The sequence below is a fragment of the Larus michahellis genome, chromosome 1 (genome assembly GCF_964199755.1).
Source record: "Larus michahellis chromosome 1, bLarMic1.1, whole genome shotgun sequence".
Lineage (NCBI taxonomy): Eukaryota > Metazoa > Chordata > Aves > Charadriiformes > Laridae > Larus > Larus michahellis.
In genome coordinates, this window is record NC_133896.1 from 118912208 (window position 1) to 118984296 (window position 72089).

Sequence of the window (72089 nt, forward strand, 5' to 3'; positions counted from 1 at the left end):
TTCTAACCTAATTTGCTCTAGAAGTTTTAAATCCTTCTGGTAGACCTTTCCATGGAATTTGACTGAGTTGCCCATTATCAAGTGAAGACGTATGTCAGCACCACTTGGCAACCAAAACTTCCTTCTCTTACAATACAGCTTACCTCCAGAATACTCATTTTTAAGAGAGTACAATATTAAATTTGTGCCTTATTTTCAAGTGGCCAAATACAATCCATTTAAATGTCAAAGATCAGATGTAGTACCAATGTATTACAGGGAGAGAATTACTACATCAACTGTTGAGCACTGGTTTATCCCAGATGAGCAGCCATGAACTTCTAAAGGAATAAATTTATATATTCCAGTTCCAGCACTAAAATAGCCAGACTCAGATTTTTGTTTTACTTTTCTTTTTAATGACTTTGGAGCTTTCCATTAGGCTTATCTTTAAATGATGTCATTCTTTTAACCAATTAGTAATGTTCTCACAGTTTGTGCAAATACTGTTATGACCATATTTATAGTCCTGCTCACTTCCACCCTCTGCCCCCTTTCTTACTGTGATGTCATAGGTTTAACTTACAGGTTTGATTTCTGATTGATTGTAGGCAACTAAATTCAGTATGAAATCAGAATGAAGATAGGACTGTGATATGGTAATGAGAAGAGTTTCTTAATATTAAAATAACACATAACAAACTAATAATCAGCAGTCTTTGCACACGTGACAAACAACATTTAACTATTTTCTGCATATTATTTTGTTATCTTCTCAAAGTGCAGAAAATCCCAGATAATTCCAAAGTTGTTACATTACGTTTGCAGGCAAAAAAAGTCACACACAAACAAATGGCAAATTTTACTGCAGGTTCAAGTGCCTGCCACCCTTTGACTCTAGGTGATTCCTGTCCACCACCACCACCACCACCACCGTCACCACCACTTCCTGCTTTTTTTTTTTTAAAGTAAAAATTAATATTTGCTTATACAATTCATAGATGGAGGACAACTTTCAGAATTAAAATTGCTGTACTTGTGACCTGTTAAATGGAACCTGCTCTTGCGTGTTATTGTAATAGTATCAGAGATATTTTTGGATCGCTTTTTGGCGCAATGATTAATTAACAAATAAACATGTAGTCTAAGCAATTTTAAAAGGACAATAGGTTAGAAAAATTTGACTAGCACTGATATGTTCTATTTCAATTAACTATCAAGAATAATAATTTGTTTAAATTAAATCATTTTGATAAGTTATTTACCAGTCAAACATTAAAAAAATTTCAAAGACTGAAATGTTGTTACCTGAATACTTCAACTATTAAGAGAAAATATTTCAATTTTCTTATTGAAGCAGGAGTTTGTTTTTCTTGTCTTTGACAACATAAAACAAAATTGAGTGTCTGGGGTTCCAAGGGTTTAAAATTTGTGTGATTAAAATAACCTTGATGATTTTTTTTTTTGTACACCCTTTGTCTTCCATGAAGATTCAACCTTTTCAATATATGTTTTGTTCTGTCTCAAAACAGGAAGAACTTTCAAAGTATCAGAATGTCTTGCAAAATGAAACACAAATTGTTCTTACTCCTTAGTAGACTTGCCAGACTACAGCTTGTTTAATTTAAAAGCAGGATTAAATGAATTCCAGGTGACATGCTGCTACTATAACAGCCAATGGTGACCTTTGTTTGAACAAAAATATTTCTCATCATTGTCAATCTTGGTGTGGTATATTTAACTCACTCCCTGTCAGGATTTGAATGCTCACTTCCAGTGGTTTCAGCTGGGCAAGCAGAAGAGTGGAAAGAGGTAGTATGGTCACAGGAAATGGAATTCAGATGCAAAGAAGATACGAGGTTCTAGGCAACAGCATTTTCCCTGAAAAGGCAGCAGCAAGGAACCAGAAAACTCCATGCTCCCAGATGAAGTCTGAAGTTCAGCCAGGCCAAGTGCAAGGTCCTGAACATGGTCAGGGCAAATCCAAACACAAACACAGGTTGGGCAAAGAATGGACTGAGAGCAGCCCTGAGGAGAAGGACTTGGGGGTATTGGTTGATGAGAAGCTCAAGATGACCCAGCAACGTGTATTCGCAGCCCAGAAAGCCAACTGCATCCTGGGCTGCATCAAAAGCAGCATGGCCAGCAGGTTGAGCAGGTGATTCTAGCCCTCTAGCCCGCCTCATGACCCAACCTGGAGTACTGCGTCCAGCTTTGAAGTCCCCAGCATAAGACATGGACCTGTTGTAACGGGTCCAGAGGATGGCCATGAAGTTGATCAGAGGGCTGGAGCACCTCTCCTGTGAAGACAGGCTGGAAGAGTTGGGGTTGTTCAGCCTGGAGAAGACAAGGCTCTGAGGAGACCTTATAGTGGCCTTCCAGTATTTACAGGGGGACTACAGAAAAGATGGGGAGGGACTCTTTATCTGAGACAGTAGCAATAGGACGGTTTTAAATGGAAAGAGGGTAGATTTAGATTAGATATAAGGAAGAAATTTTTTACCATGAGGGTGGTAAGGTACTGGAACAGGTTGCCCAGAGAAGTTGTGGATGTCCTGTCCCTGGAAGTGTTCAAGGCCAGGCTGGATGGGGCTTTGAGCAGCCTGGTCTAATGGAAGGTGTCCCTGCCCATGGCAAGGGGTTGGAACTAGATGATCTTAAGGTCCCTTCCAACCCAAACCATTCTATGATTCTATGATTCTATGAAAGTGAGATATACACTGAAAACTGCCTTTCATAGGATGTTTATCACAGGTTAGAAAGCAGAGATGAGAATTAAGTAGGGACAGCAAAATCTCATCTGGGGGGCATACTGTGGGACTCATTTGCTTCTCAAAACTGACTGAGCCTTGTAAGAAGTAAAAGGGTGGGGGCAGAGTGGAAATGGGAATGTATTGAACAATATAAAAAGTATCACTTCTCAGAATCACAGACCATTCTTAAGCTTTTCCAGCACAATTTACCAAATGGTTACCTTAACAAGTAGCTGTCTGTCTACTTCCACTTCCCCTTGCCTTTGATACAGTGAAGAAAATGCACAAGGAAAAGCAGACAGACATTAGCACCTACCTTCAAAACTCTCAACAGCCGTGAAGCTGGAAAATCCTAAGACACTTAAACAAATAGTTCTGCATTTTGTATGTATTGTGCAACTCGGAACAGGCAAAGTGACATGGTTAGGATTAGCCTTCCCATCCTGTGAAACTATATAATTCAATATGACACTTGACCATCTTTTAAGTCAGGTTCCTGAGGCCTATGTGGCTCCTTTTTTGGTGCCAGTCTTCAGTCATCAGGGGATGATGTCCCAAGTGTTTAGTTTTTCTAAACTAAGCAGACTTAACACTGACTAGTGTTTCTCCTGATTTCCTCAGACTCCTGTACTCTGCAAAGTATTTTGTGCATCAGTCTGATTGATTTGTGTAATGTTCAGCACAGTATGATTTTTATTCGTGTCATAATGACAGTGTAACATGAAGGCAGGTATTCCCAAGACAGAAGGACCTAGTGAGTGTGTGAGGAATATTTGATATTTGTGATAAAAACAGCTTTGTACTTGTAACCTATTAAAAGCACAATGATGATGTGGAAAAGATAGGTAAGGCAAGGATATGTTATGACAGCTGTTCTGCACATAACAAATATCTGCTCTTCTTTCCTTATACCCTCTACAGGAAAGATGAATGTTTACCCCCATCTTTGGCTCTGGGAATTTGTGGCCTAGTAGTGTACCATCTTACATTTGTAACATTCTCATGGAGAGTGCCTGAAGCAGTCTAGGAAGTGAATTTTTGTTGCACAAGTGCTTCCTGCGCAGGAGAAGGCCAAATGGTAACCAGCAGCTAAATTTCCCAGGCACCTCCTAGCACCACTCAGACCACACTTACAAATCAGAAAGCCTGCAAAGGGGATTCAAAATACATGTCTGTCTGACAAGACCAAAATCCAAGACGTGTCCTGGGATGAAGCCAAAACTCAAGGCATCTTGACAAAATCTGCTTGTTAACAAAAATTCTGAAAGGAAACTCTGCTATTAGCTATGCAATATAACTAAAAAATACAGTCAGATCTGTGTTTATGTATGGTTATCTGAAATACCTGAATGTCTGCTACTATAACCCCAGCCTGGCTAAGCTAACCCAAGATTGGATAAAATTACAGATACCAAACAGACGCTTCCTTAATATAGTGCTAGCCTTTGTGTAATGCAAGACATAAATCAGTTCCCTTGGCTTAATTGACTATTACTGTACATGAAAAAAAGTTCCAGGTTGCCTTTCATTACATGTCTAAAATCAGAGTTGTCTTCATCAGACTGTTAAGGAGAGGGGAAGGAAAACTGTGTTTAATACTTTCTAAAGTCTCTTTAGCATTTTTAGATTAGGGAAATAGATACTGCATTATAGGAAGAATCATTATAGCAGACTACATATCCAGAGAAGCAACATTGTCATCTCCCCTCAATGAAGTGTTGCAGGGTTGTTTTCCACCCCTCATTTTAAGAACCGTCAATCTTTCTAAAGTACAGGTTTGTGGAAGTGAACCCTCTTGACATGAGGAAATGATGTCTCACTGTTCCTGTGGAAGATTATGTTCAACCACAAAGAGCTAACATTACAGAGTGTGATTTTACCTGTCTGTACTAGGAAGTCAATTAAACACTCAGAAATCAGTCCAAGAATTTCAGGATGCTGAAAATTCTAGTTAGTTGCTTATGGAGCTGTCTGCACACTCGGTTGACTTAAAAAGAAAAATATTTTAAGGCAATGGGTTGAGAAATTAAATCCTATTTTTCCATAGGATTTTCCTTTCATTACCCATTCTTGTATATTTATGTATATGTATGGATACCAATTCAAAATTTGCAGGAATTCTTCTAGGAAGTTGATTTTATAATGTCAATGCTACAGCAATGTTTTAAGAGAATACTTTCAAAGCTTACTGGATTGAAATATTCCCCACATCAGACACATGTCTAGGACAGTGATGCTCGATTTTCTTTGCAGCCTATACGCGGAGCCAAGAGATATTTCGGTTTGCAATGGATATGCAATTTCAACATGACATCTTGCATTTCTTATTGCCTTTCTCCAACTACTGACATCAACAAGATGCTTAGCTTTATTGTCAGTGATTTTGATAGCTATGGTTTCTCTTACATTTTCAAGTTTACTCTTGAAATGTTCCCTGGAGCGTCTCTTAAATGAACCAAGATTTGAATTATATGGGAAAAAAAATCCAAAAAGGGAGATCTATTGCTTTCTTCCGATTACTGCACTAAGCTGAGAGGCCTGCTTATGTCATATAGATCTTGCAGGAAGCTGGACTAACATAGTTCTCATGTATGCTATTGTAAACTTGAAGCATTCCATTAAATCAGAAGAGCTGCTTTCCTTCCTTTTTTGTTGTTGTTTTTTTTTTTTTTGTGGGGTGGTGGTAGGGGGGCGGGTTGTTTAGGTTTTTTTGCCTCTTTATAGCTCTGTTACTCCACTGAAAAGACATAAAGAAAATGGAAACCGTTAAACTGATGAAGAGTTCTAGAAAGAATTATGCCAGAATATCTGTATGCCAGCTATGGCTGAGGGAAGCGAGAGAGTGAAATCTTAAGCAGTGTTAAAGCTTGTTTTTAACCTTTGGATTGCATTTAGCCACTGCAGCCAGATTGTAAACTACAGGATTGCTGAGACAGTGTCGTGGTTTAGCCTCAGACGGCAACAAAGAACCACGTGCCGCTCGCTCGCGCCTTCCTAATACAGGAAGAATCGTAAGAAAAGGCAAGACTCTTGGGTTGAGACAAAGGCAGTTTAACAGGACAGTAAAGGGAACAGGCAAACAACAACAACAACAACAACAACAACAACAACAACAACAACAACAACAACAACACGGACAGGGGAATATACAAACGCGATTACGGAACCGCCGCTCCCCACCGCTCGCCGGCCGGACCAGACCCAGGACGCCCCAGCCCGCTTTTAAGCAGCAACTTCCTGCCCCCTCCCCCGGCAGCTCAGGGTGGGCGTGGCTCACATGGCATGGAATACCAGGAAAAATTAACCCTATCCCCACCGGAACCAGGACAGACAGTCACTGAGTATCAATGGGCCATGGTCTGGGTTAATGTTCAAAAGGAATATAATCTGAGCTAAAGCACCAGAGAATGAGGATCAGCAAACATACTGGTTTACACTACTACCGCATAAGTATTTGTTCATATTAATTATAGAATCATAGAATCATAGAATTGTTGAGGTTGGAAGGGACCTTTAAGATCATCGAGTCCAACCTTTAGCCTACCCTGACAAGAGCCACTTCTAAACCATGTCCCTAAGTGCCCCATCTACCCTTTTTTTAAACACCTCCAGGGATGGTGAATCCACCACCTCCCTGGGCAGCCTATTCCAATGTTTAATAACCCTTTCAGTGAAAAAATGTTTCCTAATATCCAATCTAAACCTCCCCTGACATAACTTGAACCCGTTTCCCCTCATCCTATCACTTGTCACCAGGGAGAAGAGGTCAGCCCCCATCTCTCTACAGCCTCCTTTCAGGTAGTTGTAGAGGGTGATAAGGTCTCCCCTCAGCCTCCTCTTCTCCAGGCTAAACAACCCCAGCTCCCTCAGTCGTTCTTCATAAGGTTTGTCCTCCAGACCCCTCACCAGCTTTGTAGCCCTTCTCTGGACACGCTCCAACACCTCAATGTCCCTCTTGTAGTGAGGGGCCCAAAACTGAACGCAGTACTCGAGGTGGGGCCTCGCCAGTGCCGAGTACAGGGGGATGATCACTTCCCTAGTCCGGCTCACCACACTATTCCTGATACAGGCTAGGATGCTGTTGGCCTTCTTGGCCACCTGGGCACACTGCTGGCTCATATTCAGCTGGCTGTCAACCAACACTCCCAAGTCCTTTTCTGTCCCCTGCTTCCCATGCAAAGTCCACGCATTTTCCAGTTTAAGAACTTTATCATGATGATCGTGAAAAGTTTTGTCCTCTGAGTAGTTAATGCAGTTTATCACTAGACACATACTTAACCAGAATGAGCAATGTCAAAGATCAAATGGGAATTCAAGCAAGGACTCATCTTATTTTGCTTTTTATGAACAAATGGTCACAAATACCCTACAATAAGAAGATCCGTGTTTCCAACCCAGAGCCTCATTTCACTATTGGCCTGTAAGATTATTTATTTACATATTTTTTCCCCTGTTACCACTTGGATCCCTTCAGAATTCTCTCCCTCTCCCCTCCCCCACACACCAGTCTGTGTTATCCACAACCAATGAATCGCAAACAGTATTAGCAAGTCTTCCAAGCTTTTCTCAAGAAAAATTATTCTGATTTAATTCAAAGAGGCCCATAATTTATATTCCTCCAGTAGATACTGCTTTCTTTTGTCTGTAGCTGCACACCTTGAGGAGGAACCACACAGAGCACGTGACGCATATAGGGAGCTTAGATGAATTGTCCTGCATCTCAGACACAGGAACATTTATTCATCTCTTCTTGGTGGTGTGCTAGCCAGGCTTACCTCACCATCAGGTGAACACCTGCAGACTGAAAGTTTTAGGGCTACTTACACAATGCTTTTCTGAGCTATAATACACTAGTGAGCATCCCTGTATCAAACTGTCTGAAAGAATAAGTAAGGAGTCCTTTAAAAGGTCCATAGCTTTTAAAGGTATATGTATGAATACATATATTCAAGGAACATCTACTATACAGCAGTAGAGAGGTATTTCACTTAAGTAACAACAAATTACATTTTGACAGGAAAACAAAAACACCCTTCAACACTACTGCCTCAGATAGCAATGTAGACAGTATAAGTTTTCATAGGTCCATATGTTCAATGTGGACATGCAGTGCTTCTGTACTACTTGAAACATTAAAATATTCACTTTGCTAGTTTAATGAATGAACCATCTGCAAGCTCCTATGCTTTTTTTTTTTTTTTTCCTAGGGGATGATTGGCACTTTTTCCAGAATCTGATCAGATCTGGTCAGATCATATTTCGTATGCATTCCATGAAAATAAACTCATTATCAAATCTAGACACATGATACCTTAAATGTCATCAAAATCAGCCATCACCTTCCTGACTAGCTCCTGAACCTGGCGTAGACACTTTACTATAGTTTCAGGGAAGATATCCTGATAGTCAAGTATACAAAGAGCGGTTTAATATAAGGAGCCATACAAGATCACATACTAATGAAACACTTCACTGTCTTCTCAGCCCATTCATGCTAAAACATGCATTTCTGTATGTGGTAACAATGGAACACAATTACTTGTGTATAAGACGGGAATGACTGCTCTGAAAGGAAATACGGTCTTAATGGGTTGAATGCCTATACAACTCATTACTTTTCGCATAAAGAAAAGTCTATCTTTGTATGCAATAATATCTTTCAAAAAGAAAACAGGAATTAAAAAAGAATGGTCATGTGTCATAGTGATTTAATATGCTAATTTTATGCTGTAATATAAATGTATAGTACTTTTTCAGGATTTTCAACAGGCATAAGTTCATTCATAAATATTGGCATGACCAACTGGTACTTACAGAAGCATGGAGCTCCCAACACTGTCAGTGAACACTTTCCAATGGTGTACAAGAACCCTGGAACTCCACAGGTCTGGCTCAGTGGTTCCCGGAAGTGCAGGAGGTGAGTTTTGTAGCAGCATTATCACTGTTCTTCCAAACAATGCCATCCATGTGGGGCTCAAAACATGAAATCTCCCTGTCTCCACTGACTGGGTGCGCAGCCTCTTCCTTCTCCCTGTGTATCAACGGGAAGTGATGGGTACAGGAGAGCATGGGACAGCAGAGTACCACATGCTAGGAGAAGAGAAGCAAAGAACACAGCCTGCAACTAGATTCTTTTCCTCTCCCTTCTGTCCTTCTACCCATCTACTTATTACTAAAGAGGTTCACGACTTGCAGTTTCTTTTTCCTTGGTTTGCTGACCTTCAGTAGAGGTTTTAGTTATAACATCTGGCAGTTGTTTATGCCAATGTCAGACGAGTGCCATTCAGCACTTGGAGTTTCTTTTTCAGATACACTGAAGCAACTATAACGTCCTTTTACACCAACTGATCTTAATGAAACAAGGAAGTCAGACTGCTTGTCTCCTGAGGTTTAGCAATAATCAGGTTCTTTACTCTCCAGAAGTGGGGGAAAAAAGAGCAAACTGCTCTTTGATTATTAAGACCACCTTAATATTAATAATCAACACAGTTGTTATAACTAATCCCTATGGTCTTGCTGAAAGAACACTGCTTCTTTTGTGAGATTTTAAGTTTCAAACTTCTTCCACCATTGCTATGAAAAGTTTAAATTAGTGTATAGCCACCATGTCCAACCATATGCTAATATAGCAAGAGATTCAAGAGCACTCTTGCATGTTAACTCTTTAACCTCTTAATATCAACTCACACTTGACATTTCATGCATATAGGTTATCCTGTGAGGAACACACAGAACAGAGTTTTTTCATATTTATTACACCTGAAAATGGATGTACCATTCCTTTATGCTATAAATAGTGAGAATAAAAGATTAAAAGCATTAAAAGGAGTAAGAAAATCTTAAGGGCCCTGGCAGATCTTGTGTTGTCCTTTTAGTAGAAACTTTCACACAGTCAACCACGCAAAAAAAATCATACCATTAGGAGAAGAGTGTATAAGCTATTGTATAAGAAGAGAAGATGAATATTGTCAGTGGGGTGGTGTTTCAGAAGCAGCAGCCTTTATAAGTAGCCTGAGTAGCAGAAGGAGAAACACTAGGGAACAAGTCCACAGGTATCAAAAAATGCTACAGTCCCTCTGAGTTTTATGTACAGCTCAACAATTCTGATTGAGCAGCGCTGCACATACTAAAGTATTTTGAATTATTTGGACATATTAACAAGGATGCACATAGTCTTTTCCATTAGGATTGGAAGGTGGTAAGGGAGAGATATCTGACTATTTCTAGAAGCGTCTAAATAGGAAATAATGGAGGATAATCAAGCCTGGATTAGTGATAAGAAACTCCCACTAGTGCAGGTAAACTAAAATATAATGAAATACAAAAATAGAGTAAATCTATTGGTATCAAATAACATATTTCTGAGAGCACTCTTTGTGTTAAAAAATTACTCTAAGGGAAGAGGTATTGTAAATGTGGTAATTGAAGTAGAAGTCAGGGGGTTTTTTGTTGGTTTTGGTTTTTGGTTGTTTTTTTGGGGGGTGAATAACTATGTACAGCTATTGTATACATTACACTAGATAGTTCATGTAATTTGAAAGGGCTTGGTGTCCTAGAAGAAACTATTCCTAGATTTAAAAATATCAAGCACAAGAAACATTGTAATTGTCTGGTAAGGAGCTGGTTTTCAGTCCTGGTTCATACATGGAGATCGTTGTGTAGTGGAAAGCTTCATGGTTCACAGAGACTTCAAGTCCCCAAAACTACCTTGGATCAATAATCACCATGTAACCTTCTGATAACTGAATGCCACGGTTTAGAGCTAAGCCAAGTGGCCACCATTCAGTCCCCTGTGGAGAGCTAATGAAGTACAAGAGCTGCTGTTCTTAGTGACCTCCGCGAAGAGGGAGTGATAAATGGTAAATTCCCCTCCGAAAGGAAAGCAAGCGGACGTTCCAGATCCCACCTGAGCTGCGCCAATCTGGGACAGGGAATTTCAGTGTCCAAGGGTGTCAGTAAGCAACTCTTTCACATATCATAAATGCAAATTTTCATACAATGAAAAAAATGACAAATTAAGACTTTTTTTTTCTGTCAGTGCACGAAGTAGGTCTATTCACAATTTCACAATCCAGCCATGATTATACTAGTAAAACTCTGAAAAGAAAAGTATCTCAACACAGTCTTATAAGCCTTCTCTGTGGGACTGTAGGGCCTTTCATTTCAGATATTCTTGTGTAGATACATGCCTAACTTTAGATATGTCCTTAAGTCTAACGATCCTTCATATTATCTGGCATGAGTCTGCAGCAAAAGACATATTTATGTGCTTCATAGAATCTTGTATGAAATTAATAATTTACTAGAATGCCAAACTATTTCAACATTTAAATACCAAATCTTAGTCACATTGCTGGATAAATGTAAGCTCGTTTGTTTGATTCTTTCCTTCTTCAGGCAAGAAAGAGCAGCACTTGAAAAGCCAAGAATATTTGGTCACATGAACTTTTTTTTTCACTGTGGTTTCTGGACAGATGAAAAAGAGAAAACAAAAAAATGTAAAGAATATTGCTACGGAATTAAGGTTGTTGGATTAACTGGGTTATGTTATAATTCTATAAATCTAAACATTTTAATTTGGAGATTGAGAAAGAAATTCATGATGAAAAAATCAGTATCGGTTAGAAATTATTGAGACTGTTGTGTGTTGCAGAGGGAGGGCAACAATTTTGTTTTGGTATTTCATGATTCATTCTTAGTTTCTGTTTTCATTTTTTACACTTAAGGTCAAAACAAAATATTTGTATAACATACCAAAGATATTTCAAATTGCAGCATTAAGTACATGGGACTAGTGAAGATGGAGGCATTTTCACTTGCCGTGTACTTAAAATATGTTTCACAATTAGAGTAGCAATTAATGTCACTACATTGTTATGCATGATGTAATCTCAGATGGGAAAATGAAATCACATGAAATGTTTTTGATTTTGAAGAAAACCAGTAAGTGACCAGATTTAATAAATATAACTTCAAGACATTGGAAAACATTTCTGCAGGGATATTAAGAATTTTCTCCCTTTGAGTTCTTAAGATTAAAAAAAATCTGCTACAAAAAGTGATAAATAAGCATATTTATCATATATGATAAATAGAATAACATAAAAGTTGTTTGCCCATCTTTAGATCGTGAAATGGAGAGGAACCTGTCCTGGTTTGAGGTAACAAACCAACTTTGTGTTCAATGATTTTACTTCTTCGCTAGGCCTCTTCTAACTCTTTGAAATTAACAGCATGTTGTGTCTAAAGCAGTTTGTTCTCAGAATGATAAGACCTATGTTTACAATTAGTGCCAAGGAACGGTATTCAGCGAGGCTCATGCTTATACTTATTGCTGTAACAACCGAGGTCAGCTCATTTCACTATTTGCCCCGTTGGAGGGTTGTAAATGGGAAAGCGTAGAGGGGTCCCACCTGCAGGGAGGAGCAGACAGGACAGGTGACCCAAAATTGACCAACAGGGTATTCCATCCCACCTGCCCCATGCTCAGTATAAAAGCTGAGGGATCAAAAGGTCACTTTCTTTCTTCAGTGGCCAACATCTGAGAAGGACCCTGTCTGTTCACCTGCCTTTGATCCCAATCCGTGTGTTCCTGACTACAGCTCTGGAACCCAGTTCCCACCCGTTGCTGAGTCCAGCGTGGGACTTCCCCAGTGCCTGCCGGTGACATCATCTTGGGAGCTTAATACGGTTTTGTATATACTGTATCTATTTCATTTTTCTCATATTTCACAATACAAATAGTGACAATAACAAGCACCTCAAAATTGTATACATATACAGCTGAACCTCTACCCTTCCTACATTTAAATATAGTGCAAATAAAGTCTTATCGTAGAAAGGATTCTAACTTTCCTGGTGCTCACATGGCTCTAAGAAGGACCTGCAATATGTTAACCTATTAGCAAACCTGATGTCTTTATCTTCTGCCTGCTGGTTTCTTAGTTACTGTATTCAGTACAAATGGAGAACTAAGAGATTTGTCCTCAGGCAGAAGCTAAGAGAAGATAGGAACGTCATACTGCCTTTTGCTTGTATTTGATTCAGGATGTCATCCTTTTCTTTGAGTACTGACTGTTTGAAAAGTCTATTAATTTGATTTATGCCACTTTTTGGCCAGTACAGCAGGAAAAAGGCAATTAAATATACTATGCTGCCCTCATTTCTAATCTATGAAATGAGTGCAAAATTCTGAGTCAGTAGCTTCAGCAGAAGCCACAGGAAAAACAAAATTAAAACCATTCAGTCATCTCACGGAACAAAGGAAATGTTTCTTGTAATGACTTGACAATCCATGACAAACCCTTTATGAACCGAAGAATCCACTTAACTGTAGAAAGACAATTTAAAACCTATAAAGCAACTCAATTTTGGAAACAGATTTTTGCCAAATGGAATTCAATGTTCAAACATGCATCAATAAATAGGCCTTCTGTAATAGAAAACAAATTACATCTCCTGAATCAAACAAGGGTGTGGGCAAAATGTCCAGCTGGCTGTTTTTGTACTCTGGGATATTTTCTTGACATATGAAGCAGGATCTCAGACTGATGCAAACTTTCAGGATTCATTCAACTGCCAATAACAATGGTAATCAAGAAAAACTTCTGTACTCTTCTAACACATTTCAATAAGCTCAGAAAAAACAGTTTAAAATTCATGCAATCTGATGATTTGCATATTAAAAAAACTTATGAATTTTGAAGCTACATATTCCAAATTAATTGTCATCAAGTTAGCTTCAATTTACCTGTCAAATGTATTATATGAGCATGCTATGAGCCAGTACCTTGAACTTTACAAAATCTGCCTTCGACAGTTGGAGTAGCTCCTCCAAAGCCTGTATTGCTGCCAATCTATTAATCTGTATTTTTTTCTTTTTCCTTGCTTTCGAAGAAGACAATGAATTTCTCCAGATGGCAGAAAGTGCTATAATCACATTACTTATGACATTAATTGATAAACTTTCAGATTGCTGAGCTGCAGTAGGCCAGGACTGATTTAGCTGATCAAACCAAGGTCTGCTTCTGTTCGTACTAAAAAACAGATAACAACTTTTGGCATTGCAGTTCCTCTTCCTTCACAGAATAACCCCCTGAACTGTACAGGCTGAAAGCAGACAAGATATGCAAAGCAGCTCTGCAGCAGAGAACTGGGGAGTCATCAGTGTGCTCTTCTGGTGAAAAAGGACAACCACATACTGGGCTGTATTAAGAAAGTGCAACTATTAGGCTACAACGTTAACTTCAAAGGAAGTTTCTTCATTGAAACTTATTTTGTATTTTCTTTAGGGGGAAAAAATGCTGTTCAAAGAATGTCTTAAACTTTCTAACATGGCATTCTGGTGCTTTGGGTATCTTTGCATTCATCTTCTCCCACAGACCAATGGGAAAGCATCAGACACTGCTCACAGAACACTTCTTAAAATCCTTAAACACAAAAAAGTTAAAAAAAACCCATCAATTTTATCCTCATTTAGGATGATTCTATGAACATCTACATGTTGAAGAATCAATTCTGACAGAATATTGGGGAACATACACAGAGGCAGAGAATGCAACAGTTGCTGTCATGTTTCAGTGATGCTGGTGTATTTATTTATATGAGTCCAGCCAGGGTGATAAACTATCAGTCAGCTACAGGCAAATATGCACATTGAACATCCTTCAAAAAATTACAGCTACAACCAGTACTGGTTATATTGAGTAAAATTAGGACAAAGTAAGGATTTTGTTAAATTTTGTGCACACAAAAACCTCCAGTGTTTCAACAGGTATGTCCTAGGAAAATCAGAATGGCTGATACTTCTTTTTTAACTTTTATAGAATAGGTACACATGAAATCCTTCTAATGAAGTCCTGAACTTACATATAACAATGTCTTCAGAAAATCTTTCAAACAAATATAGTTTCTAATGATCTTTAATAATCTGAAGGGAAATAATCTGACATCAAGTTTTACTGCTAAACTCTAGAAAAAAGATGCCTATGAGCTACTATTCTGTAATGGTTTCGGCTGGGATAGACTTAACTTTCTTAGTAGCAGCTGGTATAATACTATGTTTTAGATTTAGCACGAGAATAGTGTTGATAACACACTAACATTTTTAGTTGTTGGTAAGCAATCAAGGCCTGTTCTGCTCCTCACACCACCCCACTAGCGAGTAGGCTGGGAGTGCAGAAAAAGTTGGGAGGAGACACATCTGGGACAGCTGACCCCAACTGACCAAAGGAATATTCCATGCTATATGACATCATGCTCAGTATATAAAGCTAGGGAAGAAGGAAGGGGGGAACATTTGGAGTGATGGTGTTTTGTCTTCCCAAGTAACCATTACACGTGCTGGAGCCCTGCTTTCCTGGAGATGGCTGAACACCTGCCTGCCCACGGGAAGCAGTGAATGAATTACTTGTTTTGCTTTACTTGCGTGTGCGGCTTTTTCTTTACTTATTAAACTTTTTTTATCTCAAACCATGAGTTTTCCTTATTTTTCCAATTCCATCCCAGTAGGCGAGCAGGGAGAAGTGAGTGAGTTGAGTGGCTGTGTGGCCCTAGTTGCTGGCTAGGGTTAAACCACGACATATTCATTTGCAGATGATAATTTTTCAGAATTCATACCAACATTTCTAATTCACCAGACTGAGTGCTGTAGGAGTTACTCTTAGCTGTACTGCACAGTTGCCATAGTAGTTTCAATTACCTCATATCAAGAGACAAGTAAAATCTTTGAAGAGGATATTAATGTGTTAGCTGGAGAGAAACATGACCTTAAGCATTAGACAAATCATCCTTGCAGCTATGGGACTCCAGGTGATTACTTTCCCAGTAATTTATCTAAGGAGAAAAGGATTTTTTTGAAAATGGAAGGAAGCAACCAGAGTCAAGTTAGGAAAGTCTGACCTGAAAACAGAAAACTTTAAAAAGAAAACATGATTATCAGTGAGCAATTTATGTTGATGGAACATTTTTATGCTACTGTGGTGTCTGTTATGTAGTGGCAATTTCTGAAGTATCACTTCCTCACATAAAGATTACTGAAGTCCTTGCCAGATTCCTGCTAGTTTTATGTATTGTAGACTACACAAAAGCATCACATCCTGTTCTATGGTATTTGAATTTGTGGTGTTATACACTTGGAGTATTAAAAAAATACTCAGAAGTGCACAGAAATAAATTAACATTTTTTTTTATTTGAGACCACTAAGCAATTGCTGGTTTAAAATGGTGTCCCCTTAGTACAAAGCAAGTAATCTTTTACTTCTTGTTCCTTAGCTACAACATTCAAAGAATCATAGAATGGTTTGAGTTGGAAGGGATCTTAAAGATGATATAGTTCCAAACCCCCTGCCATGGGCTGGGACACCTCCCACAAGACCAGACTACTCAAAGCCCCATCCAGCCTGGCTTTGAACACACTAAAGAGGTACACTGTAGCATCACAAAAAGTTTCCCTAGGAACAAATCGGGCAGTTGTGTTTCCAGATCTCCATTCTCATAATTCCTAACTCCCATTAATTTTTTGAGTGCTGTTAATTCATAATTCATTGAAGTAGTGGTAAAGAAATATGGCAGAATGTGTTTTGACTGCTTCTGCTTATCTCAGTTGGTCTAAAGCAGAGAACTTGACAAGCATAAATAAAGAAGCCATAGAAAAAAAGAATAAGTCCTTATTATAGCAACTGAAATAATAACTGAAAGTGAGCTCTCTGCAGGTTGATTTAATTTTAATAATCTTACAACATGATTGTAATTCCTTAGGTTTCTCAGAATTCTATAGACAGATGTTACTGGCTTAAAATTTTCTGAAGTAATCTTTTACTTTCCTTTATGCGCCAAGCTATAGCACAATTTGCACTATGAAAAACAAAATACAACTTCTTTGCATAAACAATATGATTTTTTTGAAGTGTGGTGAAAAGTGGAGAGGATAAAAAGGATTAAATGATCATTCTTATCATAAGCCTTCTGCCATTCAAACGCAACTACTAAGTAGCCTATGGGATACAAATTCACGTAATAGAAGTAAAGATAAACTACATAGTACCAGTAATTTAAGATGGATGTATTTTACAGGAGAAAAGAAATAGTCATATCTATTGACTAATCTTTTGATTACTGAATTCATAAGGTGGAGCTGTCTCAGTTGTATTGAATGAGAAGAAACAAGAAGAATGGATTTGCATTTCATGTGTTGGATTAAGCGATTGTGAGACTTCAGCCAGCCACTTATAGAATACTTCATCTGTCTCCTCATCCTGGCCAGGTGGTCTGTAGCATACTCCCAGCACATCTCCCTTATTTGCCTTCCCCTTCAACCTCACCCATAAACACTAGACTTTATCATCACTGGAATCTAGCTCTATACAATCAAAACACTCCCTAATGTACAGGGCCACACCCCCACCTCTCCTCCCCTGCCTATCCCTTCTGAAGAGCTTATAGCCTTTCATCACAGCATTCCAGTCATGACAGTCATCCCACCACGTTTCCACGATGGCAACTACATCATAGCTGTCCTGCTGTACAATGGCTTCCAGCTCATGCTGTTAGTTGCCCATGCTACGGGCATTCGTGTAGATGCACTTGAGCTGGGCTACCGATTTCACCCCCATCCTTGGCCCTTTATCCCTAGGCTCATTACTAGTGGGCCTGGTTTTATCCCCTTCCCCCTTCGAATCAGGTAGATACTCACGGTAAATCATACATAACACCATATGTAAATAACCTGATAAACTGTGTGATCTTGTATTGTCATGAAGATCGATTTGACCCTTAGCACTGACTTTTCTGCCAAAGCTTCAGGTGATTTTTAGTATTGTCTCCCTAAAGAATTACAGTTTAAGGACATTTTTTGTGAACAGCATTAATGCCATATAGATATGTTTGTCATCTACCAAATAGATGTTTTTATTTCTTTCCAACTGTCTGAAGTCACTTCTGTATGTCCCTTTGGTTTACCTGACTCTGAGCAAAAAGACATTTCAATTTATTTTCTGTAGTTTATTTTCATGAAACCAGTTGCACGAAGACATGGGAGGAAAGCAATCCTTCTTGTGTTTACAGATAACTTGATATAGGTGAGTTTGTGTGGAAGGAATGCAGTTTGATTTCCCTTGTGGCTCACAGCCTTTCATTCTCTAGGGCTCATGTTTTTGTTTTTCGGTGTGTATAGGTTTCATGCACATAAGTACTGGGGAGAAACTATTTGAAAAGCACAGAAAGCACATGATCAGGTGGAACATGACTGAAGTACATGTATCAGGATTTGAAATGTTATCTTGATCTCCAAAGAGGGGCAAAGTTTCTATCATGGTTATGGAGCCATTATTTTAAGATCTGTTTGTTATGCAAGTGGTAACACCACAGAACAAAATCTCTCTTAATGAGATGCAAAATAAGTGTCTCAAATTTGAACACTTTATTAAAACAAAACACTGATAAAATTATATTGGTCTCACTATTGTTACCAGACAACATTTGATGAAGTCATGTTGCTTAGAAAGCTCCATAAATTTAAGATTATGAGGCACCTGGAAGGTTCCTTGAGATATAAAGACATAATCTCAAATTCAACAGGCATGCATTTCTTAAATAAAAGGATTCATAGAGTTTCAACAGTATCTCCTCATGCGTTTTAAGGGAAATGGTGAAGTATTCTCCGAATCATGTGCAGGAAGAAAAATTCATGCTACTTTTACTTCTTTGTTTCCCATTTCTGTATTAGTTTGGTAAACAAGAAAAAAATGTGAAGGAAAAGAAGCCACAGCAATTTTTATATGATACTCTGCTAGCCTTAGGTAAACTCACTGTCTGCCTAAAAGGCTGTATAATGCATTTATATACAAATATAAAATACAATTTAAAAAATGATCCCACTGACAAGAAGGAAATATCAGAATACATGTTTAGAGAATCATCAATAAAACACAAGACCTGTTCATCATGCCTGAAAATCCACTGGAGGAACTATTTCAAAATCCAAATAAGTCTTAAACTCAAGTTTTCTTGTCCTATGTTCCTTAAATATCCCAGTGAATTTCAAAGGCAAAGACTGTAAACTAGGGAAAAAAAAAAAAAAAAAGAACCTAACCTAAACATAGCCACCACTTAGGAGGAAAATTGTATTAAGAAAGGACATAGCATATACATAATGAAATTTGAATAATTAGAAAATCTATTCTTATAAAATATCTGCAGTTTTCTTTAAAGTATAAAAACCACTGATCAGTTCTTTGCTCTCACTATGCTAGGCAGTCAGTGTTTTATAGAATACCAGCTAGAGCTGAGATTATATCTTCAAGGTATTTTTTACAGAAGTTGCTGAAGTTGTACTTTGGAGCACAGTGGTTTAGTGCAGGAAGCGCTACTGCTGATAGGAGTATCAGTGAAATTAGCTTAGCCTACAAAGATACTAAAACCCACACATACCTCAACATCAAATGTATAATTAATCGAGTATATTCAGTTCTTGGAAATGTTAAACTGCCTTCTTCATTTTTACTGGCATCAACAGCAAAACAAATTATTTATTGAAGACTGATGTTAGCAGGAATGGTATTTCAGTAGAAAAAATTCACATGTAAAATCCTGTGCTCCAGAATGAGTTACCTCCTAGCAACATAGAGATGAGCTAAAATACCTTAGAACATCAGTATTTTTTCGTTTTGCTTAGTTTTGACTCTATTTGCTGAAAATTAAGTTAAACACTGCCTCTCCATTTCATCATAAGTTATATTTAAGAAGGAAAAAAGCCTCTGAGTAATTAAGGATCATAACTGTAGAAAACTTGCCCGGATTTCATTAGAGATAGCTGCATTCTTATTGACTAAAATAAAAGTCGACTTCACTTCTTTTGAATGAAAGGATAAAAACCAACCTAACAAAACAACCCACCTTTGCGGTTTGCCTTTCTACTGAAAACTGGAAGTGAAGAAATAGTCCAAGGGTAGGATTCTCACTACTTCCTTAGGCTTCAAAATTATCAAACATTTTAAGTTTTTGAAGAATGAATAATTCATTAAGTTTTGGTAATTGTTAACGTTACTTGAGGGTTTTGTGTTGCTATTCTTTTCCTTTGACTGTTCAGTTGAATAGGCAGGTGCTCAGGAGAAAGATTGTGTTTGATTTAACTTCTGTTTAAAATGTACTGCCTCTGTGTCGCTCAAAACCACATGATTTGCCTGGGGAAATCTTTCCTGTGTGATCAGACACTTGAATGTACCTATTTCTCTAAAATAATGGCATTGGAAGAGAGTTTTTAGTACTTTATGTGAATGAAGGAATGTACAACCTGACCCCTAAATCTCATCCTGAAAATCCTGCGAGGTGAGTCACAGGTAAGTAAATGGGATTACAGGGTGTGGGACCCCACAGGTTTTACAGGAATCAAGAATGAAGATCAATATATGTGTCTCGTGTTTCTTTACTGGCTAAGCTGTTTGTTTGCTTGTTTGTTTGTTTTGGCCACAGTTGGAACAAGATCTTTAAATGTTGACATCTGAAGTGTTTTATTTTGTCTTTCAGAGGATCCAGTCTCTCTGTAGAAGTACAAATAAAATATGGTATTTCTTTCACATCACATTTCAGTCAGATTCACATTTCTTCCCCTTCTGAACTGATTTTTGAAAACAGAAGGTTGAAAATGTTTTATGCTTTCACTGTGCCAACTGAAACAAAAACAAATTTGAGCCATTAGCAAGTTACAAGAGACTATCCAGAGAGATTTCACAAGGCTCCTGCCTGTGGAAAAATATTTTCTTTTCTATGTATTCCATGTGTGATCACCAGTCAGTGGCAGACATTCAAAACAGATGTCCACAATTAGCAATCCCACAGTTCCTGGTTGGTGTCACTTGATGCATTTATACTGATATGCAGCTATTGCCTCAAGAGTGTATTTCAGGTCAAATTTATCACTTGTATACACCGTTTGCTGAATAGTCTCAGGGTTTGCTTGGGTCACCTAGCTAGTATTGCTGGGGAAAACGTATACTTTTTCCAGAACTTGTATATCTTCCTTGCTACCTAATCCAACTGTTTTCTGTTGGCCTGTTTTCCATTGCAGCCCCTGTATTGGATCCATATCTAGCAGACAAAACAGCCTGGTGTATTTCCTAGGAAGACCTTGACTTCATCTGTCAAGATAACGTGCGCTTTGTAGCCAGCCTGACTTTGTTTTCCTATTCAATGAAAGGAAAGAGTAAAATCTTGAGAATGCCAAGAACTTCAATTCACTCAGGTGATGTTTTTGTTTAGGAAATTTGATTCAACTACCTCTGCAAAAGTATCTGAGCTACCCAGTTCAAAGATAGTTTAAGCAGCCTGTGAGCCAATATTCTTAAGGTATGCCACTAAAACATCCGTGGGGTTGCTTAGAACCCTGAAGTAAGACTTTGATATCATGGGCCTGATCGTATCTCATGACTATTGATATAACTTACATTTGGGGGGTGAGGAGTTGTATTTTTTATATGTTTCTGGATAAGACTATGAGACTACAAACACCTCAGTAGAACAGAGAAATTACCGCAGTTTGCAGAAATATACCCTTGCTAACTTACCCTCCCTTTTTCACACTTTTCTTCTGCTTCCGTATTTCCAGTCATCGTATAAAAATGTACATATAATAGACATTTTATAGCCAAGATACATTAAGGAAAATTTTATTTTGAATTCTTATTTATATAATACTGTGCCTTGACAAAATATCACCAGTGAACATACATTTAAAAACAGTTCCTAACAAGTTAGAAACATACCTTTAGAAACATTACTTCATCTCTTTTATCACACTTTATCTTATCCCTACACTATACTGAATTCAGTTTCCCCTGCCCTCTTTTACTCTCCTCTGGTGGCAAATATCTGGAAAATACTGGGTGTGGATAGACTTCCTTGTTCACTAGGGAAGACAGGAGTTTTCCCATCCCAAGAAGTGTTGGTTGTTATTGTTCATCACACCCTCCTGAATCACATAAACTAACTCTGCTTTTCAATATCAGTCTTTTCAACATGGGACAAGTGAAAAAAAGTACTTAAAATCATGCTCTCTACTATAAGGCACAGACAGTACCATTTGCCAGGCACATGGATAAACTCTACCCTTCACATCTAACCATATATCTTTGATTTCTGTGGGAAATAGGCATATTATATACACAGTAGATATAAAAAGCATAACTTTTGCCCCTCAGCAAAGTCATTTTATTGTGAAGTTATTGCTTCTTCATGCTTTCGATTAGGTTCTGCATGTTCATCCCTGTTATTCAGAGGGACTCATCAGTTGTACAGGCAGATTGTATGGAAACTAAATGATACAGAGCTTTTTGCATGATAAAATAGTCAAATGTTAGCTAACTACCATAAAGCATAGGAGGGTGTATTGTGTGTTTTCATGTGGACAAAGGGGACTCCACCTATTTCCATTTGGGATTTATCACTAGCCTCTCTCATATTCATTCCAAAGATGGAAAATAAATTAGATCATTTGAAACTCATAGGAGTTGCTGTTAAAATGGTTTGCTGGTTTGTCTTCAGATCATAGAGTTGTCACAAATGTACTGGAGGAAATGTGAATACCATATTCAGTTGTCTAAAGCTAATATATTTAAAATATAACAATCATATTTTGATAGTGGAATTACTTGTGATTTGAACCGTACAATAAACACATTCTCTTTGAAAGTTACATATTGTATTCTTCCTATTGCTAAGAAACAAGCCCCATCCTTTCCTTCCTTTGAAAAGCATTTTTCTTTTAACAATAATTTTCTATATATTTGACACTATCAATAGATTAACACATAGTAGACAGTGTACAGTAAGGGAAAGAAAACAATATTGACACAACTATTCCCCCTTCTTTTTCTTCTCTTTTTTTCTAGAGTACTTGTGGGTTAGGGGGGGAACAGAAACAGTGTGAGAATGTTTTTGCCAGAATTCTATCAAAGAAGCTGTTTCATACCTGTTCAGAAAGTGAAAGGATGATGTGAATACATTTTCTCTGAATTTCATCTCTGACCATGCTGAAAAACTAACTTTCCTAAAAAAGTTAGATTACACATAGACAAATATTTGTTCTTAATTCTAGAGCAAATCTCTTTCTACCATGTTTGACCTATTGCACAGCTTCAATAAGAGTGAGAACATTACCCAAATTCAGGATTTATAACATTAAAAATATATTAAATTCTACAAATTTTAAACCCCAAATGATATATTGATAGAGATTTAAGTAAATTCTAGACAGGCACTTTGTAGCATTGATTTAGTTTCTTACAACTAATTCTTTGTTTGTTTTGCACATTCCATCAACATTTGCCTATAAAATATACCCAATTCTAGCCACATCTTCTACAAGAAATTCAATACACTTAGTGTCCTTAGCATGTGTTCCCCCTACCCCCAGTTATTACTATGAAAATTCAACAGTAAATACTTTCTTGTATGAAAGTACTTACATTTTAAATTGGAAAGGGTGATAAATCCTCAAAGATTTGACAGTAAGTTGTTATCAACAATTCAGTAGGTGGCAGCCAACATGTCCATAACTGGCATGAAAAGTAGCATAGCGAACACTCACATATCAAATAATTTATTCATTTCATTGAAAGTATTTTGGATATTTACCAAAAAAATGTTGTTACATACATACTGTGAGAGAACAAATTCTAAGTAACAAAGGGGAAAAAATTTATTCCATAATAAAAATAGTTGCAGAGGCCCAGGGTGAATACAAACCAAGTATGATCTTATTCAAGCATCACAGTTTTGCTGTTTTCAGAAAAAGTAGGTCTTGTTTATGAAAAAAACCTACTGATTTATGCTAGGCTAATCCTAATATTTGGAAATATGTTTTCAAGTTGTGTTTTATAAAGCTCTCCCACACATTCAAAAGACAGCCTACCATCCCCTCAAGTCCCCATTTAACAATTACAAATTATCTGGCTGTTCTGATTCAGTTCACATTCTCCTCAATTTCCCATACTTAACATTAGCTGAAGTTGACTTACAGAAAATGAATGCTTTGATCACTCACTCCTCTAATTTGACCAATAAACAGCATTTTGGATCGCTAACATGTGAAAAATACCACTGTAAGTGAAACCCACCCTTTGAACTTTAGCACACATTGCTACTTGCTCACTTTTATTTTCCCAGGCTTCTGTGGACCTTTTTGTTATGACGAAAGCAGTACTGAAGAACTGTGACTTCCACTTATTATTTCAGAAGGTGTGTCAGGACAAAGCCGGACATGGAAACTTCAGCTTTTTGCGGGGATGGGGAGGGAAGGGGTGTTATTTTTCTCTAAGGTGAAAAGCAGGTCTCAAACAATAAACTTTACACAGGAAAAATTATTCATCTCTGATACTATTCCAGGGAAAGGGAGTGCTAAGCCTGAACGTGCTAGAGGAAGTTTTACATATCTCATTGACCTCCTACACTCTTGTGAGAAAGTGTCATTCAAAAACCTTGCTTGCTGGCTCATTTACTCTTTTCTGAAGGAACTTGGAAAAGGATCCACCAGAACTGTTTATTAGGAAGCATTTTGTTCCAAAGAAAAAGGCAAATCAGGTTTTACCCATTGAAATTTCCTTTGACAAAAAGATCAAATCCTGACTTGTCATATTGCCTCAGAGAAGAAAAATTGCATTCCTTACCCCCCAGTAAAGGATGCATTAGCAATTGTCCTATTCAAGTACTCGTGAATATATATGTAGTTACATGAAAAAGATATCCCATATTCCTAACATCCAAGTCCTTCATAATTTTTAGTTCATTCATCTTCATTTTGAAAGGGTTTAGAGACAACTAACAAAGGGTCTACGTCCAGATTTACATAACATTTAATCTTCTAACGTCCATAAAAATCCATGGCAACTAGATACTGAAATAACTGTCAGTCTGAGCTTAAATAACTCACCAAAGAGATAGAAAGGAAGTCTGTGGCAGAACAGGGAACGAATTCCAAGCCTCCAAAACCCAATATCTCATGTATGTTTCTTTCAGTAGTAGTTTCAATTTAAGCAGCTGCTTGGCCTAATTGACCTCACTCCCTTCTGAACATCACCTTTTCTCTTATGCCAGTCCAAATATTAGTGTGGTGGTTGGTAAAACGGATCAGGGAACAGACACCCAATGACAGGCTGAAAGAGCTGGGGTTTTTCAGCCTGGAGAAGAGAAGGCTCCAGGGAGACCTTTTAGCGGCCTTCCAGTACCTGAAGGGCGCCTACAGGAAGGATGGGGAGGGACTCTTTACCAGGGAGTGGAGCAATAGGACGAGGGGTAATGGCTTTAAACTAGAGCAGGGTAGGTTTAGATTAGACATTAGGAAGAAGTTCATTAAAATGCAGGTGGTGAGACACTGGAACAGGTTGCCCAGAGAGGTGGTGGAGGCCCCACCCCTGGAGACATTCAAGGCCAGGCTTGATGAGGCCCTGAGCAATCTGATCTCATTAAAGATGTCCCTGCTTACTTCAGGGGGGTTGGACTAGATGACCTTTAAAGGTCCCTTCCAACCCAACACATTCTATGATTCTGTGACATGATCCATATATGATCCAGGATCAGATAATAAGTGCTGCTAAATCGAAGCCATTCTAAGAAAACCTATAATACATAAACACTGTTATAAAAGAGACAGATGCAAAAAGCAATTCTAATGAGAAAGGAATGACACCATAGAAATATTCTTCACCTGGTTTAGAATCATTGTTGGTAACAAAATGCTCAAAAAACACCTCAAAAACTAACCAGTTCAATAAGTAGATTTGCAAATAGTGGAGTTACAAAATCATGATCTACTTTTACTATGGTAGGGCTGCCTAAACTAATTTGAGAGTTCCAACCACTTATCTCAATTTAGATTGTCCCCTTCAAAAGTTGGTATGTTTATCCTATTTATAACTGAAGAAATAACAAGTTCAATAAATTGTGGATAATACTACATTTGGGCATTTTAGAATTTCTCTTTCCATTTCCACTCCCTTTTTCCAGTCTGAATTGCTTGGTCTACTCCCTACTTTGTTTTCACCAGTTCCTATCTTTAAATGTGTTTCCTGCCTTCCTTCAGCATTCTCTCCGTCCTCCCCAGGAGATAATTACCTTGTTGGAAAGTGAACCAGTAGATATGAAATGAATACTTTCAAAGATTCACAAGGGTTAATTATGGCCTGAAACAAGAAGAGCAATTTGGTCACTCCCAATAATATTTGTTACATCCTTGCACGGATGAGATATATTTTTTCACCAGCATTAGCAACCTTCTATCCACCCAATTATACAAGTGAAGCTATGTCATAACAACATTCCCAACCTACCTGCACCCTCTGCAATACTTTAGGAAGGTCTAGACTAAGCAGGACTTTACAGCATTATTAACCACCAGTTTTGAAAGAAAACTTTAATTTTTGCATCAGAATGATGTGGTAGCATTTAACACAGATCCAGGGAAAGGCACACAAAAGCAACGAACAAAAACGTGTCAGTCTGTCAACCAATCAAACCCAGTCAAAAAAGAGTTGCAATGCTACCACCACAGTATTAATCATATAACAATTAATCAAATCCACTGTAGAAGAATTCTGAAACTGATTTTAAATTGAACAACATAGTGAATAACTACATTTTGGACTATATGAGGTGTAGGCTTACACCCATATTCAACTGAATACTTTCTCTTAAATATTAATTTTATAATTGCTTCCTATTGCATAATCTAGGAAACACATGCATGTAAGAAAACACACCAAAAATTTGGTTTTCTAAACACAGTTGTGCAGATTTATAGAAGAGGTTTAGCTGTCAAAAGTGTTAAATGCTTATACGTCCACTTGTGTGGCTTTTGGTTATTTGTCACAAGCAATGTATCTAACTATTCAAAGTTCGCAACAAAACTCCCAAAACAGGATTTTCCCTTTCCCTTGCTGGCCACAACATACAAGATCTTAAATTCAGCTCATTCGTCTGCATAACTTCCCCATAGAAAATAAAGCTGTTGCTTTGCTATGAAATTAGATAACTAGGAAAAGATTTTTAATGTTTGGGTTTAGTTTAGTTGTTTTTTTTTTTTCTCTCCTTGATTTCTTCCCCATATCTGATCTTTACTGACAAATTAGTTGCTCACTTTAGCTTTCTGTATAACACACTGTAATATTTCCTTAGCTAATCATTTCTTGACTCAACTTCCTAAACAGATTTGTTAATGCAAAGGACTTGATAACCAAAAAAGTATTAAAAAATTAAATTGATTTTAGTAAGATGCATTATCATAAATTGAATCGGCCACAATTAAACAAAATTGCCCCTCTGACAAACTGGCTACCAAATGCTGATTAGCTGTCAGTTTCATTCTTCTAAGGCAAAACAGGACATACGGTAGCAGCCTTTAGGCCTGCATTATTTCATTTGTATAATAGCAGGGCTATAAAGTCTACCAGAAGAAAAAGGACAGTTGGTATTACTGCAACGCCTACTGCAACGACTGACAATAATTTTCCTCTGGGTCAGACAGGTTTTTCAAGGAAGTAGAACTGTAAAACAGCTATCCTTAATATCATTAATAAATCATTACTATTTAACTCAGTTTCTTCCATGGAAGAATTATTTTCTCTCTGCTGCACATATTCTCACATCTTTCAGTGTGTAATATTCAGTCATCTCAGAAGCTGATGCATTTCTTTTCCTTCTTTTCTCTTTGCAGGATGAATATTTCATGGCTATTGAAAAAGTTTGCTAAAAACAGCCAACAAAACCCCTCTACCTTCTTAGTGCAAAGGGTAGGAATCACCTGGAAACCATTCATTGCTTATTATCAAGAACCTGCACCATGGCATAGAATAAGGATCCTGAACATTCCTAACCTGTATCTGACAGCAAACACCCAGAAACGATAGCAGCCAGCTGGAGGTAAAAGGATGACATAGTTCTAAAAATGCCCCAATCTCTTGCCAACCCAAGCTAAAGCACAGTGTGCGAGCATATGTGAGGTATCTAGGGAATAGTCTGCTGGATAGATCCAGCTTCCTGATACCACCCCAGAGGATTTCAAACAGGCAAGAACATGAAATAATCTGGCCCACTATACATGCAGTGACTGCATCCACAGTTAAATAACAGAGGGTATAAAAATGTACCTCAGATTTTCTGCCAGCTAATAACTGACATATTATTCCATCTTGTGTTTTCCTGAGGGCATTGGCACTTCATTTGTCAAAGGCAGCCCCGTTTTATAACCAGTATGTTGAATGTCCAAACTTTTCCACACACATATATCCTAGAAAAGTAAGAAGAGGCTGCCTATTTTATCTTCCCCTGTAGGTAAACTCTCCTAAATGAATAAACTAAAGTTTGGGATAACACAGACGAGTTTGGACTCTTAGGCAAGTATCAGACTATATTAGATGTTAAAAGGCTTGGGAAAAGGTGTATTTTGTTTTAGATGTGGTAAACAACAGAAAATAATTTCTGCCTGCAAGAACCTCAGCCTCATAGCTCAGTACACAATAAGGAAATTAGACAAACAAAACAGAAGAAAGAATTTAAGACAGCAAGGAAACATTCACATGAAAAAACGAGAAGAAAGAGGAAAGTCACAGGTCATCAGTTGCAGAGAGAACACCTCCTCATTGTTAAACATGATAATGTAAATGATGGTAGTGAGGGTGATTGCATTGTTTTTTCCTCAAGGGCAGATTTAAAAATGAGTAAAGCAGTGGTCTTGTGAGCAGTGAGATCCTCAGGAGTGAGACCAGAAATCTGACAGGTCCTTCAGGTGAAATGGTTGAAGGATTTTGACCGATGCCTAATAGCAAAGTTCTACCAAACTACTTCAGAAGTTTGGGACCCTGAAAAAAAATCATATAGTCAGAGTTGAGAACTAGGAGTGTGATCACACATATTTTACATGTGTTTAAGAATGAAAATAGGGAAAATATTAAAGATACAAAGGGGGAAAATGGCAACAGTTACAGTTTAAACATTTTGACAGTACTCGGTACTTCACCAACACTCATCATAAGAGAAACACCCATAAAATGCTGGTTATTAATTTTTTGTTGTAAAGGTAAATATTGGGGTGGGGTATTAGCATGACAGCTAGTCCCAGCTAGGACCTACTAGATTAGGTACTCAGATATTTGAGATATCTTACCTTTCCAGTGCAAGGATGTCTGTGTTGCAAGTCAGAAAAGGGGGAAAGGGAGGAGAAAACAGCAATAAGAAAAGAATTTCTCCCATACTAAAAACAGAGGCAGACTATTCTGGTTTTGCATGCTGAAGGAAGCAAGGCCTCATCTCAAATCTTCCTGAGAAGGTGGGGAGTTGTTCTTTTCCGTCAGCCAAACGTTCTCCAGTGTATTTCGTGGTCAACTATGAAACAGTTAAAGAGAGAAGAGCAACCTTAAAGGAGAAAGCAACCTTGTTAGGGTACAGAGACACATGCATGCCACAGTAGTAAGAACAGTGAATCCAAATATGAAGCTTGGAAGCAGTAAAACAAAGGTGGCCAGAAAGGACTAGTGAGTCACGTTCATTCAAATGAATTTATTCGAAAGTACTTTGTGACAGCAGTGACTTGAAGGCTCAGAGCTTTACATGAGCCTACAGCATGTGACAGGTCTGTGGGGCAAAGACCAGCTGTGTTAAATTTGTACATTCACATGTATTTGACTGCTGAATAAAAAGACATTCATCTTCCCTGTTTGGCTGTAGAGTAACTTTTTACTGCTCCTGAACAATTGTTGCCTCTCCCAGTTGATGCTGTGTGCATCGCCAATACGTGCAACACTTTGCTGTTACTTAGGGATTAAAATATGTAAGTTCAGACATGATTCTGCTTCCTCCACAGCTGCAAGTAAGATTTTTCCATTAGCTTTTTTGCTGCACGAGTGATGGTTTTAATATTCTTACCACACTGTAAACACCCAGCCTACAAAACAGAAGGATGACTAAAATGGTGACAACAGCTCTTTGCAATGAGAAGTAAAGAAAAGACTACATCTGGAAGAACATGATGAAAACATTCCTCGTAAGGAACTCTCAGACAAAGAGCATAAAAGTTAACTCAGCCAGGATGAGAGAGATTTCAGTTATCAAGTGTGACTGTCTTTTTTTATAAAGCCTTACTTCTAAGGGGGTTTTAAAGTGATTTTGTCTACATCTCTTAACATGTGGATCAGTAGTTCAGTACCTACTTTCATGTTTAAAAAGACACTTTGATTTATTTTTTTAATATTTTAATAAATGCAAACTTAGAAAAAGGTCAAATATTGCCTTCAGAGACTTGAGTGTTGAAAATCTTAAAAATCTGAAAAATCTGAAAAATGTCAAATTTTCAGAAAAGATGGTCTTCATGTAATTTTTAAAAGCCAGTTGAAGGACTAGCTTCCTTTCACAGCACACCAATGCCAGCACTTACAAAGAACGATATACAAGTTTATTAAGCAATAACTGCTTTCACACCTGTCTTACCACAGGTCAGTGTTCCTCCTACACTGACACCTTTGAAACCATGCCATGCCAGTGAGCTACAATTCATCTCAGACAATTATTAGGGCTAAATTATGCTAGCTTGTGACTTTTGTAAAAGCAGTGGGAATGTTTTGTACGTCCATACCTGAAGTATGAGACATGGCAGCTTTTCAAAGAACTAGTAGTCAGGGCATAAAATTCCTTTTCTAAGTGAAAATCTGAGAGGGGAAAAAATTGTTTCATACGGGAAAAAGACTTCAACATTTCTTAGGACATGAATCCTCAACTGTTATTTACAGAAACTGATGCAATATTTTTGCTCGGCTTTTCAAAACAAACTCAAGGTGACGTTCCACAAGCTCTCTGAACCCTGACAACCAAGCAGCTTAGACTCATCCCATGGCTGGAAATCTGGCTCCAGACAGGCAAACTGTCGGTGAGGTAGGCAAGTTTCCATGGAAACCTGCCTAGTTTCTGTCAAGAGTAACTAAGAAAAACCAACATGTTCCCACAGAATGTTTTGATGATATTGAATCAGCATTTTTTCAAACAGTTCTATTAATAAACTACCTAGACTTGTATCTGGGGGCTAGTTTTGAAAGACTGACTTAATACAGAGTCACACATTGTGATCCCAAAGAAAGTGAATGAGTCTGCTACTGACTTTCTTATCAGGAGTTAATCTCCCAAGGCATCATTCTTTCCACATGGGCAAAACCCTGACACTCTTCTACATGTACATACATAATCTATATTCGAGTGTGTATGTACACACACTTGCTTAAAGTGGCACAAACCCACAAATCCCACCTTAAAGAGTAAACTCTCAGTTCCTTACTTTCAGCATTATGTTTACTCATGTATTACTATTAATTCAGTGACTGTAAGGAGGTTTCTGAGCCTTGACGAAATAGACCTTTACAATTCTATCATGAACAGGTTATTTGAAGAGCCTTCTTTTTCTTCTGGAAGACCAGTCAAGGATTCTAGTACACTGTTCCATGGTAGAACTTTTAAAGGGCATAACAAAGCAGACGGCTGATAGGCTGATAGGACAAAAAATCAGAGAGACATCTCCATGTTTCAGCAAAACATTAGTAAATTCAGGATTATGTATAGTGAAGTAGAGGAAGGTGCACAGAGTGTGATAAGAGACTAGTACACTAGCACTTAAAGTTACATTGCCTTAGTAACTAGTCTTCGCTGCGATGAAACACAGGGCAGCAACAGATGATAGCCCACATTTATCACTAGAAGACACCAGAATTACATTTTGTCTACTGAAAATCTAGGCTGTTTGTATACCCTTTAAAAGAAAAGCATGCAATAGCAGTAATATGATATGTTCCTCAATTACAATTTATGCTTGCTCGAACATCACAGATGGAGACTTCAAGAAGTACAGTTTCTTTCAGAGTCAGGCCTTCCTACATTCGTTTGTATGGCTTGCAGGAGGGATTACAAAATTATCATACTGACATGATTTCTCACAAGTTTGCAATCTACAGATCTTTGTCTCTCAGTGTTCCAGTATGGATTTCTTTCCACAGTACTTTTTGTTTGTTTGTTTCTCTTTGTGGGTGGGGTGATGGGAGGTAAAATTAGATTTTACCACCAAGCAATTTACTCATTCTACACCTGAGAACCTCCGGGGCATATTCTATAACATACTGCTTCCAGGGTGCTGGCTTTAGTTTAGATGAAGAAAAGGATGCACACATATGGCTAGCACTCTTTGTGCATTAATAATCATGAAAGAATGCACACTAACTTGAACGTTACAAATTATGTGTTTCACTTTCTTCTGCTAGTAAAATTTTGTTGAGATTCTGCTTACTCTTGGTGAAATAGAAAGGATTTGTGGTTAAAAAATTGTTTGTGAGTCTTTAAGAGCAACTTTTCTGGTAAGACAGCATTATAGAATTAGATCAGAATTCTTACACGACGCTTCTCACAAATACTTAGGAATTCACAGAAATAACAGCCTCTTTAGAACCTTAATAGCTTTCAGAAATATGGATAGCTATACTAGAATTGTCACAGCAAAAACCAGAACTAAAATTTCTTTCAACTATAAAACTAATTTGTCTAGCAGTGTTGCATACCTAATTACTGTAGACCTAATTACTGGTTAATGTAAAAAAAGCATTAAAGAAAAAAGCACTAACAGTCACAGATTAATTACATACAATAAAGGCACATATTACAGTGCAAGATAATGTAAATAAACAAGCTGGACGCTGTTGTGTTGCCAACGCACTATTGCATCATTACAAAGTATCATGAAAACTGGAACAGAAGATAAAATTTTGCCAGAGTGTGCACTTAAAGACTTGGCAGTAGCTTCATTTCATTTCATTACTTTTCTTAATCACATAAAAAGCATCCAGAACAGCAGGATATAATCTTTATCATATCTGACGTCAGTAACTTAAGACAGATAATGAGATATTTCTTGGTATCTCATCCCCTTAAGGCCTTCTCAGTTCAGAGCAAAAGATTCTTTGGAATATGAAACCTAACAAAGACTTAGTTAAGATTTGGATAGGTGCTGGAAATGAGGTTGTCACTTTTTAGCCAAGGAATTACAGTTTTTTCCTATATAAAAATGAGGCTTAAAGTTGAAAGAGGAAGTAACAAGATTACTTTGGCACTTGGGATTACAAGTCTGTTTCTTCTCTTTCAGGTTGAAGCACTACAAGTTTTATTTGAGCATGTGAGTTACGATACTCCCTAGTGACTTAACTGTACTACCAATGTTTATCATGCTAGCTACCCTCTCTAGGTAAATAGTCTGTATATAGACAAATCACTCAATAGCAATACATTACATCTTCAGGCTGATTCTAAGGTCAGTGATTCCTGTGTGGCTTGTTCTATTGTAGTCTGTCTTCCAACAAGGGAAGATAAGCTTTTCTCTTCTTTTTAAAACTTCACATACAATTGTCTACTTGATGATATTTCTAGTCTTCCTAGTGAGCTCTAACTCTTCTATTATTATGGACTTAATCTCAGAAAAACATCCCTTTTCTGCTAGTCCTTCACGTTACTAAAAGTGCAGCAAACTCACACTCTTAATTAATATTATAAAATAAAATAAAACCAAAACCAAAACCTTGAACACCTATCACCTGGAAAGGCAATTAAATAGGCACAGACCTGTTTGATTCCTAGCCCTTTAAAGAGCCAGACCTAGGATCATAGGGTAACTTAGGTTCAAAGGGACCTCTCAAAGTCATCTAGTCCAAACTCCTGCTCAGTGCAAGATCATCATGTATATGATGGTTTTAAACTAATTTCAAGAATGTTTATATCTACTGTTTCTTTACACAATAGGGCCAAACTGTACACTTGGTCTAAAATCCAAACAAAGGGAAGTGAATTTATTGAGTTCTTTAACTGTATAGTTGTTTACACTGACTATTGTTTACAGAAGTACTTCATACAATCTGTGCAAAATAGTATTTTCTTGTCATCATTATTGAGATTTTGTGCCTGAAATGATTTTTTTTTTCTTAAAACCACTCTGCAAAGGTATTTCTGTATATAGCATCTGGTAGGAACATTACATTGTTTCAGTGTCAAGAAAATATGCATCCTTCATTTTTCAGCAGGTTGCAAAATGGCTGTTTCTAACAAAAGACAAAAGTGGTAGCAAACAAGAAAAGAGAAAAAGAGAAATAAATTTCCTTAAAACATCATGAAAACTAATTGCAGCAGTTTGTAAGTGTTACCATGCAAATTTTCTCACACTTGGCCTTGGATTAGTTAACAGTTTCTATTACTTCCAAACTAATCAGTCAACAAAGGTATCCCTTAAACATTTCTGCTAAACAAATATTGTTTTGTTTGAATGTAAGAGAGATATGTTATGGCCCTAGAATCTACAACTACTGTTGTGGATTTAGTTTTACTCCCAGTTATTTGTAAAGTAAGTTTATATGCTTTTTTATTTATTTATTTACCAGTATTTTAACCTGCTTATGATTAAGCTTCACTTGCCTTCCTCCAGATTTGTTACTAAGGATTACAGAATATTTCAAGTTGTTCTCCATCTTCAATAAAATGCTGTGTCTGTTGACATATGTGGTGCACAACAGTTTTACTTCCTGCTCGTCTTCCAAAGTCAATGAGACCTGATTCCTTCTGTTGTGCATTACAGACCGACAGAACGATGTGTTAACAAAGAACTACCAAGACTTTCTAAATACTGGAGAGGGAGGAGTTAAAAAATAACTTCAGATAACAGCAAGCATCAACTCTTACCACTTAGCCACACTCTTGCCATGATTTACAAGTACTAGAAGGTATTTGATAAACAGAAGTATGTACAAGAAATTGAAAGGGCCTAAATCAGTTAGTTACACAACACACAAGGAGACCGCAACCTAGCAGTAGTATAGTTTCAATGTATAGTTTCAAAATGTAAGGCTCAAACTAGAGGCATTTGAGATGCATTCCAACTTTCCTTCTCCTCTTCTTAAATTTAAAATGTCCCTTCATCTCCCTAGCATAAAGCACAGACAAATACTCATATACACAGAATTTTGTCCCATAATGCGTGTGTGATTACATTTTAATATCTCTCATGTTACTTCTGGACTTCCTGTCTTCCAGCCCTTTTTTCACCTCGTTCTCCCACAAATATTGGATTAATTCATTACCCTATACTGGAAATTACACATGAATTTACTGAAAAAATACACTATTAATTCCTTCCACTGATCCACTTGATAATTTTATGCTCTCTCTGCTGGGCATGTCTGAACAATGCTAATCAAGCAGGTGAGATTAGAAGAGTATAGGGAGAAAATATATAATCTTGCCATCTATAAATGTAAATAATGGCAAAGCTCAAAAAATATTTCTTTGGAAAACAGTTTTTATATGCAACTCAGCAAGATGCAAATGTTAAAAAACAGGTGTACTGTTTCAGTTGTGAATATTTCCACACCTTTCTGTGACATGCAGAAAGATAGGTAGTGGAAATGCCAAAAATCAGCATTTCAAGAAGAAAGATACAAACATGTAGCTGTTACCTACTGTGAAAAATGAGATATTTATTTATCAAGCTCTGTGTGTTTGCTATGTATGCTTAGACAGGTATTTATAAAAACAAAGAGGAGCAAAAAGCATTTTTTAATGTTCAAAGGCATACCTCTGTAGTACATATTATGGTGTTTTTTAACCACAAACCAAACTTTTTTGAACACAGAAACTAAACTTGATTAATTAGTAGTCAAAATGGGAAATATTTTTAAACTCATAATTGAAAATCTGTGTCACAATTACAAGCTCCTTGCTGTAGCCCTGGCCAGAGAGCTATTATAGAGTGTGTTAATCTCAGAATGAGTTTTCTGAAGTTTAACTGAAAATCTGTTTTAGGTGTAGTAATAATTACCAGCAGCTATGGTACTGGTAAGGCTATCATTCTCCACTAATACAGAAAGGATATATTTAATTACAGTTCAATGTACTTTGCACAGAAGTTTAAAAATTAATAGTTATTCCACAAGCAAGAAAACTGAGGGAAGAATGTTTATAACCTGTTCAGACCAGGTGAGACCATACTTTTTGTCTCATCTATTAAATTATGTTTCAGCTGAAAAAGTAAGTTATATATGCATATATGACTATATCAGCAAGTTATTTGTTTTTACTGACACCGCTAAAGGAACCATTCAGGTTACAATGCACTAAAAATATACAAGCTTTTGGACCGGTTAGATATGCACTTACAGACAAGTCCCTGACAGGTTGAAATTCATCTATGTGATAAGCTCTAAACTGTCACTAATTTTACCGCTATAATAAAAATTTATCTTGAAGACCAAGGTTCTTGTAGATTACCAAAAGTAGGCTAGAACATAATATTAAGTTTAGTATTATGCTTTCATCCAGAAAATTCCAGACAATCAGAATATTTAAAAAAAAGAAGAAAAAGATGCAGCCAGCAGGCAGAACAAGAAGATCCTATGTAATTCATTGGTAATGTGTTTAATTCCTCTGCAACTTACACAAAAGATACATCACTTTGGAATCTCTTTTATCCATTTTCATTACTTCACTGATGGAAATTGACTCCTCTTTCATCCCTTTCTTATCCTGACTCCAGTCTTTCTTTCACCTTGTTCCCCATACTTGGAATATCCTTGGTAAATTCACTAAAACCAAAAAGAGTAGAACTGAATGTCAAAAAGGTTCATTTTAAGTCCAAAAGCATTTTCCTGAGCAGTTACTGATTTCAACGGGCCTTCAGGTACACTTAAATACTTTGTTCAAGCTGATACCATTCTGCACTATTTTACACGGGACAAGAACAAAATTATTCATAATCAAAAAAGAAATGATGGAATTTCTGTACAATTAGGAATGGACACAAACTAATAAACACCTGCATATTAAATCTTGGCACCGATTTCATACTTTCTAAGATGACAGTAACACTGAAAATAATTTTTCTAGTGATAAGATTTCATCCAGGATCTGAAATTGGAAGAGAGATTACTGTTTGACTTCTAAGACACTGAAAAGTGTTAGTTTTTCCACACTAGAATTAAATAGAGACATGCTGTGAAGAAGATAAAGCCTCCTTCCCTAGTCTGAGCATGTTTTGGTATTATGTTTAGTTGGTAACCCACGTGAGTTGAGGTTAGTCAGGATGTTAATGTTGGCTATGCTGATATTTTTTTTTAATTTTAGCGATTTCATCTATAGGAAATGCAATTAAGTAACGGTCACACTTGTGTCTTACAGTTGCCCCCTTCCTCCCCTTTTTCAGTGTTTAACTAGATGTTTGAATAAGCCAGCAAGTGCTCTAAAGTGCACAAAATGTAGGCTCCGCTAAACAGAGATGGGACCTTGAGATTGAGCTCACCACCACCTGCTGGCCTCCACACTAGTGGAAATTTTTGTGAGGCTGTAGGCTACTAAAATCCAACTAAGGTCACCTCATGCATGAAAACCATTTACTAAAAAGAGGGGAAAAAGGAGAAAAACTAGAACGCTTTACAAAAGTTCCCTTTGTGTGCAGCCTTTTCTGTATATCACTTCTGAAAGCAAGAGAAACAAGAATAAAAAAAAAAATCTCTAATGCTCTTTATTCCTCTTGGGAGCTGGCTGTATTTGCTTCTAAATTGCCAGCTGAAAAACACTCCCGTCACCTGTGCATTGTTTCCTCACACAGTGACAGCAGCTGCTCTATCAGTTCCCCAGAGGACTAGAAGCTCTTTTGCAGAGCCTTTAACTAAAATAAAAGCCCTTACCATCAGTTAACAGAAAAAGAAAAAACAAATAGAGTTCTTGAAGACTGTGAAACGGGAACAATTATTCTCTCTCCCTCCCTCCCCACCCCCTTACTTCCCTGCTGCCATTTTCCCCCAGATATTTTAACATTTGGAAATCAATAATAAACGCATAGCAAAAAAAAAAGAGGACTTTTTTTCTATTTATGAATGATCATCAAGTGATGTTGAGGTTTTATGTGCAACTTGATGAAAATACATCCTATTAGGAAAGGATAGACTTCCTAGCCAATGAGGTGATTTTGGTGGTGAGGAACAATTCAGCCAGATACTTAAGTCTGATGAAAACAATCATATTAAGTATGTGTGAATGTGTTTTATTTAGTTTTCTCTCTTCATATTTGGAATATATTCACACTCTTTTAATATATTATTGTATTTCCATATTGCACTTGGAAAAAGGGAAAATGATGACCAGTTAGAATCATAGAATCATAGGATACCTCAAGTTGGAAGGGACCCGTAAGGATCATCAAGTCCAATTCCCTGTTCCTCTCAGGACTACCTAAAACTAAATCATGTGACAAGAGAGCATCATCCAGATGCTCCTTGAACTTACATATATTATACATATATCATATATATTATATATATATATTATACAGTTCTTATATTTGTATCCTGAAAACCCACAAAAAACTAAAGGAAAAGTTCTGGAGGTAGCAGATTCAGGATAAGGTTTTTGCTAGCTAATGAAGTTTTTTGCGGAAGCGTTGGTATGCAGGGGTTTCAAATATCTTCACTCTTAAAAATCTAGAAAACTGAACACTGCAGTTTTCATCTCAGGAAACAAGCTCAGCTGTTTCCCTTCAGGTTTTTTAAAGTTTGGAAAGAAATTTCTCCAGGCCTAACCTTTCTGATCCCAAAAGCAGACAGCTGTCTCATGGATTGATGGGTATTCTCTTTATTCTGCAACTGGAGTGCACAAACACTGTTGTCCAAAACTCCAGCTATTTGGATTCACTAAAACATTGATCTGACCTTCATACAGCCCATTTGGATAACTTTTCCAGTATATAAATACTAACCCAGAGTACACTGAAATGTGAAGAATGGGATTTTCCTGTCTGCGCTAGCTTCCTAAACCAGCCCTGCATTCCTAAATCTCACAGATTCATCTTCCCTTCCTCCACATCCCCTATTCCCACCACTCACAATGGCCAGTAAATTCAGGAGTGTCTGGCAATGTGCCTGGGAACTGGAACACGATTGCAGTGTATGCTTGTACGCTGATAAAAATCAATTGATTTCTGTGCAGAGTTTGACAGTTGAAAGATGGCAAGGACCATTCCCACCAAGCAGTCTGCATGAAGCCACTCTGATTTAGGGAGAAGAATACTTGTTAACGTAAACATGGGTTGTTTTTATCCAGCTGCAGTCTGCATGTTCTTTTGCCTCAGCCTTCTGAGTGGTATCATTAAACCTACTCTGCAGTTTTCTCTGCTGCTTGTGAATCAGAGAATCTTGAAAGGATCTCTCCCCAGTGACATGATCTCTCCCCAAACTGAGCATGAAATGCAGATAGTGCTTCCTAGGAATAGTTTTTAGACAGAGTTATACAACTTGCTGGCAGTCCTCTCTTCTAGTGACAACATAGTTGTCCATTTAGGCTAAGACTAATGGTGTGTCCAGTGCTAGAACATAGATTGTCTCCTGTTGCCTTGGCCCTTCAGCCCTTGGTTGAAAATGCTTTGGCAACTGGAATATCAATGCTGGGGCATAGAAAATTAGTTATCTGAGCTGGGAAACTACAGAGTAACTAAATACAATCATTTGTTTTGAAGAGGAATTTACCTACACTTTGTATGCCTGAGTTATGCTAGACAAGTCCTACTCTAACTATCTTCAGTGATATCTCATTGAATTTGGAGAGTTTTAACCATCTTTACCAGCTTTTAGGATTACCAGTCTTACCAGATGATCTTTGACTTGGTTTCCTCCTCTGGATTTTTCAATTTTTGCTAGGCCAGAAGGTTACTTGCTCTGGCAAGGGGGTTGGACTAGAAGATCTCCAGAGGTCCCTTCCAACCCTACCATTCTGTGGTTCTGTGATTCTGTGAGTGACTCATGCAAACTTCATAGAAAAAACCTCAATACCCAACAGCAGGTGGATTTCTCTCACAGCTGTTCTGAAGAGTTTGTAGTTGTACAGTCCAGTTAGATATCAATGTCACTCAAGCATTGTTTCCTTAGTGGCAGGTTGTAATTAAATAAAACATGAAAAATAATCTATATAGTAATTTTGACAGACTTTGATGAAATAAGTAGGACTAATAGACATTGTTATAATAAAACGCAATAAATCTTATAATTCCTTTGAAATTATAGAAAGCAGTTTTTAATAATCTCCATACTGAGTCACAAAAGCAAGTGAAGAATCATCTCTCGGTGCTGAAATTAGAAGCTATCACACACCCAGTACTTCTGATTACTGAATGAGTGCTAATGCCTGAGGAGAAACGCCTAGCTGCATCTATTAAAAGGTAGCAAAATATCTGATTATTGACATCTTAATTAGTCACCTGATTCATAAAATTACCATAGCAGATAAAATTATCAGTAGCAAATTAAGTTCAAGCTTTGTATGTATCTGGATTGAGATTTGGTTATGTGCGCAAGGCAAGCTCTTTGGGGAATACCATCTGACCTTTAAAAACAGAGCTTGTCACACATTTCCTCACCTGACATGAGTTTCTTTGATAGCTATTTCAAAGCACCCCATCAGACGGTACCCAGAGAAGTATGTAGTCAGATGGACCCTACAGTAAGTTTCACTGAGAGCAAATGGGAAGGATGTGCAGAGCTCAGGGGAATCACTCACATAACCCCACACCACCATGTTGGGGCTTTCCAGATGCTTCTGGAAGCTCCCCTCAGGGCAGCCCCTCCAACTGATGCCGCACCCCCCTGGCTGGTGCATTCAAACCCCTCCAACAGCCCCTTGGCTCCCTGAGATGGGGCACTGCCAGGCTCCCGTCCAACCCAACACCGACAGCAACAGAGGGATGTCAAACTACTGAGGAGAGAGGTGGCTCTTTGCCACAGTGGCCACCTGGGGTGTCACTCTGGGACCTGCCCAAGTGTAAAGGAGGACCCAGCACGATAGTGCACACCGGTGCGCACATGTGCCACCAGCTCAAGCCACAGAACGTCCTCGGGATCCTGTAACCAGGTGCAATAAATCACCCTGCATGGACGCTAGCAGGTGCTGGGTTATTGCGAGTGCACAGGTGTTAAAGCATCGGCAGATGTTTGTAATGTCAAGATTGCCTGAGAGTGTCAGTGCAAATAGCTCACCTTTGATTAACAGCTCATCAGTGCCAAACAAGTATGCAAAATAATGAATGTTCATGAAACCCCAAATCGTGGGAAATAATGTCTGACTATAATTGCAATCTGTATTTCACACACCCCCAGAATGTGAGTGCTGGCTGGATAGAGAAAAACAGCAGGAAAACATTGCCCAGTTGTTAAAAACACTCCTATGGCTGTGCTACATTGCCCTCTGCCCTCCAGACAGAGCTGTCTTTCAGAGGAGAAGCCAGGGCACTCAGCCAGACCCAATCCTTTGGACTATGTAAATTCCCAGTGCATAATGCATGCAGAGAGGGAGACAAGCAATTTGAGAGGCTGTGAAATACTCTGAAAGATAAATGTAGGCAGTGGATTTATTAACTGGCTTTCCTCTCTGAAAACCGTTGGCCTTTCATGATCAGCCAGAATACGAACTCTGAGAGCTAATCCTCTACTTCAGGGCAATTTTTAGCGTGCTGGCATTTATTCTAAATAGAGCAATACCTTACAAGTTCCTAGCCTCCTGAATTTTCACTTCTAGGGAGAAGAATATTGTATAGTGCTAGCCTTTCTTCTCACTGTGCCGTGTTCCTAACTCATATTACCCAACCAAATAAGTCAGCTAGCTCACCAGGAGAATACGAACCAAGTACTTAAAGAATACAGGTATGTTGAGATTCCAACTACAAAAGGACCTTATCTCATTCCCTCCCTCCCCTGCAAGAAGAAACTCTGCCTTTTCTAGCAGTCCTAAGTCCGATCTCTACTTTTCAGAGTACAGCAGTAGGTCCCATTGAGTCAAGTTTTTTCTTATCATTTGGGCTTGTTATCAGATTAAACTGAAGAAATGTGTAAACTCAAAGTGAAGGTGGGAGGTCTCAAAGCTGTACGACCCATTTTTTATCATTTAAAAACAAATTGAGAAGACTTCATAAATATACCTAACCCGCATATCCAAAAAGTAACAAAAACTAACACATTAGTATGAGATAATTAAAAAGACAAAAAATACAGAAGTTTCTCAACTTTTCTGGTCCATAAGACTGGAGTTTGTATTTTAAACTGCTGAATTGAAACTCCAAATACAGTGCTAATTTGGGGTGTGAGGGAGAAGCAGCAGTGGTTTGTATGTGGTAGCTTTTCCCAAGCTCGTCATGTGAAAGAAGTCATATTGTGGAACTATCATATTAATTATTAAATAATTGAATGCCTATCTTTTAGTTTGTATGGGAAGACCTAGGATTCAGATGGGTTCCATGTGCATCTTATTAATACTTTTTGTCATCTACTCAAACCCAATGTTTGTTGTTAGAAGTTTGTTGTTGGAATTTTGTTGTTCGTTTTCAAAACCGGGCAGCAATGAGGCAAGTGATCACAGAACTACTCATGTTAATGTGATCTAAGAGAAGGACTTGGGAGTGTTGGTTGATGAAAAGCTAAACATGACTCAGCAACGTGCACTTGCAGCCCAGAAAGCCAGCCATACCCTGGGCTGCATGAAAAGAAGCATGGCCAGCAGGTTGAGGGAGGTGATTCTTCCTCTCTGCACAGCTCTGGTGAGACCCCACCTGGAGTACTGTGTCCAGCTCTGGGGCCCCTGAAAATAAGAAGGACATGGACCTGTTGGAATAGGTCCAGAGGAGGGCCACGAAGATGATCAGAGCACTGGGGCACTTCTATGAGGACAGGCTGGGAGAGTTGACGTTGTTCAGCCTGGAGAAGAGAAGGCTCTGGGGAGACCTTATAGCAGCCTTCCAGTACCTGAAGGGGGCCTGCAGGAGAGATGGGGAGGGATTCTTTATCAGGGAGTGTAATGATAGGACACGGGGTAACAGCCTCAAACTGAAAGAGGGCAGATTTAGATTGGATATCAGGAAGAAATTCTTTCCTGAGAGGGTGGTGAGACACTGGAACAGGTTGCCCAGAGGAGCTGTGGATGCCTCATCCCTGGAAGTGTTCAAGGCCAGGCTGGATGGGGCTTTGATCAGTCTGGTCTAGTGGGAGGTGTCCCTGCCCATGGCAAGGGAGTTGGAACTAGATGATCTTTAAGGTCCCTTTACGACCCAAACCATTCTATGATTCTATGATTAATTTATCTGTGGTAATCTTATGCATAAGTCTTCCATTTATTTTGTATTTTGAAAGGCCACTTCTTCCTTAACAAAGGGTGTTACTGGGACAAATAGCAGGATTTTTGAGTTTATCGGAGTTTCTTTCTTACATTACTTGATTTTCCCAATGTGAATGACAGTGCCATTCCAACTGAACCTTAATGACATGTGAAACGAGGTCAAAAACTCTTGAAAACCCTTTTTTAGAGACTTGTTCCTGGCATCCTGGATACAGAACTAAACATGATTAGAATAGGAAGTGAGGAAATAATGCAAATCATGAGTGTTTTTCAGGCATAGGAGGGGGTTACAAAGGAGAGCATCATCAAGTAAAAAGTGATTAATTATTGACACTGTGGTTCCCCCAAAGCAATACTGAAACTCACAGAGTTCCCTGGTGAGCTAGTAAAACTAATGCAGATGTGAAAATCCTACAAGAATTTACGTGATGCTACTCTGTGTAGCAGGGATAAAATTGAAGAGGCCAACTCATAGAAAAACTGTATACAGCCTGGGGACTGGCTAAATATAGATGAAGTCTGGAAAGAGTTTAATACCAAATTATCTTTTTTCTTTATTTCAAAATAAAATTTATTTAAACACTGTGAATAAAAAAATAATGAACACTGTGAATAAATAAACAAAAATAAATATGAATGAATAAGTGTCTTTTACAAATGTTTTCTCTTGAGGAAACACTTCAGAATTTTTTGAAATATTCAAACCAGTATGATCACTTCATCTACTGTTGCCCTTAGATTTACATGAGAATAGTCCAAACATAATGGCAAGTTTTAAAATTTTCTGACTGCCATCTAATCTTAATCTTTATGGATTTATATATAATTCTGTATAGAAAGGAAACCAATTTTTCCATTTCACCATGCGGGAAAATTATTTCTTAGAACTTTTTCATTATAACTATTATTTTCCAGGCAAATATATCTGTATGCTGTTGATCTTTGTTGATAAGGGGGCAATGGAATAGTAATAATCAGCTTGCAGGCAGCTTTCAGTGACTTCCTGTATTACATTTCAAATCAACAAAGTAATCATCAGGCATAATGTCACCATTTGTCTCCATTCAGTCTCTTGACCTTTAGATTGCCCATTAAGGAGAGGAAGACCAGTTCCTATCCATGTTTTGGCAACAGAAGAGATTTTCCTGCTGTAGATACACATTTATTCAACAGAAGTTGCAGCCCAATTGACGTCCATCTGATTTGGAAGTTTCCTTCCTCTTTACTGGAATAGGAAGCACATATAATTATGGGCTAGTCCATTAACTAGTTTTAAGGGAGGAGAATATAAGAGAGGAAAATGCTGTCTACATAGATAGAAATGCTGAACTTCAGATAATCATGGAAAGGAGAGAAAACGTTGTGTTGCATCTTTATGGCTTTCAAATGAACATATTTGTTGTTGAAATGAATCCAAATCCACTAACAGAAAGAAGTAACATACTATAGCTCTTGGGCCGCTCTTCGTCTAGTTATTACACAGGTTGTATGGTGGGATAAAAGAAAAAAAAACAAACAAACAACCAAAAGATAACTGTGTGGGATGAGAATATTAAAAGAATTCTGTGTAACTTCGAAAATATCCATAACAGGCTGGTCTTACTGCTCATTTCATAGACTCAGTTGCCAACACAGCTAAATTACCAAAATTTTTTTCCACAAATATGAGAAATATTGTAGCCATTACAATATATTATACAAAGGAATGAAGAGAATAGCATACTTCACTTGCCTTTAAGTGGAGATAAAGTCTGTGATAAGCCATGCTCTCCAATACAAATTCTCACGTAACAGTGGAAGACAGCTCTCCCCTTCCCACATTCTCATTCACTGAAATGAAATTAAATTAAATGAATTAACATTTTATATAATTTCTGAACAGAATTTTACAGTCTAGTATTTGCATTACATTTCCAATAAAGGACAGCTCACCACCATCAATAAAGTAGTGAAGTCTGTCTCAGATTATAGAGCTCTTGATTGCCAGGAAAATTAAATGCCAATAGTTTAGTTGGGGTTTCCCAAGAGTAACTGCATGTGCAAGGCTCCAAAAGTGGAGTAAATTTGGCAGTCAAGCTCAAATGCTGTGCAGCAGAGGAATGCCAAAGGGATCGGTTGTAGTATAAGCTGTTTAGCGATTTCTGGAAAAAATGGTACTCGGAGTAAAAAGGAAGAGAGCTTCAGAGAGACATCTCTCCTTTCTTTGACAGCTGGGCCACAGATACATAGTGGAAATTGATCTACAGTTTTGCTATTTCACAGAAGGCCCTGTATTCAGGAAACTGCGGGATCAAAAGAACAAAACACAAACCTCAGCTGACACTGACGATATTTGTGTCTATCCAAAGCAGGACTTCAGTGGCATGCTACTTGAATTCTGTGTTTTCCCTGTGTGTTAAGTCTTGAGGAAGAGCCTGGAGATGAATAACACATCACATCTCTCTCTTTCCTAGGATTGGGAAGTACTTGGGGAGGTACTTTTCAGTCCTTTGTCAAGCAGAGTTCTTCCCTGTAGGAAGTAAGTGACACAAAATTTGTGTCACTTCTGTAGGGTGTAAGTCAACAGAAACCGCAGCTGTCTCTGTTGCCTATTTCCTCCCCTGACTCCCTTTACAAGTGAATCCCACTTCAGATGAAACCCATGCAATTCAGTACCAGAAGTTAAATTCTATACACCCTATATGCATATATACACATATTCTATAAACCATGTTGGTGGCCTTAGAACAAGAGAAGTTCTTTTAAAGCACAAGTAAGTATAAAAGAAATCTACAGAGAGGGCGGGAAGGTGGTTGTGGCTCTATTAAACACATGTGGAAGTGAAAGGACTGCCCTAGTCTAAAGAAGTGTTGAATAAACAAAAGTGGTAGAATCTATGGTGGAGGCCAGGCCACATCAGGAGCGGTTTTGCTCAAGGGAGGAAAAATACTTCAGACCAGAGAGTGATTATAAGTAACATGAATGAGTAGGAGGAAAGACCTGTGTACACAGTGTTTTCAATCAGCCTTATCCCTTCAGTGCTAAACTCTTGCCTTTTGAGAACCTAGAAGATTTTTAAGTGTTCTGGCTCTATGTCTGGAAATAGTGTCAATATTTAGGAACTCACACTTTTAAACAAGTGAGAACACCGGCTTCGCAGTGTGCATTTCAGTACCTGACCCATGGATCTCCCTCTCTGGCCTTTTGAAAGGGAACAACTGAGAGAGCTGTGGCAGAACCAAGGCAGACCTTTCCTTTCTCTTAATTTGTAAATGATGTGAAGACTGTGTTCTGATTCTTAAAGAACAGACCACTCCACTATACACACATTTATGTAAACACTTGTGATTGAATCTGTCACAGAAGCAGAGGAGAATGTTATGTTTTACAGCTTTCCTCCTGGCTACCAACTATGTGAAAGGGTATGGAATATATGCTTTTCATCATTACTGACAATAACAGAATGGGAAATTCTGTGTATTTCTGTGTAAAGTACAGAATAAAAAAACCAATGACATGCAGAGAGCAAGAACAAGGTGCATGAGAAAAACTGTTGTGATGAGGAGGGTTGTCAGAGCTGTGTGATCTGTGTTCCAAATATGTGAGAAGAAAGAGAATAAAGTGTCCTCCCTGTGCAAAGGAAATAGGATTTGGGCTAACAGACATAAAATGTAGCAAGAGATATACAATATAGACCTAAGGAGAAAAAAAGATAAAATGACAGTATTTTAAAAGTAATTATTACGAATAATTTGAATAGATTCGTTGGAGAGGTGGTAAAGTTTCTGTTATAGAATATCTTTAAATACAATCTAAATACCTCTTAACCCTACCTGTAGGCAAGGCAATGGGATGGACCTTGATATCCCTTCAAGTACTGCACTTCAATGATTTTCAGAACACTTGCTGATACTTCTCTTGCCTTTTAAAAATGGAAAAAGCATTTCCTTCACATAGCCTCCTGTTTCACTTTAATTCTTCACTAATTAAACTTCTCCCAGTAGATGTTACCAATCAATTTCCCCTGAGACTAAATCCTACACTTTGACATGCTTTGGACTGCCTTTGCATCTCCTTCACACATTTAAATTTTTAAATTGCATGTGAATTTTTCTGCCACATATTATACATGTAAGCATAGATTTGATATTTGGACACACAAAATGAAATTTAAGTTATGGGTAAAAATGTAGAAACCATTTAAAAATGCACCTACATAAGCAAATATTTTCTTATAAGGAAATAACCTTAATACACTACTGTCCTTTAAAATTTTTGTACATATGTTACCGGATTCAGTTAAAACACTCTTCACTGACCATTATGAAAATATCTATGCTGATGTATGAGCGAGAACTAGAAATTAAATGAAAAAAGAATTAAAAGTCAAATATTCTTAGAGCAATTGTAAGCTTCAGGATCTAAGGTTAGTTGCAAATTTACTAGCCAACTCATGCGTTTTTATTGCTTACATCAGGCCTTACTTAAATTTTGAATGGGATGTAGGTTGTCCTATTTCAAGAAAAAGGTATGGCAACTCCTGAAAAACCCAAGATTTAGTAACTTTAGGTCATAAAACAGTTGAAAGAAGACTACATTGCATCCTAAAAGGTTGTCATTTAAGGCATTTATAACTCTTGGATACTGTTATTGCCATATTACCATTTAAAAATTTAAGTAAAACTTTATAGGTTTTACATTTAGTACATTCTCTTGCTGACTTTAAGCAGTAGTGTCTGAGCAAAAGTTGGTTTACAACTTTTAGTCTCTGACCTCTGGAAAGCATTTATACAGTTTATAATTGAAAAACAGATAAAACCCCTCTCCTTTCACCCCACCCCCTACACGGTGCAATTTCCTGAGGTTTAAAAGTAGTATACTCACACATCTCAATGCAGAAAGAGCATAGAAGTTTTTCCTGCTGATCTGTTCACATTTTTCTTATTTGTACACTGATCCACTCAAGTAGAAGGAAATTGTGTCCTACGTGTGACCTCAAAGTTTAGACAAATTATTTGCTTCTCTTTCTATCAAAGACTAAAACATCCATACAAATATGAGCACCTAGAAGATAGCTGAGATCTGTACTTTATGTGCCTTTAGCTTGTAGGTTTCAATTTTCAGCTGTAACTGATAGACCAATTATGGTCTATTGGATTTTGGATCAAAATCTGAGCTCATTCCAGAATCAAGTTATGCTTGTATAAGTGAAATCAGATTTGAGACTTATATGGCATTGTAAAATGTTAAAAGAAACAGTTATTTGCCTTATGGTGACCATTGCTCTGAGATATGTTGTGCACTCTTGGCATGCGTGCATACCATGAGCTGGAAAATATCACACTGAGAATATTCTGGCCAACCTCTTTTGAGGCCATAACTGTTAGGTAGTGCACTACCACCCTGTCCCCAGTATGCACAGAGGTCACCACAACATCCTTGCTCTACTTTCTTTGCTAAAGCACAAGCCAAACACATTTTTCATTCTGAAATGGGAAATGACAGTGGGCTGTGGGATATAACAGTGTGTCTGAGCTTCATATGGGCTTTCTGTTCTTTTAGCTGTACCTACCCTGAATTATTGGAAAAGAAAAGGCTGTGTAGAATTGGAAAAGAAATAGTAATTTTTACACTGGAGAACGCTATCACTTGTTATCTGAAGTAGCTTCCCTCCACATTTAAGCTAAAAAGGAGAAGATAGCTGCTTTCTCCAAAGGAAAGGCTGCATGTGCCCTGGTGGGAGAACCACTGACCTGACATCATGACTCTCATTTGACTAAAAGTGCAGCATCCTGAGTTTTGACATCTGGTTGCATAAGTTTGGGGACGCTTGGGATGCTTGCCTCTTCTAATATTTACAAATGCAATATATAGCCTTTAAGAGACTTAATTGCCTTAGTTCTATTTAGGTTAAAGGATATGCCACTTAGGATTTCAAAACGGTGATGCTGGAGAGCTGGGTTTAGGAGAAGGCGTGGTGAATACATTATGTAGTTTAGACAAAATCCCAAAGGAATTTGGGAAAAACTTTCCATGTACCTTGGGTAAAATCTGTCTTTGAGGAAGATGGAGCATGATAAATCTGCCATAAGCTCCTGTAATTTTGCTGTCCTGTAGGCTGAAATGAACTGGCTGGACATAAATAAGAAATTTTTTATGCACATTATGGAAGTATTGATCAATCCTAGCAAAGTATTATTAAGAATCCAGAATGGACAAAGGAGGGGAAATGCTCTTACTGTGAAAACACCTACAGAATTTAAAGGGATGCAGTTATTTCAGAATGTGAATATAAAGCATGACTCTATGGAGGTGGCTCTGTTGCTATCACAGGTACCAGGTGAACACTAATTTAGCCCAGATTCATGTTTAGGGGTATGTATGCAGTCATGTCATCTCTGCAATAGTGTCTGAGCAATAATGAGGCTTGTTATAGATTATACAGAATTATACAGATTAAGCTACTGTATCATCCCATCCAACTCTGAAGTAACCCCTTTACCCATGTAAGAGACAAAGCATTGTGAAAAAGCTTAAGGAACAGTCAGGTTTCACACATTGCATGAGCTCTCAATTAAAATGAGACTATCACAAAGGAATGGGAAACTGTGAACCTGTTACAGTATTGTGCCTGGTAGGATGCCCTGTGGAAGGTAACTGGGGACTACTGAAAAAAATTGGAGAAAAAATCTTTGACGCTTTCATTATGGGAATGTTATTCCTTCAGAAACTTTGCAAGATTTTAGGAAGAGAACACATTTTAATTTGGAAGACATCACTTGCATCTTCAAAAAATCAGATACCTCTGTTGGAGGGGGTGGTGTGGGGCGGAACCTAAAAGCCCTAATAATCTTACTTCTTAAATACAGTCCAAATAGATCACTTTATTTTTATGCTGCCAGGCATAAAACCCCCAAAAGCTTACATCAGATATACTTTGTATAATGAGAGGAGAACATAGCAAGTCTGTTCTGGACATAACAATCTAATTACTTTGATCACTAGGTGGGCTACCTAAACAACTTGGAATAACATTATTATCAGCTGAGCAAACAATCTGAAAGCTCAATGAAATTCTTCTGTGTTGTCAAATACTTTGAAGTACATTTTATTTAGCTTTGAACTGTATCTAGCACTAGGAAAATCTAAGAACTTTGAAGATACTAAAAAGAATAGTCTTCCAATTTATATTGAATCAAGTTATCTCAAAATATCAGTTTTTACTGGATTTAGTATTACTATAGAATAGGTCAGCAATAACGTCTACCTTTACAAACATGTTAGACCTTAATTCCAAGGAAAATTATTTCAATGTTGACAGACGTCCTCTATTGCTGACAGAATAGTTACCAAAGGTAAATTTGAAACAGTGTTTATTAATATTAAAAAATACAACAGATTTTTAACTCTTCCCTTTTTCAAGGATGATGACCAAACTTGTATATAAACTTGACAAATGTGCTTTTGGTTCAAAAGAACACAAAAGTGTGTTGTGGTAATGTTATCACTGGAAAGCTCAGAAACACAAAATCACAACCCTTAGAGTTTCCCAGTTCTATGCAAAGTAGTTCAGAAACTGTAGGAGTAAAAATCAGCATTAGTATTAGTTATAAGGGCTTCAGCTCCTAGAATAGTCAAATCTTACTATTAATTATTTCAGGTGGAACTATGAGCTGAATATTCTTGAACCACGGTCATAGTATATTTCTTTACACCAACTATACACAGGCCACAGATGCAGTACACACTACAAAGGAGGAGATTCTATAAAACAAATCATTTTCAGGTAGGCGGAATCTTTCTTTGATCCAGAATAAAAAGCTGAGCTGTCCTTTGTATAGCTCTAAACTATTTTGTTAAATTTTTTCCTCTGTAGAATATTTTCTGTCTTAACCAAAATCATAGAAAATAAACTGTGCTGAACAAGTTCTTCCCTTTTGCAGAGTGTGGTCCTAATTGATCTCTTTGTGTTTATGTCATCATAGACTTGTTCTCCTCTAAGGAAAATAAATAGTTCTCAAAAAGTGTTGTGCAATATCCAGTACATCCCGGATGCTCCTCTGAGAAGAAGGAAGTAGGAGGAAGTATCTGAACACATGCTTTAAAGCTGTTCTAAAAACTGCTTATCACCTTACTTATAACATGTTTCATGAATATGCAATGCAAAGTCTCTGAGGAAGGTTGGATTTTATAGTTCAAAATACAAAATATATTAGAAGCTTTTGTCATAGCATTTGCTTTATTTTTCATTTTTCAATCTTGAAACTACTTCTCTAAAAAAGCGAAATATTTCACATTGTCTGCTTCTTAAAGAAGAAAGAGTTACAATCCTCTTCCTATGTTTAGTACCTATGCAAGCAGCCAGTTAAAGTGAGAAATCTGACTAACTTCCATAGGGAGTATTTTTTTGCCAGTGCAATTAAGAACTCCAAAATAATCTAAAGATCACACAGAACTGTTCAATACTAATGACTATGACTGCTCAAAGTGGCCTATGCCCCTCTCTACCAAAGCTGTCTTATATTCAGTGTGTTTAGAGACATGGACATTTTAAAATCATTATCAGCAGAGCAGAAAAATATCCCCTGACTTCACTGGGAGCATTGCCTCCGTTTTTTGAACATGTGTCAATCTCTTTTCTTATAAAGGAGAAAAAGTGTGCTTTTTAAAATGTTACTTTAAGAGTAAATGTTGTACAATATTAGCAGTATCCTGTTTATTACCTGTGACTCAACAAGCCCCAATGAGTCACAGTCTTAAGAACATTTCTGTTGCAACTTCCAGCCTCACTAGAAAATAACATTCTATAAATAATCAAGTCACAAGTACTCAAATGCTTTTTTCCAGATGGAAGTAGAGTAAAGCACATTCAAGGACTCAGCTGAGTTAGGGATTTAGCATATATGCCTTCAAAGGGATTAGGCAGTTGGGTTTCGTAAATTTCACACACTGTTGTAACACAAAGAAAAGAAAAAATACATATTTGTCTCATGAAATTTGGAAAACGACCACAAAGAATGGAGTCTATAAATGAGATGAGAGACATTTAAGTTAAGAAATTCTTCACTGTCACAACTTGGATGGTAAATAAGCATCAGTGGTAACATACAAGCAATGTTGAAGTACTGTCATAAATTACACGGTTACCAAAGGTTCACAAAAAAATTTAGTATATATATTGTGAAGTCACTCCTTCCCTTTTCAAGGACAGTTTGTTTACTATATACCAAGCTTCAGAAAGACTCCAAGCTTCTTTTCAAGGATTCAGTCTTTCCAATGTATTACCATCTGTTCTCTTGTTTTCCTTTTTCATTGTGTTTTAACATCTCTCCTTTTTGTCCAGACAAGATTATTTGGACTCTTTATTGGAAGTTTTTTATTAAGACTCAGCACTGACCCACTGTTAAAAATAGTAACTAGAAGTATAAACTTGACAGAAGGTTAAGGATCAGTTATATAATATAAATTATAGATCAATCGTATAATACTAAAAATTACTGGAATTTCAAACTGAAATAAATTTCAAACCGAAATAAATTTCAAACTAGCTAGAGGCTTTAGTCAAAACTGTAGCAATGTATGAACTTTTAGAAAACTCTTAAGTACAATGAATACTTCAATTTTTAAGTGAATTACATTTCTTGTTTATTTTCTTATATTTCTCTGTTTTTTTGAATTATGACTATAATTTATATATTCATGACAATAAATCTATGGAAGAATACATTCAAACAGAATGAGAACCCTCAAAACCACATATACTTTTAAAATATTTTTAAAAAGCTTGTAATTCATCTGCACAAAAAATCAGGTTCTTTCCATATTTATGTTATAAACAATAACCCTTTTTTTCGCAAAGAATTGGTTCCCTGTGCAACAAATAAATAAGAAAAAATTGAAAGACTGTTTCTTGCCATTCTTAAGATCCATCCCAGTCAAAAATGTTTGAGGCCGCATGTTTTCATCTGTGATAAACACTAGGCCAAGAATTTTAATATAAGCTCTGAAAAAAAGAAAAGAACAGCAATTAAAGTATTGGATCGGTCATTACAATGTGGACACAACAATTCAAAAATAATTGTAGCTGTTAAAAAAATGAAAATTTTGGGGGGAATAAAAAAGGGATACATTAAATTCTAGTAACATACTGATGTTTCCAGGTTGCCTCCTTTATTCACTTAGATGTCAATGAGATGTATGAATATTCAAAACTGATAAACCTTTTATTTAGGTAATTGCTTGAGGCAATTTTTAGCACAGTTACTATATTTGGTGCACCAGTTTTCTAGAAAAGTCACATCATAAATTTATGCAGCAAAATTGAACAGAATTAAAGAAGGCAAGAAAAAATGGTTTCAATCTTTTGATTGAAATCTCAAGTTTTTCTTCTTGTCATTGATGCCCCTAGCCAGATTTAATGCCATCTGGGCTTTAGCTTGCCTAATCTGTTTCCTGGTCACTCGGACAGTTTCTCTGTATTCCACCCAGTTAACCCGTCCCATATTCTGCCAGCCTTGGCTTTCTGCTCTTCATTCAGCTATGGTTGTTCTGACAATTCAAGTCAGTGTTTGCAACGTTTTCTCCAGAGTCCAAATGCTTTCCCTGATGCCCACAGATTTCCAGAAGATGTCTTTTGGAAAGGCTGTGTTCAATATGATTCCCTCCTGATGCTCACCAAAGTCTTGTCTCTTTCTTTGCAGTGACAACAGAAAGTGAGCTGGCACAAGGCTGTGAGTAACTCAGGAAAAGTCATGTGCTCCTCTATTAGTGTCCCAATTAAGCGCAGGAGTTGAGACAAAAGCCGTATCTTGATAAAATGGTTTGGTTATGATAATCTTTCTTCTCTTTCTTTTGCTTTTGTGGTGTGCTAAATTATCCAGATACTTTATCTATTGCCATAGTGGATTCCAAGAGAAACAGCCTCTATTTGCTTTGAAGGGACATAAATTGTCTAATACTCTTTGTCTTCAAAGCTGATGAAATCAGGAATGAAAATTAGATTTTGCTTAGGTACAGAGCATACCTTTAGCCTAGATGCAGTAGGAAGAAAAAGCTGAAAAGAATACTGATTCCTTTAGTCCCTCATTGCCATATGTATCACATGATGTTACGTATTTTATTGCCTCTCTGAGAATGCATGAGCTGTCTCTTCAAGTCAATACAAAAGCTATTTGCTACACTGCATTGCTCAGAAATATTTGTGGTGTTGACCTGAGTTCTACATTTCCTTCCAAGTTGAGTGCTCAAGTCTTTATTTTCTTGGTTTTTTTCAATATCTCCATCCATTACAACTGAGAAATGAAACAGTCTTATCTAAGAGATGAACTATTTTATCCTGTTGAGGAACACACCTTCATTTTTGCTTAAATGGCTACAACTATAAAAAAATTCCTTTACATTAATATCTGTGTCTTAATTTTTTTCTGTGCAATGTCACATCTCACCAGAGCAGACTTTCACAAAATTTCAAGTGCTTCCTGTTAGCATCTGAAGTTGGATGAAGCATCCAGTTTTCATTTCCATACCAGACCTGAGGCAAATGCAAATAAATAAAGAAAGAAAAAAAGAGAGAGATCTTTTTCAAATAAAAAAAAAATAAATTACAAGTTCAATTTAATTTGAATTTTTAAAGAAAGGAATCAGTTTTTATGATGTGTTAATTGAATAATGAATTATAAGAAATTTATAATGTGTTATTGCTCTTCACTGGAAATTGTACCATAAGCATTTTGGTTTTATTTACAGTGGAAAGTCTTTAAAAGTTATAAAAGTAAATGCTGCTTGGGGTATTAATTGGCAGGAAGCAGTATAAACAAAGATTTTGAGCTGTATCAAAAGTAGTTGAACTACTGAGAATATGAGATGCTTGATGCTCGGTGGGAAGTGTTATTATACTGTAATAGTTCTTAGGAGTCCCAAGAGTGGGTCATTACCCAACAGTGACGGCTCTATACAAAACAGAATACTAAAGCCTCTCTCTAACCAGTTTTCAGACAAAGTGACTGTAATATAATGTCCTCATCACTGAACCTGGGCTTAAACCACCTGATAAAGTACTGAGAACAATCTAGCCACACCAAAACCCAGATTGTTTCCTGTTCAGTGACTTCACATCTGTAATAGGCAGGTCCAAACTAAAACTCCGTATCCTTCAACAAAACTAGACTCCAGTATTTGAACTCCAATAATTCACCCTGCAACAAATCTTGAATGCATATATCATCACATTCCAATTGTCTCAAATTAGAAAAAAATAATATATTTTTAAGAAATATTTTTAAAGTTAGAAGATGAACATATCAGTAGCTGCCTTTCATTATACTATGAAAAATATCAGGGTGTAATATGCTATACTTCGGCTATTTTAAGGAGACCACCAGGGACGTTTGTTTGAGGTCCTTGCTAGCATGAAACCTGGCCTTACTCTTCAGTGAAACAGGATTATGTTGAAAAATGCTGACTTGGCTGTTTGGAGTGCAAGCATTAGGTAAATGAGATTAAGGGTGTCCATGAAGCTTTGTATACACTTGTAGAAAGCTGATGGGGTTCATCATACATCTCTATCAGCACTTGTGGGATATCCAATTCTGGATTGGTTCCCTTGGTTTTCCAAGGCCTATGGCTCCACTGCAACCCAGTTGCTCCAGGGCATCCATTCTCACCACCACAGAGCTGTGGGAGCCCCAGCTCTCCCTGCTACAGAGCTCTGACACAGCACTTAGAAAGCAGGCTGGTGACCCCAGCATTTCCAGACACTTGGTTAACTAACTGGCACTGTGGGATTTCCCTGGAGCACATTCAAGCTGGAACCAAATTTTAGACTTTTCCGGTTAATGAGATATTTTGTTTCTTTCAGCTGTTTCAACTATTGGTTTCGCTCACAGAAAATTCTAAATTCAGAAGGGCCACCATTTTACTCTAAGGGTATTACAAGATTAATGATTATAAGATTAACGAAGTTTAACTTCATTTAAATGAAATCAAAATCACTCATCAGAATTGATGAATACCAATTGGTCAAGGTGCGTCTGAATGGTACAGAAGTTTGCCACATAAATCAACAAACTGAAACCACAAACTCTCTTCTGCTTGTGAGCAGAAGCAAATTCACCACCACATATGTATCTAAACCCTGAGACTGTGAAGTGTATTACACAGGAAAGATGACTGGCACAGGCACAGGATGTTATTGAAGCTAATAAAAAAGGCCCAACGAGGTTTAAACTTACATTAAATCTATGTGGTCAATTAATCATAATATGAACTGTTCATCACTGAAAACAAATTAATGCACAAATAGTTCAAAGTGCTTACCCTGATGTGGAGAAATTCTTATTTCCTGGATTTAATACCTTTTTTTTTTTCCTTTCTGAGTAATGTAGATTTGTTATATTTGGACTCCAAACTCAGTGTGACTTCCATTTTTTCAGAATAATAAGAAACAAAACAAAGCAAAATATTACATGTTACTTCAACAGACTACTGGGAAAATTCAAGATTTCTAAAGCTTCCTTGCTGAAAGACACTGTCCAGTAAGTAATGCTGGCAGTAGTTCTCATAAATGCCAAAAAATAATTATATTAAAAACTGCAAACATTACCTCAGAACTCAGCAGGGCTTAGAAACTTTTCCAAATGAACTCCTCTCAGCTGCTGCTGAAAGGAAGTGTGGTTTTTTAATTTGTGGCCACCATCACTAGTACAAGAAAAGGAAGTGATTTGGTTTGGGGTTTTGTTTTTTCGGTTTTGTTTTTTTTTTTTTTTTAATACATGTGCTGAGTTTAACAGAAAGTAGGTGGATTTTTCTGGGAAACAGAATCCTTTGGTCTTTTTAAATTCAGGAATTTCCATATATACTATATTCAGTTACATAAATGTTTCATGAAAGAAAAAATCTATTATAAATTCTGTTTGAATAAAATTTAATTTCTCATTCTCATTCTTCTGTCTCAGTTTTAGCTGTGGTGAAAGGATGAAGATAAACAGGCTGCGGCCTTACATTCTCTTAGCAGGCAGACATGGGACAATCTGTGCTGCAATTTTTCTTGCATTGTACTTTGTCTTACTGCTGGTCTGAGGGGACCAGTTCTTCCAGATGACATGATAGCTTGTTTGCCATACGATTTCATTTTTAAAGACTTTGCTGAATAAGCCAGTGTAGACTAGGCCAGGTTTTACACATATGTCTTTATCTACAGGTACATCTATTTCTTTAGGAATTTGTAGCTAACTTCAAGAATACAGTTGCCAAATAGTATAAAGGAAAAGGCAGTAATTTTGAAAAAGAAAACAGATATTATACTACACACATTTAGAAACTGTGGGAGAAGAATTGTATGGAGAAGACAATTACCCAAACCAATCAGAACAATGGTCTTTCATCTTATGAAAGGGCTGGGGATTCTTTATTGTTGGGTAGCCTGGACTTCACTTTTCACATAAAACATATGCTGGGGTATTTGTTCAATGCAGAGGTGGACAGAAGAGTGAAAGCATAAAATTTTTAATTGTTGTAGTACATATGTCTGACTGATCAAAACAGAGCAAAACAGAAAAGTAAGACAAAATTCAAATAAATTATCTGAATCTTGAAATAGTTTGTAGTCATATAAGCACTTCTTTGGAGCTCCATCCTTTATTAGATGGGGGGTGGGGTGGGGCAGGGAAGTGACCAAGGCTGAGGAAAAGGCTGAGGTACTAAATGCCTTCTTTGCCTCAGTCTTTAGTAGTAGGACCAATCACCCCCTGAGTAGCCAGCTCCCTGAGCTAGAAGACAGCGATGGGGAGCAAAATGAAGTCCCCAAAATTCAATGGGAATTGGTGAGTGACCTGCTACAGCACTTGGACACACATGTCTATGGGGCTGGATGGGCTCCACACAAGGATACTGAGGGAGCTGGGGATGTGCTCACCATGCAAGTCTTTAAAGAGGGATCTGGACAGGCTAGATCAATGGTCAAAGGCCAATGGTTTGAGATTCAACAAGGCCAAGTGCTGGGTCCTGCACTTGGGTCACAACAGCCCCATTCAGCACTATAGGCTTGAGGAAGAGTGGCTGGAGAGCTGCCTGGCAGAAAAGGACGTGGGGGTGTTGGTCAACAGCTGGCTGAATATGAGCCAGCAGTGTGCCCAGGTGGCCAAGAAGGCCAACAGCATCCTGGCCTGTATCAGGAATAGTGTGGCCAGCAGGACTGGGGAAGTGATTGTCCCCCTGTGCTCGTCCCTGGTGAGGCTGCACCTTGAGTACCACGTTCAGGCCCCTCACTGCAAGTAAGACATTGAAGTGCTGGAGCGCATCCAAAGAAGGGTAATAAAGGTGGTGAGGGGTGTAGAGCGTGAGTCTTATGAGGACCAGGTGGGGGAACTGGGACTGTTTAGTCTGGAGGCTGAGGGGAGACCTTATCACTCTCTACAACTACCTGGAATGAGGTTATAGCAAGGTGGGGGCTGATCTTGTCTCTCGAGTAATAAGTGACAGGACAAGAGGAAGTGGTCTCAATTTGCACCAGGGGAGGTTTAGGATGGATGTTAGGAAAATTTTCTTCACAGAAAAGGTTATCAAACATTGGAACTGTCCAGGGAAGTGGTTGAATCCCCATCCTCGGAGGTATTTAAAAGACGGGTAGACATGGTGCTTAGGGATGTGGTTTGGTGGTGGTTGTGGCAGCGTCAGGCTAATGGTTGGAGTCAATGATCTTAAAGGTCCCTTCCAAGCTAGACAATTCTATGATTCTATGATGCCTTCCACAATCAGGTGTATTATGTGACTTTGAATTTGCTTGAACTTGTTCCTTGTGGCTTATATGTTCTGGAAACACTGCCATAAAGTTGACATAATTCTGCCACAGTCAGTGGGATCTCCAGACCTCCTTTATAAAAAGGAAGTTCTGTCCTAATGCCATTAGACAACAGAAGCCCTAGTTCCATTCCCATCTTCTTCAAGAGCTTTGTACCTCAAACTTACTTCTAGTTATAGCTTTATAGGGAAGCATGCCTGTTATTAAAAAACACCTGCAGTAGCACCTGCCAAATTGTGACCACTAAAATCTAAAACTAGTAGCAGCCTAGCATGGAAGAGAGGACTTCATTCACAGTTTCAGTGAGTGATTGGTGCTTTTTTTCTTTGTTCACAGTCAGATCATCAGATCCTAATATGGTCCAAAAAAATGCGTAGAATGGAATTTTTCTTCCTTGTGCAAGATAACAGCACTGGAGTGGAAGAAGTATGTGTAAGATTATACCTTGGGTACAACTGCTGCCTTTCTCCTCCGTATTTCTTTCTAATCATCGATTCATAGATAGTCCATTTCTTACTGCTAAAGCCTAAACGAGAATGAGGAAAGCTGCAGTCTTTCTATTTTTTTCAGACAACCACGGAGGAAGTGGAAAAGATGGAGAAATACATACCTTAATCATAACCCAGTTAATAAGGGACACTTCAGTGAAAAAGCAAACCCATCTGTTCTTTTTCCCATTGTTAATATTTGGCACTGTAGTCAAATTCATAGAATCATAGAATCATAGAATTGTTGAGGTTGGAAGGGACCTTTAAGATCATCGAGTCCAACCTTTAGCCTACCCTGACAAGAGCCACTTCTAAACCATGTCCCTCAGTGCCCCATCTACTCTTTTTTTAAACACCTCCAGAGATGGTGAATCCACCACCTCCCTGGGCAACCTATTCCAATGTTTAATAACCCTTTCAGTGAAAAAATGTCTCCTAATATCTAATCTAAACCTCCCCTGACGTAACTTGAACCCGTTTCCCCTCGTCCTATCACTTGTCACCAGGGAGAAGAGGTCAGCCCCCATCTCTCTACAACCTCCTTTCAGGTAGTTGTAGAGGGTGATAAGGTCTCCCCTCAGCCTCCTCTTTTCCAGGCTAAACAACCCCAGCTCCCTCAGTCGTTCCTCATAAGGTTTGTCCTCCAGGCCCCTCACCAGCTTTGTAGCCCTTCTCTGGACACGCTCCAACACCTCAATGTCCCTCTTGTAGCGAGGGGCCCAAAACTGAACGCAGTACTCGAGGTGGGGCCTCACCAGTGCCGAGTACAGGGGGATGATCACTTCCCTAGTCCGGCTCACCACACTATTCCTGATACAGGCTAGGATGCTGTTCGCCTTCTTGGCCACCTGGGCACACTGCTGGCTCATATTCAGCCGGCTGTCAACCAACACCCCCAGGTCCTTTTCTGCCGGGCTGCTTTCAAGCCACTCTGCCCCAATCCTGTAGCGCTGCACGGGGTTGTTGTGTCCCAAGTGCAGGACCCGGCATTTGGCCTTGTTGAACCTCATACCATTGGTCTCAGCCCATCGGTCCAGCCTGTCCAGATCCCTCTGCAGAGCCAACCTACCCTCAAGCAGATCAACACGCCCGCCCAGTTTAGTGTCATCTGCGAACTTACTGAGGGTGCATTCAATCCCTTCATCCAGATCATTGATAAAGATATTAAAGAGAACCGGCCCCAGCACCGAACCCTGGGGGACACCACTTGTGACTGGACACCAACTGGATTTAACTCCATTTACCACCACTCTCTGGGCACGGCCATCCAGCCAGTTTTTTACCCAGCGAAGAGTACACCTGTCCAGGCCACGAGCAGCCAGTTTCTCCAGGAGAATGCTGTGGGAAACAGTGTCAAAAGCTTTGCAAAAATCCAAGTAGATAACATCCACAGCTTTTCCCTCATCCACTAAGTGGGTCACCTTATCATAGAAGGATATTAGGTTTGATAGGCATGACCTGCCCTTCACAAACCCATGCTGACTGGGCCTGATCACCCCGTTCTCCTGCATGTGCCGTGTAATGGCACTGAGGAGGATCTGCTCCATGACCTTCCCAGGCACCGAGGTCAGACTGACTGGCCTGTAGTTCCCCGGATCCTCCTTCCGGCCCTTCTTGTGGATGGGTGTCACATTTGCTAACCTCCAGTCAGCTGATTGGAATTGTCAAGAGCCTCTGATCTCGTCACAGGAAAGGAGTATGAGTTGAGATTCAAAAGCTGCAAAGTAACATTGTGATCATGTGATTAGACTGTCTACATAATGTGTCCCATGGATCCTCATCTTGTGTGTTTTTGCATTCTGTCAGTTGCTTTTATTTGAACACCAGTGTATTTGTAAGTTATTCCTCTTTTAAAGGTTATCAATTCACAGGCCATCTACCATGCCTGTTGTTAGACTTTCTAATGGCTAAATACTGTCACTGTTAGCTGTGACTATTTCATCTCCTAGTCCTTTCCCCTTCCACTCCCTCAGCCTCTGTTGCTCGTCTTCAGTTTGGGTGGGATTAATTTGGTCTAATTTTGCCAATTAAAGATGGGCAATTTACCTCAGCTAGTTGTCATTCTTCCCCTGCAGTCAATGGAAGAAAAGAAAGATACCAGGGAATATCTTTTTTAAAACTTATGTTATGTACCTATGACTGATGAGGAGAAAGGCCTTTCAGTGTACCTGCCTGTCACTACAGAATACAAGCGAAGTCCAGACAGCTATGTGATACACCTACACTTACACATTTAAAGGTGGATGAAATTAAATTCATCCTCTTAAGAAAATTTCAGAAGGGGAATATAAAAATAAATCACATTTGGTCCACAAAATGAAACCCAACTAAAGGAAGAGCTAAGCGATAACACATGGTCTCCTCCACTCTCAGTCCAACATGCCTTCCTTTCAGGTCAAAAGGGAATTTAATGTTATTATTAGTGTTTTTTTCTCTGAGTCTATAAGTCCGCAGGGCAGAAAGCTCATTGGGACTAGGACAGGAGCTATCAGAAAATGTAGATGGAAGCCTTGCTGAAGTATTATTAAGCACATTAAAACAAAAATCTGCAGTTTTGCAGCTTGGCTGAACATGAGTAGATTCTCACTGAGATGACAAAGAGCCTGTTGGTGCCATAACACATGGAGGTACTACAGCTCTTCAAAGAAATAAATTTTAATATTGTGAAATCAACCTATTTTTCTCTAATGTGCCGCTTGGAAATGGCAGAGTGGTTTTCACTGAAACTTCCACAAAAAATTTCACTTGAAGTAAAGAGCAAGTGTGGAAAATTCAGCCCAACCAGTGAAATCTGGCAAAGTAAAAAGGAATAGAGTTTATAATGGAAATTTCATGTAACCTTAATTGTAGACAAGTCTACCAAGTTCTAACTGCTGTTGTGGGTGACACTAGAGGGTATCATGCTTTTGTATAGCTTTTTATTTTGCTTTGTTGCCTCCGCCTGCGAGCAAATTTAAGCCTCGAAAAAAATGCTTACAATGTTATTCAGTGTTGGTTACAAAACATTTGAGAAACAATGAACTGTGAACAGTGGCAGCTAGCTTATCTTTGTCTTTTGCAGAAGTCAGAACTTGAGACTCACCTACTGTATGGAAAAAAGGCTCCAGTTGGGCTGAAATTCTTAGAAAAGTGGGATGCCCTTAAAGCCTCTTTAATAATTTCATGGTAGGAGTGCCATGTGAGCGCATAAAGGTAGCTATACTTAAAAAGTACCTGTACTCTCCATTGATTACTTTTATGACCTAGGAAGAAAAATTGCAAGTTCATGGACATGTGTTTCTGCTTGAGAGAGAAGTAATACTACTACGCAGACAGGTCATGTATGGTGGATATCACTAGAAGCAACACCAGATTGTTCACATTTGGATAAGGTCCATATTACTTGCATACATCTGCTGCGAAAGACTCCTTTGTACTTGTCTATTTTCATATTTATATAGGGGTGTGTTTGTGTTTAAACATATTCATCAGCCAGATGTTTTTTACTCAAGTGTGCATGACAGATAAAAGTGGTTGTGATCCAAGATCGTCCTGTGACTTACGAAGGTTGATGCAAGTTACACCTTATTCCTGCCTAAGGTGGTCAAAAGGGAAAAAGCTACCAAGGATCAAAATTTTCCCCTAGGTGAGATGCAGAGAAGCCATGGAGGCTGGCTGAGAAGAATACGTGATGTACATTGGAAGGTTCTCAGTAATCCTCTACTAATAATCAACATCTTAAAAGAATCTCTGAAAACTTATTAAGCTACAATCACATGTATTGCATTAATTTGGATATAAATTGCTGAGAAATTGTTAGTTTTTCTTCAAAAGCATGTGACGAAATTTGTAAATTTCAAATAAGTTTCTCTTTCATTCAAATGAATGTGAATATTTTGCATTTATCTGTGAATTATACAGGAAAAAACCCACCCAAACAATAAACAACTCTGTCCAGCTGTCATCTCTCCTACTTCAAAAAGTTTTGATAGTAACTTAGACTGTTTCTTATAGTCTTCTATATGATTAACTATAAAATACATCTAAAGTTCATACTCATCATTCTCCTAATTTTTTCACTGACAGTTCTCCCACCAAGGTCTGGAAGCTCTCTAAAACTTTAAGATATGAAGGCCAAGCACCCAACTGAGTTCTAAGCCAGCTCACTTCTACTTTGAATTTGGAATATAAACTGGATGCATAAGCCTTGAGGAGAGGACGTCTGCTTGCGGCAGTCCCACACCACTGTTTCTGAGTTCCCACCCTGCAGCCACGCTCTTTCTTTATATACCTGTGATCATACGTTATTAATTCTTGTAAGGGCTCCACCCTCCATCGGAGCAGTCGGGTGCTTTTGGAAAAGTATTTTATGACGCTGAGCTGTGTGACGGTGACTAGTAAAATGAGCCCTTCTTATCAGCATGGTTGTAAGCTCTGTGGGGCCTGTGAAAATATGACCTGAACAATTATCAGGAAAAGGAGGAAATCACAGAGACCCTTCTAAATGCTTGTGTTAGTCTTTTAGCTGCTTCATGCTGTCCACGCTCCAGTTCTACCAAGGGGGCATGTAGCGTATGGGAGACTTCTGAGTGCAGAAAGGCATTGCTTAGAAGGGGGTACTTCTGACTGCCTTCACACTTCCTGGTGAGATAAACTGCATGGCGACTTACACGCAGCTGGTGCTGCTGCAGCATATGTTTTATTCTCTTGTTTATTCTTATACGCTGGGAGAAGAGCAAGCTCATATACGGTAACAGCAGTGCATTTCTGAAAGGGCAGTAAATAACATACATATGATGTTATACTGGAGAATTATCATGCCCATAATTTGCATAAAGGAGTCACAATGCAAAGCTAAGCTATTTTTAGATATGTACCAAATGAACACTGCTAATTTAAATTTGTCAGATGTTTAATTTCCCAAAGAAATAAGCCTTAATCAAATCAAACACTAATGGAATTGATTTCACAGGACTCCACTGAGGTCCAAAGAAAACAGTTATTTTAAGTTTAAAAAAATACCTATCCTTCAAGCGTTCAAAACTAAAACAATGAAACATTAAAAACTCAAACCTGAGGCAGGCTATGAACAAGAAATACTGTGATGAAACATGTACAAAAAGGAAACAGTGAATAATGTCAAATAGACCTGATTTTCATTCTTCTTCCGCCACAGGCTCAAACTGATAAGTAAAGCTGTTCACGACACAGCATTTTAGCATTCGTTGTGTTCTTTTCTCTAGTTTCTACCATATTGGTGGTAGAATATGACTGGCTATAGATGGCTAATATAGCTAATGGAACAGCTGGCCCATTTGATGTGAAACCCAACCCAAAGTAAGGACAAGAGGCCTTTGGTAACCTTCATGTCCTACAAATAACCCTCCTTCCTCTGCCTCACATTTACATCTGGAGAACTCCTCTCTCTACTTTTAAGCATCAGCTCTGAGGGGAACCACCTACACATTCCAGAAGATCCTCAGCTATGTACATAATTCCTCCTCAAGCAACCAAACAGGTCAAGTTATTCTTTCCATCGATTAAGAAAAGTCAATAAAAGTTTCCATATTTTGAAGGTAGGATTTTTTTTTTTTTGAGATCAATTGTTTTACTTACCAGTGCTGTATCTGCTTCAGTTAATTCAATTTCACAGTATTTCTGTTGCATTTAAGATAGAAAAATGACCAGGAAAGAATGCAATGGGAGGTTTTATGTTAAAATTTGCAACTTTTCTTAAAAGAAATTTGAGTGCCCAAGATCTCTGCTTTATTGAAGCTAGTCACCAACGCAGCAGTATTTACAAATGTATGCGGCTCCAAGCTATGTAATTAAACATGTACATTCATTGCAAAGAGACAAATGGCCATATGATTAACTGTGACGCCAGATTGCCTCAACTTGTGTAAGAAGCATTCCACTGTCTTTCCTCCCTCATTCCAACAGCGATTCTGCAGATGTTAACCTCTCCATTGAAAGTACAGACCTGACTCTGAAAAGAGGGTTACGGTGTCAGGTCTTTGTTGCAGTAAAGGACCTCTGTGAAAGTGCCAGGGCTCCCTTGCATGTGCTTCCTGGAAGCAAGGGGCTTAAGTTTTAAGTATTGACATTGAAACTGAAAGAGGAAATACTTACAAACCCTCTTTCTCTTTTGACCATAAACAGACAGACAACGGAAACACCATGGGGAGTTTTTTTTCTCGGTGTTCTTCAAATCTACAGATTGGACAGCATTCTGAATTTGCATGCTTTAGTTTCAAATCATAAATGAAGAAAGTTCCAAGACTGAAGTTTAACTAGTCGGTCACTGGAAACTTACACATACTTATCTGTGGAGAGAGATGATAAAGATCTTTGAGGCACTATTACTAGGCTTTTGAACGGAAAGCAGCTGCACGTAGCAGAATTAAAATTTGGAGAATGGGAAATGCAAAGGCAGTAACTAGACGCAAGCAAACATTGCTGGTAATAGAATTAATCAGAAGTCAGATATAAAATAGTGTTATTCTAGGAGTCATCACACGATTCTGTTCTCCCAGACCTCCATACTCTCCACTTTAACCTCAAAGTATTTTCCAATCCCCATGAAACTTAATAATTAACTGTTGCATACATAGTCATTTTCACAGCAGAAGCATAAGTAGAGGGAAAGAATAAATCACAAAAATCAGGAAACACAGCCAATAGAAAATAGATGAACGGTTACACAACATTGCTATTTTCAGTACCCAGACTTTATCTAGTTCTAATAAACTATGTAATGCAGAATCATCTAACTAAACAGGCAATAGTCCTCACTGCCAGTTCTCTGTTATCCCTGCTAGGTGTATCATGCAGGTTAGAATTTGAACCGGAAAAGATACCTTTTACTGCAATCAGACCAGCGTTGGTTTTGTACCTGAACTCCTAGACGTGCTCATGCTGCTTGATGTGCACTTGTACATCTTGGTGTATTTTGTGAAGACTAAACTCATCCCTAGCATAAATCACAGCATCCCATAGCCCCTTAGAGCAAAACCTGGCACATGTGTTGAACTGCAGACTGTGGAGAAAATTAAGTGAAGGCATACACCCTTCCTGAAGGATGTCACCCTTCATCACATATGTCTTTCCATAAGGGGATTTCCAAAACCAAAGAACTTTTTGCTGCTTTTATTGCTTTGCCTGCCACAGCAGTACATAGTAAATGAGACACCAGAATGAAAATGAATGAGGCCCAAGCTGGCTACAAACACAGAGGTTAAATTATTTTCCCTACTGATATCAGGAAGGCTAAGATGTCACCTTGCATCTGCTACAGTTCATAATGGCCAGTATTCTCTGATGAATACCAGCCCTATTGCTGGAAGAGTAACCAAAGAGAGCTGTCTAGTTTGACACACAGAGCCATACCAGGCAGAGAGTAACTCAATAGAATTGGGTTCGGCCCAAGGACCCAGATGTACTGGAAATGAGCCTTTCTCCTTCTAACTGACAGCCTCTCGCATGATATTTCAACACTTTTGCTTCCACTCTGGATCCAAACATGAAATGCAGATGTGAGCAAACAGGGTTTGGTTTGGTTTTGGGTTTTTTTTTTTTTTATTTAAGCTAAGACAATGATTTGTTTATTTTTCCCTTTTTGCTGTTGTGTTAGAGTATTCTGAACAGAGCCTTCAGCAAAAGTTTATGCTGGGCCTTCTTTGCACCATGGGGCCTTCTTTGCACCAGCTACCATATATTCTGAAATATAAGATGCCATGAATTTTGCTTTATAGACTACAATACTGTGACTATTATAGTGTGTTCATTCTGCAGCTTGCTCTATGAATATTCTGGTCATAAGGATTTTAAACAGGTAAACCAACATATTTAAAATAACATTTTATGCAGAAAGATGATCCATGTTGCCATGCCTCCCCATGTTATTCATACCAGCCGTGCTGGTGAAAAACTGACACATAATATATTTATAGAAAAACAAACTATGATGGCAGCTAAGGATAGCGTCACAGTAATTTCATATTTTTCTTTTACATTAGTTACTATTTATGCAGCCTCAATTTTATGTTTACCAGGACTTGCTTATTTTTTGTTACTCCTCTTTTTTCTCCTCATCTCTGAAAGTTTCAGCTTTTGCACATGCTGTCCTTCCTACTCATGGAAAAGCTTCTACGAAGTAGGAGGAATCTTTTCTGGTTCAAGAGCAAGAACAGCTGACTGCATCACTATTCACAGGCATAACATATCACTTTACTATCCCTACCTTTAAAACAGGACTTTGTATATATATATATACACAAACATATTAATTACCATACAAAGGATTAATTATATGTGGAAGTCTCTCTTGCAGATCACAGTATTGCTAAGGTTGTGAACATCCTTTTAACTTTTTTTGGGTGTGTGTGGGGGCAACGGGGAAGGCTTGCAAAGGCATGTCATTGCAGTTAACATGAAGCCACTTTTACAGCTGAAGCAAAAGAAGGTGGAAGTAGATGAATACGCTAAAAATATGGCATATACAGTTACTGAACCAAGAATCTGGTGAAAGTCATCACAGACAATTAGAGCAAAACTTGTTTAAAATCTTACCCATAACATCTAGAATCACACATTTTTAATTTACTTTGGCTTTGATACTGACCACAAGCTACAGATGTTATGTTATTAATGAATGCCTGGATCTGTTACAGTCCCTGAGAACTATGTTTTTTAACACTGCGGTGCTAGGATACTCCCCTCAACATACAATGATCCATATGGCATCAACTTTATTCCATCTCACAGCTCATTGCCATCACACTAATGCCATTATGCCAAAGAAATCTCTTTCAGATGAAATGCTCTTCTCACATATGGCAGATGATTCCCTAATCGATACACTAAAAAGTGATCTAGTGAAAATAATAGGGAAAATTATCTCTCCTCTCTTTGAGGGAGACTAACCTGGGAATAACATATGGGACAGAGGGAGAAAACAGTTCAAAGATGAATGGGTCTTAATGGAAAGGTACATCTAACAAATCAATATCAGACTTGTAGCAAATGAATCATAGCTGAATATTAATATACATATATACATACACAGAGTCATATCTCACTTTTTCAGGATTTGGATTTTGTTTGCTAAAATTAATATATACAGAGCTGCTTAACTAATGTCTTCCTTGCTGTTTTAGCTTGCTAATTAGAAATGTATTTCACAACAAACTTTCTGGTTCAACTGTCTTTTTGGTCTTCTTGGAAATCAAAATTCCTTTCTTACCTTAGTCAGTAGTGGACTATTGTGATATACCAGAAGCAGTGTGCAGTTATCACAAGCAGGCCTATAAAGTAGCCAATATAGAATATCAAAAGATAGAATTATCACAAGTATTAAACAACAGAAAACATGAAATATAAATTTCACAGTGTTCTTGTCCACGTCGAACATTTTACCTGAGGTAATCCCAGTCATGGATGACTTCTTTAATTTTCCTGAGATTTTGCATCAAATGAGAGAATTTGGATGACACAGAAATGCAATAAAAGTGAGGGAGTAACCTTCAAAATCACAAGCAGCATCTTTACCCTGCCCACATCTAATGCAAGTTATACAACAAAAAGTAGTGGTGTATCGGGGACTAGTAGGGTGAGTAGACCATCTAAATGAGAGGATTTTCACCTTCTGGGACCCCTATTTCTAGTGTGGATTTCATAAAGCCCTTCCACGCACCTTAATGTTTTATAAAGAGTGAGTGAGAAGAATTAGGTGCTGTGAAATGGGCTCCACAGTTATCATAGAATCATAGAACCATAGAATTGTTAGGGTTGGAAGGGACCTTAAAGATCATCTAGTTCCAAACCCCCTGCCATGGGCAGGGACACCTCCCACTAGACCAGGCTGCTCAAAGCCCCATCCAGCCTGGCCTTGAACACTTCCAGGTAATAGGGCTTCCACCACCTCTCTGGGCAACCTGTTCCAGTGTCTCACCACCCTCATGGTGAAGAACTTCTTCCTAATGTCCAGGCTGAATCGACCCATCTCTAGTTTTAATCCGTTCCCTCTAGTCCTACCATTACCTGACATCCTAAAAAGTCCCTCACCAGCTTTCTTGTAGGCCCCCTTAAGATACTGGTAGGCCACTATAAGGTCTCCTCAGAGCCTTCTTTTCTCCAGACTGAACAACCCCAACTCTCTCAGCCTGTCCTCATAGGAGAGGTGCTCCAGCCCTCTGATCATCCTGGTGGCCCTTCTCTGGACACGTTCCAGCATGTCTATATCTTTCTTGTAGTAGAGGCTCCAGAATCGGATGCAGTACTCCAGGTGGGGCCTTACGAGAGTGGAGTAGAGGGGGAGAATCACCTCCCTCGACCTGCTGGCCACTGGCTTCTCCTGATGCAGCCCAGGATACGATTGGCTTTCTGGGCTGCTAGTGCACACTGACGGCTCAGGTTGAACCTCTCATCCACCAGCACCCCCAAGTCATTTTAAGAAAAGACACCTAAGTAAACCAATATGCAATACTGAAGAGAAAAATGATTTAGATTGCTCCCTCTCCACCAGACACAGAATTAAGGAGTCACATTGCTTTTAGCTTCCCACTGAAGTTTTGAGGCTAGTGACACTGTTAGGTCTTCTATGGATCCCCTCTGCTTTCCTAGCAGGTGGCAGCTGTTTCATTGTGTCCAAAAGTGCAAAATTAGCTCAAATAGTTAGAATAGTGAAACAAAAATGTAGTAACTCTGCATTTAGCTGGGAATCCAGTGGGCAAACTGCTTGCTTTGGCTTGCAGGCAGAGTGATGTGTTTTGTAGAGCAGTTTCACATAGGAATTCATGATGATCTTCCCTGCAGGATACAGTGAAAGAAAACAAGTCTCAGAGCCAAAAAGGATGTAAATGGTGGCATGAATATACGTTCCTCCAGAAGAATATAGAGTGTTAACAGCTGTCTGAGAATCTGTAGGAAAATAACTAGTGGGTAGCTTTTGGCAAAGAAAAGACTATTTCATATTGTTTGGTTTGATACATTCATTTAAAAGGGTAATAACAATAAAATAGCCTGAAATAATCACTACTGAGCAACAACGTGGAAGTAAAATGAGATGGTAAATAACCCATTTTAATATCCATTTAAATTATAAAGACTGTTAATGGACAAAAATGCATTTTATTCAGAACTTTCTTGAAACTGCTCCGAGTTGAAGGATGGGATTACTGTGGGCACTAATGTAACCTTTTCCTTATTTAAGACCCTTATGGAAAGAGATCTCAAGGTATAAAGATTTAGAAGTGTATGACAAGGACAACTTGCAAATGCTAAGACAAGGAATGGGATTTTATTTTATTTTTACACTACACCACCCATCTGAAGTTCTGTGGTATGCCTGTCCATGTGCTCCAGTAGCTCTTGATTATCCCAGTTTAAATAAAGCATCTGTCAATATTCCCATTAAAGCCTCCATCAGCTCTGAGCAAAACCACAGATGCAGCTGGAGTTCAGCATGGCTGCCTTCAGCGAGGAGACTTTTCCCTCCTCTAGTGCTAACAGACTACATATGGCCCAGTTTAAAAGTCATGTGGGGTTTCTGTGGGAACTGCCTCCACACTGGCTGGGTCCCACTGCAGCTGCCTAGTAACAATCATTAATGGGACACAGAGGGAAATAATACAACTTCCAGATTTAATTTCCATAGTGGTGTCCAAGTCCACTACCAAGTAACACCTCTTTCCTTCCCACCCTGGCTCTGATTTTGCAACCTCCGTGGGACTCTGCCCCAGAAGCTCCAAAGGCAGGTAGGGAAACCAGGTTCTCTGAGCAGCAGCGTCTGCCCCACCAGCTTCAGATGCAGTGTGCCAGGGCTGTCTTTAAAGGCAAATGTGAGGTCAGTTCACTTTGTCACATGGAGGGCTCTTCTAGCATTTAGGTAGGGACTAACTATTCAAACATAGCCTTCCCTTATGCCCAGGTGGAAAGAACAAGCATCATTATCTGTTAATGTGGTGTAATCAGCCTCTCAGATACACCTGCCAGATTTAGGAGTGTGCACTGGTCACCATCTACTACCACCTCCTGGCTGAGGTTTGGGAAACCGAGAAAATGCAACTGGTGCAAGTGATAGACTCCCTAAGCTCCCGACAGTGTTAGGATTGTGACTGTCACTTTATCTTTGCACAGATTGCACCCAACACAAAAAAGACGGTCTGAAGCTGTCAAGGCAGGATGTGGAACACAAATATCCTTTCACATAACAAAATAGCAAGGCCTATACAAAGCATCAGAGCTGATGGAGGAGACAGTGAGAATGCCTTCGTAAAGGATTATTGTGCATGTAGCCATGTGCAGCAGCACAGTTGTTGCACAGGAATCCCAGCCAGATGACTTCATTCCTCAGTTTTCTCTCTCCTGCTCTCATATGTGTGTGTGTGGCGTTGCCTCACCAACTTACACCTCCCTGGTTTAGTTTTCACAGCAGGAATCACTACTGTTTGTTTGTTTGTTCTGCGTATAAAACACTGCACGTTTTCTTCACTTATGTCATTAGCAAATATACATGCTACGGGCAAGCAATTACAGAAGGCAGCAGTTTAACAGGGGAAACTGCAATGAGGCTCTGCCCTGTGGATGCCTGCTGGGCAAGACCCCCAACAATGGGTTTATGGGGCTTGTATGGTCACATGGAGTACGGAAGCCACTTGACGCTTTTATGGAAAATTCTGTAATTGCCACATGCTCGCAAAGTACATTAGCGCTATTAAAATCCTTACTTGCTTTGGGCAAAATTTATCCATGTAAAGTGGAAGCACGCAAACTGTGTCATATTTTAGTACACAGTAGGAGTTTAGGCTGCACATACTTTTACACTGTCCTTCTCGTATGGGAAATTTAACGTCAGGATTCAAGACCAGTACCCAGGGAAACCAAGGATTAGAGCAGAAAAAGGCATCAGTTACCCAA